The sequence below is a fragment of the Nerophis ophidion genome, linkage group LG08, assembly GCF_033978795.1.
Source record: "Nerophis ophidion isolate RoL-2023_Sa linkage group LG08, RoL_Noph_v1.0, whole genome shotgun sequence".
Lineage (NCBI taxonomy): Eukaryota > Metazoa > Chordata > Actinopteri > Syngnathiformes > Syngnathidae > Nerophis > Nerophis ophidion.
In genome coordinates this window covers 1,040,943-1,113,031 of record NC_084618.1, presented here as the reverse complement: position 1 = coordinate 1,113,031, position 72,089 = coordinate 1,040,943, and the positions used below count along the sequence as shown (strand labels likewise).

General features: G+C 41.9%; 2 protein-coding genes across 2 annotated transcripts in view; both read right to left on the bottom strand.

The window, feature by feature from the left end:
• LOC133557007 (sarcosine dehydrogenase, mitochondrial-like) overlaps window positions 1-6,570 on the bottom strand; it is a 17,391-nt gene extending 10,821 nt beyond the window's left edge. The window contains exons 1-2 of the mRNA XM_061907289.1: window positions 6,434-6,570; window positions 2,553-2,745 (exon numbers count right to left, since the gene is read on the bottom strand). Of these exons, the coding sequence (XP_061763273.1) occupies window positions 2,553-2,740 (188 nt within the window). The 5' untranslated portion in view covers window positions 2,741-2,745; window positions 6,434-6,570. The remainder of the gene's footprint in view (window positions 1-2,552; window positions 2,746-6,433) is intronic.
• Window positions 6,571-14,693: 8,123 nt separating this feature from the next.
• On the bottom strand, window positions 14,694-40,907 carry cercam (cerebral endothelial cell adhesion molecule). Its single transcript, XM_061907420.1, has 12 exons — window positions 40,219-40,907; window positions 37,011-37,121; window positions 36,812-36,929; window positions 32,059-32,193; window positions 30,900-31,104; window positions 30,703-30,822; window positions 26,039-26,115; window positions 24,243-24,349; window positions 19,919-20,051; window positions 17,758-17,885; window positions 16,634-16,837; window positions 14,694-15,501 (listed from the first exon to the last, which is right to left on the bottom strand). Exons 1-12 carry the CDS (start codon window positions 40,449-40,451, stop codon window positions 15,267-15,269), a joined length of 1,806 nt encoding a protein of 601 aa, XP_061763404.1. The 5' UTR covers window positions 40,452-40,907; the 3' UTR covers window positions 14,694-15,266.
• Between the last annotated feature and the right edge of the window lie 31,182 nt (window positions 40,908-72,089).

Below are 72,089 nucleotides of genomic sequence, written 5' to 3'. Positions count from 1 at the left end.
GGATGATGCCCACCTACCCGGGTAAGGGTCTAGTGGGCCCAGACACACTGCCAGGGTCAGACTGTGGATGATGCCCACCTACCTGGGTAAGGGTCTTTTGGGCCCAGACACACTGCCAGGGTCGGACTGGGGATGATGCCCACCTACCTGGGTAAGGGTCTAGTGCGCCCCGACACACTGCCAGGGTCAGAATGGGGATGATGCCCACCTACCTGGGCAGGGGTCTAGTGGGGCCCAATACACTGCCAGGGTCAGACTGGGGATGATGCCCACCTACCTGGGTAAGGGTCTAGTGGGCCCAGACACACTGCCATGGTCAGACTGGGGATGATGCCCACCTACCTGGGCAGGGGTCTAGTGGGCCCAGACACACTGCCAGGGTCAGACTGGGGATGATGCCCACCTACCTGGGTAAGGGTCTAGTGGGCCCAGACACACTGCCAGGGTCAGACTGGGGATGATGCCCACCTACCTGGGTAAGGGTCTAGTGCGCCCCGACACACTGCCAGGGTCAGACTGGGGATGATGCCCACCTACCTGGGTAAGGGTCTAGTGGGCCCAGACACACTGCCATGGTCAGACTGGGGATGATGCCCACCTACCTGGGCAGGGGTCTAGTGGGCCCAGACACACTGCCAGGGTCAGACTGGGGATGATGCCCACCTACCTGGGTAAGGGTCTAGTGGGCCCAGACACACTGCCAGGGTCAGACTGGGGATGATGCCCACCTACCTGGGTAAGGGTCTAGTGCGCCCCGACACACTGCCAGGGTCAGACTGGGGATGATGCCCACCTACCTGGGTAAGGGTCTAGTGGGCCCAGACACACTGCCAGGGTCAGAATGGGGATGATGCCCACCTACCTGGGTAAGGGTCTAGTGGGCCCAGACACACTGCCAGGGTCAGACTGGGGATGATGCCCACCTACCTGGGCAGGGGTCTAGTGGGCCCAGACACACTGCCAGGGTCAGACTGGGGATGATGCCCACCTACCTGGGTAAGGGTCTAGTGGGCCCAGACACACTGCCAGGGTCAGACTGGGGATGATGCCCACCTACCTGGGTAAGGGTCTAGTGGGCCCAGACACACTGCCAGGGTCAGACTGGGGATGATGCCCACCTACCTGGGTAAGGGTCTAGTGGGCCCAGACACACTGCCAGGGTCGGACTGGGGATGATGCCCACCTACCTGGGCAGGGGTCTAGTGGGCCCAGACACACTGCCAGGGTCAGACTGGGGATGATGCCCACCTACCTGGGTAAGGGTCTAGTGGGCCCAGACACACTGCCAGGGTCAGACTGGGGATGATGCCCACCTACCTGGGTAAGGGTCTAGTGGGCCCAGACACACTGCCAGGGTCAGACTGGGGATGATGCCCACCTACCTGGGTAAGGGTCTAGTGGGCCCAGACACACTGCCAGGGTCAGACTGGGGATGATGCCCACCTACCTGGGTAAGGGTCTAGTGGGCCCAGACACACTGCCAGGGTCGGACTGGGGATGATGCCCACCTACCTGGGTAAGGGTCTAGTGGGCCCAGACACACTGCCAGGGTCAGACTGGGGATGATGCCCACCTACCTGGGTAAGGGTCTAGTGGGCCCAGACACACTGCCAGGGTCAGACTGGGGATGATGCCCACCTACCTGGGCAGGGGTCTAGTGGGCCCAGACACACTGCCAGGGTCAGACTGGGGATGATGCCCACCTACCTGGGTAAGGGTCTAGTGGGCCCAGACACACTGCCAGGGTCAGACTGGGGATGATGCCCACCTACCTGGGTAAGGGTCTAGTGGGCCCAGACACACTGCCAGGGTCAGACTGGGGATGATGCCCACCTACCTGGGTAAGGGTCTAGTGGGCCCAGACACACTGCCAGGGTCGGACTGGGGATGATGCCCACCTACCTGGGCAGGGGTCTAGTGGGCCCAGACACACTGCCAGGGTCAGACTGGGGATGATGCCCACCTACCTGGGTAAGGGTCTAGTGGGCCCAGACACACTGCCAGGGTCAGACTGGGGATGATGCCCACCTACCTGGGTAAGGGTCTAGTGGGCCCAGACACACTGCCAGGGTCAGACTGGGGATGATGCCCACCTACCTGGGTAAGGGTCTAGTGGGCCCAGACACACTGCCAGGGTCAGACTGGGGATGATGCCCACCTACCTGGGTAAGGGTCTAGTGGGCCCAGACACACTGCCAGGGTCGGACTGGGGATGATGCCCACCTACCTGGGTAAGGGTCTAGTGGGCCCAGACACACTGCCAGGGTCAGACTGGGGATGATGCCCACCTACCTGGGTAAGGGTCTAGTGGGCCCAGACACACTGCCAGGGTCAGACTGGGGATGATGCCCACCTACCTGGGTAAGGGTCTAGTGGGCCCAGACACACTGCCAGGGTCAGACTGGGGATGATGCCCACCTACCTGGGTAAGGGTCTAGTGGGCCCAGACACACTGCCAGTGTCAGACTGGGGATGATGCCCACCTACCTGGGTAAGGGTCTAGTGGGCCCAGACACACTGCCAGGGTCAGACTGGGGATGATGCCCACTTACCTGGGTAAGGGTCTAGTGGGCCCAGACACACTGCCAGAGTCCTGCTTCAGTGTCTTCTCATAAGGAACGTTCTTCTCGCTGCTCAGCTCGGAGCTGTAGTTCACACCACTGATGCGCCACGGCCGGGCGGCGAGCGGGCGGCGTGTCGCTGACGCCAGGCGCTGGACGACACACCCCAGGAAGGCCATGGCTCCTTGGAAGGATGCAAAACAACATGTTTGGGGGTCACATTCTAAATCTGCATGCTGACTCAGCATACATCAAAGTATAACCTTAGCCATTTTACACCTTATGGCAACATTTGAAGAAAGAGAACTGCACTTTTACTCATACACACCTTCACAATAATATACACACTGCAACTATTATACATTCATACATATACATATATATATATATATATATATATATATATATACATATACATATATATATATATATATATATACATATACATATATATATATATATATATATATATATATATATATACATATACATATATACATATACATATATATATATATATATATATATATATACATATATATATATATATATATATATATACATATACATAAACATATATATATATATATATACATATACATAAACATATATATATATATATATATATATATATATATATATATATATATAAATATAAATATATATATATATATATATACATAAACATACATAAACATATACACAAACATACATACTGTATATATATATATACATAAACATATACATATACATATATATATATATATATATACACATATACATATATATATATACATATACATAAACATATATATATATATATATATATATATATATATATATATATATGTATATATATATATATATATATATACATAAACATATACATAAACATATACACAAACATACATATATATATATATATATACATAAACATATACATCCATCCATCCATCCATTTCTACCGCTTATTCCCTTTCGGGGTTGCGGGGGGCGCTGGCGCCTATCTCAGCTACAATCGGGCGGAAGGCAGGGTACACCCTGGACAAGTCGCCACCTCATCGCAGGGCCAACACAGATAGACAGACAACATTCACACTCACATTCACACACTAGGGCCAATTTAGTGTTGCCAATCAACCTATCCCCAGGTGCATGTCTTTGGAACATATACATATATATATATATATATATATACATTAACATATACATAAACAGATATTCTTTCCTTAACACGGATCAATCGTCCTGTCCCCTTAGCAGAAAAACAGCCCCAAAGCATGATGTTTCCACCCCCATGCTTCACAGTAGGTATGGTGTTCTTGGGATGCAACTCAGTATTCTTCTTCCTCCAAACACCACCAGTTGAGTTTATACCAAAATGGATACATGGATGATACAGCAGAGGATTGGGAGAATGTCATGTGGTCAGATGAAACCAAAATAGAACTTTTTGCTATAAATGTAACAATTAAAATGTAACAAATCATGGATTTTGATAACTTAGAAGTATGCTAACTCCTTTCTATGTATTAATGCTTACATTAGCATGCTAATATTTTTGCAAATTGTATTCCTTTAAACTTAAAAATCACGGCTTTTGATACTTGGTGCCGTCTTAAAAGTATGCCACTTTCTTCCATGTTATCATGCTAACGTTAGCTAGCTAACAGTTTACACGAGCATTTATGCAAATTATATTTCTTTAAAAAACTAATGATTATGGTACTTGTCACCATTTTTGAAGTATGCTAACTTTTTCTATGTTAACATGCTAATACTTGTATGCTAACATTTAATGCTCGCATTTTTACAAATTAAAAAAAATGTTTCTGGATGACGTTCTGACAATAAATTGTCAGAATATCATAGAAGTATTAAAACTTATACGTAAGAATGCTAACATTAGAATTTTTACCTTAACATGCTAACGTTAGAATTTTTACCTTGGCATGCTAACATTTTATGCGAGATATTTTTACCAATCGTATTGGTTTTAACCTAAATACCACCGCCTTTAATACTTGGCACTATCGTAAAAGTGCGCTAACATTTTCAATGTTATCATGCTAACAATAGCATGCTAACATTTTTACAAATTTAAAAAACAATCCTGGATGACATTCTGACAATAAAATTGCATTTGTGTACAAATATTAGGGTCTTTTCCTCAGATAATTTGCATGATGTAAGCGAGTAATCACCTGTGGGTCATTCTAAATAAGCCAGATTCCAAAATGTAAATATGATTTATTTTTTAATTCCAAATTCAAATAAATAATCTGACAGCCCTACTTGAGATACTTGACACCATCCTAGAAGTATGATAACATTAGCATGTAAACATGCTAATGTTATCAAGCTAACATTTTTGCAAATATTATTTGCTTAAACCTAAAAATCATGGCATTTGATACTTGGCACCATCTTAAAAGTATATTTTGTCATATGTAAGCATGCTAACGTTAGCATTTTACGTTAGCATGTTCACGTTTCATGCTAGCAGTTTTACAAATTGTATTTGTTTGAACCTAAAAATCATGGCATTGGATACTTGGCACCATCTTAGAAGTATGCCAACATTTTCAATGTTATCATGCTAAAATTAGCATCAATCAATCAATGTTTATTTATATAGCCCCAAATCACAAATGTCTCAAAGGACTGTACAAATCATTACGACTACAACATCCTGATAATCCATCCATCCATCTTTCTACCGCTTGTCCCTTTCGGGGTGGTGGGGGTGCTGGAGCCTATCCCAGCAGCATGACAATCCAAATTGTAAAACCTGATTAATTCATACTTGCCAAACCTACCAGATTTTCCGGGAGACTCCCGAAATTCAGCCTATCTCCTAAAAAACCTCCCGGGACAAATTTTCTCCCTGAAATTCAGGCGGAGCTGGAGGCCACGCCCCCTCCAGCTCCACGCGGACCTGAGTGAGGACAGCCTGTTTTCCCGTCCGCTTTCCCACAATATAAATAGCATGTCTGCCTAATGACGTTATAACTGTAGAATGATGGAGGGCGAGTTCTTGGTGTCTTATGTGGGTTTATTGTTAGGCACTTTCATTCATGTCCTCCCAGCCCGGTAACAACACACAACAACAGCAGTCACCTTTTCGTCTACCGTGAAACAGTTGTCTGTCGTAAACCGCAATGTTGTGACACTCTTAAACAGGACAATACTGCCATCTACTACACATGCATATGGTCAGCAAAATAGTGACAGAGAATAGAACAAGGATGGACAATTCAACCCTTAACTCAACAATGAGTAGATAAGTGTTATGTGTGTGTGTGTATATATATATGAAATCATTGACTCTTAACCACGCCCCTCGAAATGGGCGGTGTCAAGGTTGGCGACTATGGCTGAGTTTGACAGGCCTGACTGTAATATGTGCTGAGGCGACTAAGCATGACGTCATTGTAAGGCCATGCAAAGTTGGACAACAAATGAGGGACATGAAGTCCAACAATTTTATTTGGCTGCTGCAAGAAACACACGTCTGCTTGAAATATCTCCAGCTGCAGGTGGTTGCTGCAGAATATGGCGCGTGTGCAGGTAAGTTTTATAGCTGAGTCAGCAGCTTTGAAGAAAAGGTGAACTTTGACCTGGGTGCACTTTGACAAAGTGTCTATTTAAAGCCGCTTTTAGGCTGCTTGCTGATCATTACAGCAACACCACATTACTTCTTCTTCGGCGACCTGGCAAGTTTCAAAGTGGACTTTTGAAAGAGGAAAGTCTTCTAGAAGCAGACAAAACAGCTGTGTGCTAGTTAGCTAGTTAGCCAGCCAGCTAGCAGCGACAATCACACTTTTCAAGACAAACAAACAAGCTTCTTGCTGTCTTTCACTCGCACTTACGCTCGCTTCCTTGCTTCCTTGCTTCCTTGCTTCCGAGAACTTCCCGCGTGTTTGCCGGCAAAGAAGAGAAGACGCTGGTCGCTAAACTTCAACACGTTGACAAGAGAGAGAGAGAGAGAGAGAGAGAGAGAGGAGGGTTAAACCGAGCGAGTGACCACGCCCCCTCGCAGGTTTATTACTCTCACGCTAATAATGACGACAATTACAACTCTAATAATGACGATAATTACAACTAATCCACATTATTCATGTTGCTATTTAGTTGCAGTTTATTTTTTCAACTTCACATTTAGTCAAATAAATGTAATAAAAATAATGTATTTCATCTTTAGACAGACTACATTTGTGAATTGTACTCTTTAATATCAAGTGTTTACATTTCAATGCAATATGAGGAGAAAGTAATATTAACATGCATTGTTCCTTCCAATAACTTTGGGAGGGAAAAAAATGTTTGGTTTTTATTTAATATCATTTATGTAATGAATTAATGTGTAAAATAGAACCGACACAATTTTAATATTGCTCAATGGTAAATTCCACTATTTCATCCATTTAGATCAATTAATTACATTGAATTAATTTACATTTACATTGTTTTCATTTTATTTTTAGGCTTAACTCACTAAACTTGATTATGTATTAAAATGTAACAATTCTAGTAGTGCTCAGTAATAAACGCCACAACTGATTTGAATTGACCTGAATTTAATTTCCTTTTATTTCATTCAACTTCATTATGAGCTAAATTTAACCAACACAATTGTAATAAGATCAGTAGTAATTCCATCTTATCGTATTTTATCTGATGAATGATTTTATTTTATTTTATTGTATTCAATTTAATGTAGCTATATATATATATATATATATTTTATTTTTTTTTAAATCCAATCAATCCAATTTTTGTATTTTACTTTATTTGATTAAATGTAAACAAATATATCACTTTATTTTATTTAATCTTATCCAGCTGGTTCATTACTTTATTTAATAGAATTTGATTTTTTTTTTTATCACTTTATTTTATTTTATCTTATTCATTTGTATTGTATTTAGTTTAATTTGCGTTCCCGCAATCCCAAAAGGGAATAAGTGGTAGAAAATGGATGGATAGATATTTTTTTATTACTTTATTTTATCTTATCCAAATTAAACCAATTCATTACTTTATTTAATTAAATGTAAGTTACTTTATTTTATTTCATTTTATCCAATTTAATTCATTTTTATTGTACTTTATTACATTTAATTAAAAAAAAATGTATTACTTTATTTTATGTCATCTTATCCTTTATATTGTACTCTAATGAAATGAATGACTTTATTTTATTTTATCCAATTGAAGTCATTTTGCAGGTTTTTATTATTTTGCAGCTGGCACGGAGGTTTCCAACAAAGCAAAAGACAAAATTGAGGTATGAAAAGTTTTCCCTTTAAGGACTGAAAGATGAAAGAAAAAAACTGATAAAAAAAAAACTTTTGTTACCAAAGAAGAAGGAAGAAGTCCCGCCCACCTCCATCCCAGCAGCCAATCAGGAGCTGACTTTGCAGGAGGAGGGAAACAATCCCATAATAATCTTTCTCAGAGTTGCAAAAGTTGCCTTGAAGAACTTTGAACCTTCACATCTTTCTGCTTTCAACCTTCAACCTTCACCAACTTCTTCTTGATTTCAACTTTGGACATTTCACGCACCATCGGGATTCTTTTTTTACTCAACCTTTCACTAAATGTCAATAAAACACACTTTTTTACACTTCATGTTTGACCTTTTACATAGGTGTGTACATACGTGTGTGTGTGTGTGCGTGTGTGTGTGTGTGTGTGCGTGTGTGTGTGTGTGTGTGCGTGTGTGTGTGTGCGTGTGTGTGTGTGTGTGTGTGTGTGTGTGTGTGCGTGTGTGTGTGTGCGTGTGTGTGTGTGTGTGTGCGTGTGTGTGTGTGTGTGTGTGTGTGTACGTGTGTGTGTGTGTGTGTGTACATATGTGTGTGTGTGTGCGTGTGTGTGTGTGTGTGTGTACGTGTGTGTGTGTGTGTGTGTGTGTGTGCGTGTGTGTGTGTGTGTGCGTGTGTGTGTGTGTGTGCGTGTGTGTGTGTGCGTGTGTGTGTGTGTGTGTGCGTGTGTGTGTGTGTGTGTGTGTGTGTACGTGTGTGTGTGTGTGTGTGTACATATGTGTGTGTGTGTGCGTGTGTGTGTGTGTGTGTGTACGTGTGTGTGTGTGTGTGTGTGTGTGTGCGTGTGTGTGTGTGTGTGCGTGTGTGTGTGTGTGTGTGTGTGTGTGAGACATTTGACCCCCGGGGAAACCATTAAAGATATTCCAGTAAATACATTCCTGGGCGCACATGAGACGTTATGATGCTAAATATACACTCTTACTGTATGAATATTCAAATATAAATATACACTCTTACTGGAAGAATATTCAAATATAAATATACACTCTTACTGTATGAATATTCAAATATAAATGTGCACTCTTGCTGTATGAATATTCAAATATAAATATACACTCTTACTGTATGAATATTCAAATATAAATATACACTCTCACTGGAAGAATATTGAATTATTTAGTGATCAAAAATGATATTTGCAAACTTAGTTTTCTACTCTTTTCATGTTGACATGAAGTTGCAAAAAGCAATCATTCCCAAAAGGTGAATATTTAAGTTATGTAGAAATAAAGTACAACTTTTTTTATTTGTATGATTTTATTTTAGTTGATCTTATCCAATTTAATTTATTTTAATTGTTGTTAATTGTATTTATTTTGTTTTATTGTACTTCATTTAATTTACTTTACTTTTTAAAAAATGATTTTAATTACTTTATTTTGTTATCCAATTTATCTATCCATTCATCCATCTTCTTCCGCTTATTCGAGGTATGGCTGCGGGGGCAGCAGCCTAAGCAGGGAAGCCCAGATTGCATCATGATTGTAATGACTATTATTAATGAGGTGCAGTGATTGCATCATAATTGTAATGACTATTATTAATGAGGTGCAGTGATTGCATCATAATTGTAATGACTATTATTAATGAGGTGGTGATTGCATCATAATTGTAATGACTATTATTAATGAGGTGCAGGGATTGCATCATAATTGTAATGACTATTATTAATGAGGTGCAGGGATTGCATCATAATGATTGCAATGACTATTATTAATGAGGTGCAGTGATTGCATCATAATGATTGCAATGACTATTATTAATGAGGTGCAGGGATTGCATCATAATGATTGCAATGACTATTATGAGGTGCAGTGATTGCATCATAATGATTGCAATGACTATTATTAATGAGGTGCAGGGATTGCATCATAATGATTGCAATGACTATTATTAATGAGGTGCAGGGATTGCATCATAATGATTGCAATGACTATTATTAATGAGGTGCAGGGATTGCATCATAATTGTAATGACTATTATTAATGAGGTGCAGGGATTGCATCATAATGATTGCAATGACTATTATTAATGAGGTGCAGGGATTGCATCATAATGATTGCAATGACTATTATTAATGAGGTGCAGGGATTGCATCGTAATGATTGCAATGACTATTATTAATGAGGTGCAGGGATTGCATCATAATGATTGCAATGACTATTATTAATGAGGTGCAGGGATTGCATCATAATTGTAATGACTATTATTAATGAGGTGCAGGGATTGCATCATAATGATTGCAATGACTATTATTAATGAGGTGCAGGGATTGCATCATAATTGTAATGACTATTATTAATGAGGTGCAGGGATTGCATCATAATTGTAATGACTATTATTAATAAGGTGCAGGGATTGCATCACAGAGTGAGAACTTTTATTTGAATGTTTGTTTACCTGAAAAATGAAACATCTCAGCACAGCAAACCTTTCTTCAATAATTCATCTTTGGTCATTTTGTCGAAGAATTCCTCATCAATATTATTATTATTGTCAATAATAATAATAATATTGTATCAATAATAATAATCACCATAGAGCTCCTGTATGAGACGCTGGCCTCCTTCATGACAGGAACTGACAAGTAACCACAGGGAATGAGAAGAAATGAGAGGAAATTAGAAGATCCATCCATCCATCCATTTTCTACCGTTTATTCCCTTTGGGGTCGCTGGCGCCTATCTCAGCTACAATCGGGCGGAAGGCGGGGTACACCCTGGACAAGTCGCCACCTCATCGCCGGGCCAACACAGATAGACAACATTCACACACTAGGGACCATTTAGTGTTGCCAATCAAGCTATCCCCAGGTGCATGTCTTTGGAGGTGGGAGGGGCCTATCCCCAGGTGCATGTCTTTGGAGGTGGGAGGGGCCTATCCCCAGGTCCATGTCTTTGGAGGTGGGAGGGGCCTATCCCCAGGTGCATGTCTTTGGAGGTGGGAGGGGCCTATCCCCAGGTGCATGTCTTTGGAGGTGGGAGGGGCCTATCCCCAGGTGCATGTCTTTGGAGGTGGGAGGGGCCTATCCCCAGGTGCATGTCTTTGGAGGTGGGAGGGGCCTATCCCCAGGTGCAGGTCTTTGGAGGTGGGAGGGGCCTATCCCCAGGTGCATGTCTTTGGAGGTGGGAGGGGCCTATCCCCAGGTGCAGGTCTTTGGAGGTGGGAGGGGCCTATCCCCAGGTGCATGTCTTTGGAGGTGGGACATGAGACAAAATGAATGGAAGTGAGAAGAAATGAGAGGAAACGAGTGGATATGACACTAAATTAGAAAAAAATAGAATAAATTAAACAGACATGAGAAGAAATGAGAAGAAATGAGAAGAAACTAGAAGAAATGAGAATAACTGAGAAGAAACAGAAGGAATGTGAATACATGAGGAAAAACATGAAAAATAAAAGAGGAAATAAGAATAAATGAAAAAAAGACAACTAAATGAGAAAAACATCTGAAATAAATGAGAGGCAATGAGGAATAAATTAGAATAGATGAGAAAGAAATAACAGGATATTAAGAAGAATGACAAAGAAATTAGAAAATAAATGAGAAGAAATGAGTAGAAATGAGAGTAAATTAAAATATTTCAAAAAGAGAATAAATTATAACAAGGAAGGAAAAAAGAAAGAAATAAGGAAGAAAAAAGATGAGTGTGGTGATGTTGGCACCAACAAAGTGGGTGTGGTGATGTTGACACCAACAAAGTGGGTGTGGTGATGTTGACACCAACAAAGTGGGTGTGGTGTTGTTGACACCAACAAAGTGGGTGTGGTGATCTTGACACCAACAAAGTGGGTGTGGTGATCTTGACACCAACAAAGTGGGTGTGGTGATGTTGACACCAACAAAGTGGGTGTGGTGATCTTGACACCAATAAAGTGGGTGTGGTGATCTTGACACCAACAAAGTGGGTGTGGTGATGTTGACACCAACAAAGTGGGTGTGGTGATGTTGACACCAACAAAGTGGGTGTGGTGATGTTGACACCAACAAAGTGGGTGTGGTGTTGTTGACACCAACAAAGTGGGTGTGGTGATCTTGACACCAACAAAGTGGGTGTGGTGATCTTGACACCAACAAAGTGGGTGTGGTGATGTTGACACCAACAAAGTGGGTGTGGTGATCTTGACACCAATAAAGTGGGTGTGGTGATCTTGACACCAACAAAGTGGGTGTGGTGATGTTGACACCAACAAAGTGGGTGTGGTGATGTTGACACCAACAAAGTGGGTGTGGTGATGTTGACACCAACAAAGTGGGTGTGGTGATCTTGACACCAATAAAGTGGGTGTGGTGATCTTGACACCAACAAAGTGGGTGTGGTGATCTTGACACCAACAAAGTGGGTGTGGTGATGTTGACACCAACAAAGTGGGTGTGGTGATCTTGACACCAATAAAGTGGGTGTGGTGATGTTGACACCAACAAAGTGGGTGTGGTGATGTTGACACCAACAAAGTGGGTGTGGTGATGTTGACACCAACAAAGTGGGTGTGGTGATGTTGACACCAACAAAGTGGGTGTGGTGTTGTTGACACCAACAAAGTGGGTGTGGTGATCTTGACACCAACAAAGTGGGTGTGGTGATCTTGACACCAACAAAGTGGGTGTGGTGATGTTGACACCAACAAAGTGGGTGTGGTGATCTTGACACCAATAAAGTGGGTGTGGTGATCTTGACACCAACAAAGTGGGTGTGGTGATGTTGACACCAACAAAGTGGGTGTGGTGATGTTGACACCAACAAAGTGGGTGTGGTGATCTTGACACCAACACAGTGGGTGTGGTGATGTTGACACCAACAAAGTGGGTGTGGTGATGTTGACACCAACAAAGTGGGTGTGGTGATGTTGACACCAACAAAGTGGGTGTGGTGATGTTGACACCAACAAAGTGGGTGTGGTGATGTTGACACCAACACAGTGGGTGTGGTGATGTTGACACCAACAAAGTGGGTGTGGTGATGTTGACACCGACAAAGTGGGTGTGGTGATGTTGACACCGACAAAGTGGGTGTGGTGATGTTGACACCAACAAAGTGGGTGTGGTGATGTTGACACCAACAAAGTGGGTGTGGTGATGTTGACACCAACAAAGTGGGTGTGGTGATGTTGACACCAACAAAGTGGGTGTGGTGATGTTGACACCAACACAGTGGGTGTGGTGATGTTGACACCAACAAAGTGGGTGTGGTGATCTTGACACCAATAAAGTGGGTGTGGTGATGTTGACACCAACAAAGTGGGTGTGGTGATGTTGACACCAACAAAGTGGGTGTGGTGATGTTGACACCAACAAAGTGGGTGTGGTGATCTTGACACCAACACAGTGGGTGTGGTGATGTTGACACCAACAAAGTGGGTGTGGTGATGTTGACACCAACAAAGTGGGTGTGGTGATGTTGACACCAACAAAGTGGGTGTGGTGATGTTGAGACCAACAAAGTGGGTGTGGTGATGTTGACACCAACACAGTGGGTGTGGTGATGTTGACACCAACAAAGTGGGTGTGGTGATGTTGACACCGACAAAGTGGGTGTGGTGATGTTGACACCGACAAAGTGGGTGTGGTGATGTTGACACCAACAAAGTGGGTGTGGTGATGTTGACACCAACAAAGTGGGTGTGGTGATGTTGACACCAACACAGTGGGTGTGGTGATGTTGACACCAACAAAGTGGGTGTGGTGATGTTGACACCAACAAAGTGGGTGTGGTGATGTTGACACCAACAAAGTCGGTGTGGTGATGTTGACACCAACAAAGTGGGTGTGGTGATGAGGACACCAACAAAGTGGGTGTGGTGATGTTGACACCAACACAGTGGGTGTGGTGATGTTGAAACCAACAGAGTGGGTGTGGTGATGAGGACACCAACAAAGTGGGTGTGGTGATGTTGACACCAACACAGTGGGTGTGGTGATGTTGACATCAGCAAAGTGGGTGTGGTGATGAGGACACCAACACAGTGGGTGTGGTGATGTTGACACCAACAAAGTGGGTGTGGTGATGTTGACACCAACAAAGTGGGTGTGGTGATGTTGACACCAACAAAGTGAGTGTGGTGATGTTGACGCCAACAAAGTGGGCATTGTGATGTTGACACCAGCAAAGTGGGTGTGGTGATGAGGACACCAACACAGTGGGTGTGGTGATGAGGACAGGAAGAAAGTGGGTGTGGTAATGAGGACACCCACAAAGTGGGTGTGGCGATGAGGACAGAAAGAAAGTTGGTGATGTTGATATCCTCAAAGTGGGTGTGGTGATGAGGACACCAACAAAGTGGGTGTGGCGATGAGGACAGGAAGAAAGTTGGTGATGTTGACATCAACAAAGTAGGTGTGGTGATGGGGACACCAACAAAGTGGGTGTGGTGATGAGGACAGGAAGAAAGTGGGTGTGGTGATGTTGACATCAACAAAGTGGGTGTGGTGACAAGGACAGGAAGAAAGTGGGTGTGGTGATGAGGAAACCAACAAAGTGGGTGTGGCGATGAGGACAGGAAGAAAGTGGGTGTGGTGATGTTGACATCAACAAAGTGGGTGTGGTGACGAGGACAGGAAGAAAGTGGGTGTGGTGATGAGGACAGGAAGAAAGTGGGTGTGGTGATGTTGACATCAACAAAGTGGGTGTGGTGACGAGGACAGGAAGAAAGTGGGTGTGGTGACGAGGACAGGAAGAAAGTGGGTGTGGTGATGAGGACAGGAAGAAAGTGGGTGTGGTGATGTTGACATCAACAAAGTGGGTGTGGTGATGAGGACAGGAAGAAAGTGGGTGTGGTGGTGTTGACATCAACAAAGTGGGTGTGGTGATTTTGACATCAACAAAGTAGGTGTGGTGACGAGGACAGGAAGAAAGTGGGTGCGGTGATGAGGACACCAACAAAGTGGGTGTGGCGATGAGGACAGGAAGAAAGTTGGTGTGGTGATGTTGACATCAACAAAGTGGGTGTGGTGACTAGGACAGGAAGAAAGTGGGTGTGGTGATGTTGACATCAACAAAGTGGGTGTGGCGATGAGGACAGGAAGAAAGTGGGTGTGGTGATGTTGACACCAACACAGTGGGTGTGGTGATGTTGACACCAACACAGTGGGTGTAGTGATGTTGACACCAACAAAGTGGGTGTGGTGATGTTGACACCAACAAAGTGGGTGTGGTGATGTTGACATCAACAAAGTGGGTGTGGTGATGTTGACACCAACAAAGTGGGTGTGGTGATGTTGACACCAACAAAGTGGGTGTGGTGATGTTGACATCAACAAAGTGGGTGTGGCGATGAGGACAGGAAGAAAGTGGGTGTGGTTATGGATTAGAAGAAGATTTGTGTCACAGTCCATTTTGGGTCACATGACGCTCAGCGTGAGGCCACGCCCCCACACGCCCTAAAGTTCGTCCCTGTAGGCGGCCGACATGACCTCTGGCGGGGACACCGCCCCCTTCAGGGTCTTGTGGGAGCCGCGCCAGTCGGTGCGAACGTCGTCGTCGTCCCACAGCGTCGACGTCTCGGTGTCGCTCACCCACTGGGCGTCGCCGGCGTAGTGGGCGGGCTGCACCAGCAGGGGGCGTGTGCTGAAGGCCTGCAGGTTCCTGTTGGGGAAGTGCGCCTTGTAGTCCTCGCTGGTGGCGGGGACGCAAGAAGATGGCCCGTTAGCATTAGCATCTTTAGCACAGAAAAAGTCTGGTTGGCGTTAGCCTCTTAATAGAGATGTTGTGTTTGCATTAGCATTGTTAGCTTCTCCATTAACTAGCATGGATAAAGTCGTATTAGCTTTAGCATCTTTAGCTTCTGGACGAACTAACACAAGAAAAGTTGCGTAAGCGTTAGCATCTGCAAAAAAAATCATGTTATTGTAGGCAACTTTAGCCTCTTGATGATATTAACGCAGAAAAAGTCATAATATTGTTAGCATCTTTAGCTTATTCATCATTTTCACAAGTTTTATTGTGGAAAAATATTCATCGTAATATTGCAACCAAACCACATTTTTTTCAAAGCTTTTCTCAATGAAATTTTTACTTTTCGTAAGAAAAAAAAATCTTCATATAATTCTGATGTATACTTTATTATTATTATTATATTGAATTTTAACAACTTATTGCTGGTCAAATTTCAACCATAATATTGAAAAAACATTTTTTACCATAATATAAAATTTTTCTGACTGAAAAACTTTTGGTAATATGATATAATTATCATATATGATTTCCTTTTCTTCTAGTAAAAATAATCCTTGTAAAATTGTAACGTTTTTTTATAAAATTGAAAAAAAAAACATCAAATATTTTGCTTGTATCACATTTTTTTCCCCAAAATATTAAAACTTTTCTGAATGAAAAAAAACTACTTTCTGTAAAAAAAAATGTTGTAATATATTTTTTATTTATTCCTTACACAATTAAATCGCAACAAAAATATATAAAAATGTTCTCAATACATAAAATATTGTAAAACAATTAACTGTAAATGTTTTTTAATAATATTGAAAAAACATTTTCCTCACCATCACATTTGTCCTTCTAAAATAAAAATGATTGAAAAAGAGATTTATTTTGAAAATATATTTTTCTCATTCATCATTTTACTCTTCATTCTTTTAAAATAACGACTTTTTCTTGCTGACAAAATACACCTCGTAAAAATAACATTCCACATATCTCAAACACATTTACTGAAAATGTATGACATTTTTTTATACTTAACATATATATATGTATACAAAAATGTGTGTGTGTGTGTGTGTGTACCTACTTGGGGTGTTTGTCGTACATGATGGGCAGGAATTCGTCGACAGGCAGCATCTTGGCGAGCGGCTGGGCGTTGATGAGTTTCTGGGCGCCCTGCAGCGAGATGGCGTAGGACAAGGTCCAGTAGGAGTAGTCCACCGTCACCAAGTTCTTCACGTGGTCCAGCGCCTCCTCCTTGGCGGGGTTCACCTGCTTCCTGCCAAAGTATCTGTGGGACAAGTCCATTACTGCCAGCTCTGCTACAGCGCCGTTTGTGCCTGGCAACACCGCTCTCACTCGTGTGACAGCTGCTGCCACCTTCTGGTGGGACTCGACATAACCACAGCAGGGGGTTGCCTACAGCCACTTCTCACTATGCTCACACTGACCGGGAATAAATCACTTTGCTGCTTTTCTGGAGAGGTTGTGTCTGACGTAAAGTCCTTGTTGCTAGGCAGAATAAGTGAGGTGCTGCCGGCTTGCCTTGGCACAGGTAAATGACAACGAGAATAAGAATCAGAATAACAATACTGATAAAATAGTAATAAAAACATTAACAATGACAGCAGTATTACAATAATTAAAAATATAAATAATAGCAATTATCAAAAAAATAATAACAATAATACAATATTAGAAATAATGATAACATTAACAATAATGGTAATACAAATAATAACAACAATATTAATAATAGTGATAGGAATAATAACAATAGTAATGATAGTAATAATAACAATAATAATAATAAAATTATAACAACAATAATAATATACTTATTAATAATCACAATAATCATGAAAATAATAACAATAACAATAATGATATTAAATAATAATGACAAAAATAATACAAATAATAACATAATAATATAAGAAATAATAATAACCATAATAATAATAATATAAATAATATTTACAAAAACATTTATAATAATTTCAGTAATAATATTAACAAAAGGGAATAATATTAATGAAAGCAATAGTAATGATTCATAAAAAATGATGAAACCAAAAATATGATAACAATAACAAATATATGATCATATTAATAGTAATGGTAATATAATGATATGAATATTAATAGCGATATAATAAAAGAATAGAAGTAATAGTAATTGTCCAGTAAAGAGAATAAAGTGTGTCTCACATGAGGTCCCAGTCCAGCTCCACCTGCTCCACCTCCTCCATCAGTCTCAGCACTCGCCGCTTGAAGTTGGCCTGAAAGCGAACGTCGTCCTCAAACACCAACGCTTTGTCCAGCTGCATGTCCACCATCTGTACACACACACACACACACACTATTATACATCATATACACACCATCTCTACACACACTTTTATTATACACACACACCATTATAGACATTATATATACACACACAAACTATTATACATTATATACACACATCATCTGTACACACACACCATATTATACATTATATACACACACAAACACACACACTGTTATACATTATATACACACCATCGCTACACACACTTTTATTAGATACACACACCATAATAGACATCATATATACACACACAAACTATTATACATTATATACACACATAGTCTGTACACACACACCATATTATACACACACCATATTATACATTATATACACACACAAACACACACACTGTTATACATTATATACACACCATCGCTACACACACTTTTATTAGATACACACACCATAATAGACATCATATATACACACACAAACTATTATACATTATATACACACATCGTCTGTACACACACACCATATTATACACACACCATATTATACATTATATACACACACAAACACACACACTGTTATACATTATATACACACCATCGCTACACACACTTTTATTAGATACACACACCATAATAGACATCATATATACACACACATTCTATTATACATTATATACACACATCCTCTGTACACACACACTTTTATTATACACACACCATATTATACATTATATACACACACAAACACACACACACTATTATACATTATATACACACCATTGCTACACACACTTTTATTATACACACACCATATTATACATTATATACACACACACACTATTATACATTATATACACACACACACTATTATACATTATATACACACACACACACTATTATACATTATATACACACACACACTATTATACATTATATACACACACCATCTCTACACACACTTTTATTATACGTACACTATTATACACACACACACACACACCATCTGTACGTACACTATATACATTGTACACACACACACACACACTATTATACATTATACACACACACAATATTATACATTATACACACACACAATATTATACATTATACACACCATCTGTACACACACTATTATACATTATACACACACACACACACACACACACTATTCTACATTACACACACGCACCATCTGTACGTACACAATTACACATTATATACACACACTATTATACACACACACACAACATCTGTACGGACACATTATACATTATACACACACACTATTATACCTTATACACACACACACCATCTGTACGTACACAATTACACATTATATACACACTATTATACACACAAACACACACACACACACACACCATCTGTACGGACACATTATACACACACACACTATTATACCTTATACACACACACACCATCTGTAAGTACACGATTCTACATTATACACACACACACACACACACACACACACTATTCTACATTACACACACGCACCATCTGTACGTACACAATTACACATTATATACACACACACACACCATCTGTAAGGACACATTACACATTATACACACACACACTATTATACCTTATACACACACACACACACCATCTGTACATACACGATTGTACATTATACACACACACAATATTATACATTTTACACACCATCTGTACATACACTTTTATACATTATACACACACACTAATATACATTATACACACACACCATCTGTACGTACACATTATACATTATACACACACACACCATCTGTACATACACTATCATACATTATACACACACACAATATTATACATTATACACACACACACACTATTATACATTATACACACACACACAATATTATACATTATACACACCATCTGTACACACACTATTATACATTATACACACACACACACTATTATACATTATACCCACACACACTATTATACATTATACACACCATCAGTACGTAGAGTATAATACACAGACAGACAGACAGACAGAGTTGTTGTTGTTGTTGTTGTTGTTGTTCCTGACCTCCTTCCAGATGTAGAAGTGACTGAGGAAACATCCCACCTCCCCTTTGGTCAGCGTGCGTCCAGAGAAGGGATCGTAGTAACCTGGCAGCAAGTCCACGCCCAGGATCTTGATGGCACTGCTGTTTAATGCACTGTACACACACACACACACACACACACACACTTGTAATTAGATGACATATTTCATGGGGGCAGGAAGTATTAGTGTAGTAGTGCTGTAGTAGTACTATTAGCAATGTAGCACCAGTGTAGCACTAGTAGTTGTGACTTAGACTTGGTCTCAGTCTTAGACTTAGACAGACTTTATTGATCCACAAGGGAAATAGTTCCACACAGTAGGTGAGTTACAAAGGATGAAAAGGATCAGGCAGGTATAATAAAGTAGATTACAAATGTAGAATAGTAGTAATATACACAAATGTAATATCCATCCATCTATTTTCTACCGCTTATTCCCTTCAGGGGCGCTGGGGCCTATCTCAGCTACAATCAGGCGGAAGGCGGCGTACACCCTGGACAAGTCGCCACCTCATCTCAGATATGTACTATTTACATCTTATATATACAGTATTATAAAATACATCCAATGTAATAATATGCAGGCTTAAATGTCCTCCTCTTCTCCATCTTTGTGCCGGCACACTTTTGACTTCATTCCACGGCTCCCCGGCTGCCTCAAGTACTATTAGTAACAATGTGTAGAAGTAGTGGAGTACTATTAATACTACACTAGTACTAGAGCTGCTACTACTAAGTTAGCAGTCGTACTACTAGTATTACACTACTAATATCACTATGACCAGTAATTGTTACAATACTAGTACTACACTACTAATGGTACTATAACTGGCACAACTAACAATAGTAGTACTACACTAGTACAACTGCTAATACTACTACTAATAGTAGCAGAACCAGTAGGAGTATCGGTAGTAGTACTAGCAGTAGTACTAATAATAGTTTTAGTCATGGTACTAGTATTACTGTAGCACTAACAGTTGTACCATTAGTACTACTACTACAATTTAGTTTGAGTGGTAGTACTAGTACTACTAGCTGTAGCAACAGTACCACTAAGAGTTGTAGTACTATTATTACACTACTAGAAGTAATGTAGTATTAGTAGTAATACTAGCATTAATACTACACTACTGCTAGTACAACTACTGGTATTATGACTGGAAATACCAGTGGTATTGTAGTAATACTAGCAGAAGTACACATAGTATTGTCGTACAACTAGTAGTACAGCTAGTCGTAGAACTAATAGTTCTACAAGTAGGATGACCATTTTAGTACAAGTACAGGTACTACTAGTAGTAGTAATGTAGTACGAGTAGTAGTACTAGTTGTAGTGTATCACTAGTAGTCGTGCCAATAGTACTACTAAACCTAGTAGTAGTAGTATCAGTAGTACTTTGTAATAATAGTAGTTTTAGTATTGTAGTACTCCCAATATTACACTAGTACTAGTACTACACTGGTGGCAGTGGTACTATTAGTACTACACTACTAACAGTAATAATTCAAGTACTACAGTACTATTACTACTAAGACTTGTACTAGTAATATTAGTATAACTATACTACTACTAATAGTACTACAACTGGAAATAGTAATAACACCAGTACTAAGGCTGGTCGTACTAACAGTAGTATCACCAGAAGTACTGTAGTAGTACTAATGTCATTGTAGTAGTACTATTCCTTACTTCCTGTACACAGAAGTACTGTAGTAGTAATACAATCAGTATAGTGGTACCACAAGTAGAAGTATTCCTTACTTCCTGACTACAGAACTACTGTATTAGTACTACTATCAGTGTAGTAGTATTAGTATTCCTTACTACCCGTCTATGGAACTACTGTATTAGTACTACTATCAAGTGTAGTAGTACTAGTATTCCTTACTTGCTGTCTCCAGATGCACTATGGTAGTACTACTATCATTGTAGTAGAGGTAGTATTCCTTACTTGACCATCCACAGAAGTACTGTAGTAGTACTACTATCAGTGTAGTAGTAGTATTCCTTACTTGCTGTCTCCAGACGGACTATGGTAGTACTACTATCATTTTAGTAATCATAGTATTCCTTACTTGCCATCCACAGAAGTACTGTAGTAGTACTATTACCAGTGTAGTAATAGTATTCCTTACCTGCGTCGACAGAAGTACTGTAGTAGTACCACTATCAATATTGTAGTAGTACTAGTAGTAATACTTACTTGCCGTCCACAGCATCTACCACTTTGACGTCCACTTCCAGTTCGTTAAGAGACAACAGCATTAGTAGTACGACTATCAGTGTAGTAGTAGTAGTAGTAGTCCTCCTTACAGTATTGTAATAGTACTAGTAGTAATACTTACTTGCCGTCCACAGCATCTACCACTTTGACGTCCACTTCCAGTTCGTTAAGAGACAACAACATTAGTAGTACGACTATCAGTGTAGTAGTAGTAGTAGTAGTAGTAGTAGTCCTCCTTACAGTATTGTAGTAGTACTAGTAGTTATACTTACTTGCCGTCCACAGCATCTACCACTTTGACGTCCACTTCCAGTTCGTTAAGAGACAACAACATTAGTAGTACTACTATCAGTGTAGTCGTACTACTATCAGTGTAGTAGTAGTACTATTAGTGTAGTAGTAGTCTTCCTTACAGTATTGTAGTAGTACTAGTAGTAATACTTACTTGCCGTCCACAGCATCTACCACTTTGACGTCCACTTCCAGTTCGTTAAGAGACAACAACATTAGTAGTACTACTATCAGTGTAGTAGTAGTAGTAGTAGTCCTCCTTACAGTATTGTAGTAGTACTAGTAGTTATACTTACTTGCCGTCCACAGCATCTACCACTTTGACGTCCACTTCCAGTTCGTTAAGAGACAACAACATTAGTAGTACTACTATCAGTGTAGTCGTACTACTATCAGTGTAGTAAATAAATAAATGATAAATGGGTTGTACTTGTATAGCGCTTTTCTACCTTCAAGGTACTCAAAGCGCTTTGACACTACTTCCACATTCACACACACATTCACACACTGATGGAGGGAGCTGCCATGCAAGGCACCAACCAGCACCCATCAGGAGCAAGGGTGAAGTGTCTTGCTCAGGACACAACGGACGTGACGAGGTTGGTTCTAGGTGGGATTTGAACCAGTCACCCTCGGGTTGCGCACGGCCACTATCCCACTGCGCCACGCCGTCCCTACTAGTAGTAGTAGTAGTAGTAGTATTAGTAGTCTTCCTTACAGTATTGAAGTAGTACTAGTAGTAATACTTACTTGCCGTCCACAGCATCTACCACTTTGACGTCCACTTCCAGTTCGTTAAGAGACAACAACAATAGTAGTACGACTATCAGTGTAGTAGTAGTAGTAGTAGTAGTCTTCCTTACAGTATTGTAGTAGTACTAGTAGTAATACTTACTTGCCGTCCACAGCATCTACCACTTTGACGTCCACTTCCAGTTCGTTAAGAGACAACAACATTAGTAGTACGACTATCAGTGTAGTAGTAGTAGTAGTAGTAGTCTTCCTTACAGTATTGAAGTAGTACTAGTAGTAATACTTACTTGCCGTCCACAGCATCTACCACTTTGACGTCCACTTCCAGTTCGTTAAGAGACAACAACATTAGTAGTACTACTATCAGTGTAGTAGTACTATTATCAGTGTAGTAGTAGTACTATTAGTGTAGTAGTAGTACTACTGTCAGTGTGGTAGTAGTAGTAGTCTTCCTTACAGTGTTGTAGTAGTACTAGTAATAGTACTTACTTGCCGTCCACAGCATCTACCACTTTGACGTCCACTTCCAGTTCGTTAAGAGACAACAACATTAGTAGTACGACTATCAGTGTAGTAGTAGTAGTAGTAGTCCTCCTTACAGTATTGTAGTAGTACTAGTAGTTATACTTACTTGCCGTCCACAGCATCTACCACTTTGACGTCCACTTCCAGTTCGTTAAGAGACAACAACATTAGTAGTACTACTATCAGTGTAGTAGTACTATTATCAGTGTAGTAGTAGTACTATTAGTGTAGTAGTAGTACTACTGTCAGTGTGGTAGTAGTAGTAGTCTTCCTTACAGTGTTGTAGTAGTACTAGTAATAGTACTTACTTGCCGTCCACAGCATCTACCACTTTGACGTCCACTTCCAGTTCGTTAAGAGACAACAACATTAGTAGTACGACTATCAGTGTAGTCGTACTACAATCAGTGTAGTCGTACTACTATCAGTGTAGTAGTACTACTATAAGTTTAGTATTAGTAGTATTCCTTCCAGTATTGTAGTAGTAGTACTAGAAGTAGTACTTACTTGCCGTCGACAGCATCTACCACTTTGACGTCCACTTCCAGTTGGTTGAGAGACATCAACATCCTGTTTCTGCGGTCAGGGCGTCGCCGTAAGTTGATCAAGTAAATCTGAAGACACAAAATGATTATTTTAGTAAACAATTTGATGACCATCCATCCATCCATTTTGTACCGCTTATTCCCTTTCGGGGTCGCGGGGGGGCGCTGGCGCCTATCTCAGCTACAATCGGGCGGAAGGCGGGGTACACCCTGGACAAGTCGCCACCTCATCGCAGGGCCAACACAGATAGACAGACAACATTCACACTCACATTCACACACTAGGGCCAATTTAGTGTTGCCAATCAAACTATCCCCAGGTGCATGTCTTTGGAGGTGGGAGGAAGCCGGAGTACCCGGAGGGAACCCACGCATTCACGGGGAGAACATGCAAACTCCACACAGGAAGATCCCGAACATGGATTTGAACCCAGGACTGCAGGAACTTGGTATTGTGAGGCAGACGCACTAACCCCTCTCCCACCGTGAAGCCCCAATTTGATGACCGTTTCTAAGAAATACTCTTGGTGTCCAGTAGGATATTAAACTCATCTATTATTGTTATTATTATTATTATTAGCAACGCACTATATACATGTAATCCGTTATTATTATTATTATAAACGTGCTATACAAGTCTCATTATTTATTATTATTATTATTATTATTATTAGCCATGCACTATATACATCTAGTCCATTATTATTATTATCATTAGAAGCCTGTTATATAAATATCAGCCATAAATATTATCATAATTATTATTAGTTTTATTATTAGCAATGCACTAAATACATCTAATCCATTATTATTATTATTACTCGGAACATGTGATATAAATCTCATCCATTATTATTATTATAATCATGCTATATATTTATAACCCATTATTATCACTGTCATTATTAGTATTATTAGAATTGTTCAATATCATCAATTTCATTACTATTATTATTATTATTAAAAATATTATTATTTATATTGGGCAGCACGGTGGTAGAGGGGTTAGTGCATCTGCCTCACAAGGTCCGATTAGTCCTGGGTTCAATCCCGGGCTCGGGATATTTCTGTGTGGAGTTTGCATGTTCTCCCGTGACTGCGTGGGTTTTACTCCGGCTTCCTCCCACCTCCAAAGACATGCACCTGGGGATAGGCCCCTCCCACCTCCAAAGACATGCACCTGGGGATAGGCCCCTCCCACTTCCAAAGACATGCACCTGGGGATAGGTTGATTGGCAACACTAAATGGTCCCTAGTGTGTGAATGTTGTCTGTCTATCTGTGTTGGCCCTGCGATGAGGTGGCGACTTGTCCAGGGTGTACCCCGCCTTCCGCCCGATTGTAGCTGAGATAGGCACCAGCGACTCCAAAGGGAATAAGCGGTTAATAATGGATGGATGGATATTATTTATATTTATATTACTGCACTATAAAAATCTCATCCATTATTAAAAATATTATTGCTATTAGAAATATGTTGTACAATCTAATCCATTATTATTATTATTATTAGAAATATGTAATGTAAATCTAGTCCATTATTATTATTATTAAAGAAAAAGTGTAGAAAAAGTTTAGAAAAAAGTGTAGAAAACTTTAGAAAAATCTAATCCATCATTATTATTATTATTAATATAAACACACTATATAAACATAACCATTATTATTATCATTAATATTAACACACTATAAATATCGAACCAATTTGTATTATTATTATTGTTATTGTTATTATTATTGTTGTTAGAAACGTGCTGACCTCGTCAAAGCCCATCAGGTCTCGGTGCTTGGGGGACAGGTGGACGTAGCGTGAAGGCATCATGGGAGGACCGTCGACTGTTGGACGTACAGTAAGACTATCAAGACATCATGTCACCTACTGTATATCTGGACATTCTTACTCAGGGACTATTATATAGAACTATGAAGACATCATGTCACCTACTGTATATCTGGACATTCTTACTCAGGGACTATTATATAGAACTATGAAGACATCATGGCACCTACTGTATATCTGGACATTCTTACTCAGGGACTATTATATAGAACTATGAAGACATCATGTCACCTACTGTATATCTGGACATTCTTACTCAGGGACTATTATATAGAACTATGAAGACATCATGGCACCTACTGTATATCTGGACATTCTTACTCAGGGACTATTATATAGAACTATGAAGACATCATGTCACCTACTGTATATCTGGACATTCTTACTCAGGGACTATTATATAGAACTATGAAGACATCATGGCACCTACTGTATATCTGGACATTCTTACTCAGGGACTATTATATAGAACTATGAAGACATCATGTCACCTACTGTATATCTGGACATTCTTACTCAGGGACTATTATATAGAACTATGAAGACATCATGTCACCTACTGTATATCTGGACATTCTTACTCAGGGACTATTATATAGAACTATGAAGACATCATGGCACCTACTGTATATCTGGACATTCTTACTCAGGGACTATTATATAGAACTATGAAGACATCATGTCACCTACTGTATATCTGGACATTCTTACTCAGGGACTATTATATAGAACTATGAAGACATCATGTCACCTACTTCATATCTGGACATTCTTACTCAGGGACTATTATATAGAACTATGAAGACATCATGTCACCTACTGTATATCTGGACATTCTTACTCAGGGACTATTATATAGAACTATGAAGACATCATGTCACCTACTGTATATCTGGACATTCTTACTCAGGGACTATTATATAGAACTATGAAGACATCATGGCACCTACTGTATATCTGGACATTCTTACTCAGGGACTATTATATAGAACTATGAAGACATCATGTCACCTACTGTATATCTGGACATTCTTACTCAGGGACTATTATATAGAACTACGAAGACATCATGTCACCTACTTCATATCTGGACATTCTTACTCAGGGACTATTATATAGAACTATGAAGACATCATGTCACCTACTGTATATCTGGACATTCTTACTCAGGGACTATTATATAGAACTATCAAGACATCATGTCACCTACTTCATATCTGGACATTCTTACTCAGGGACTATTATATAGAACTATGAAGACATCATGTCACCTACTGTATATCTGGACATTCTTACTCAGGGACTATTATATAGAACTATGAAGACATCATGTCACCTACTGTATATCTGGACATTCTTACTCAGGGACTATTATATAGAACTATGAAGACATCATGTCACCAACTGTATATCTGGACATTCTTACTCAGGGACTATTATATAGAACTATGAAGACATCATGTCACCTACTGTATATCTGGACATTCTTACTCAGGGACTATTATATAGAACTATGAAGACATCATGTCACCTACTGTATATCTGGACATTCTTACTCAGGGACTATTATATAGAACTATGAAGACATCATGGCACCTACTGTATATCTGGACATTCTTACTCAGGGACTATTATATAGAACTATGAAGACATCATGTCACCTACTGTATATCTGGACATTCTTACTCAGGGACTATTATATAGAACTACGAAGACATCATGTCACCTACTGTATATCTGGACATTCTTACTCAGGGACTATTATATAGAACTATCAAGACATCATGTCACCTACTTCATATCTGGACATTCTTACTCAGGGACTATTATATAGAACTATGAAGACATCATGTCACCTACTGTATATCTGGACATTCTTACTCAGGGACTATTATATAGAACTATGAAGACATCATGTCACCTACTGTATATCTGGACATTCTTACTCAGGGACTATTATATAGAACTATGAAGACATCATGTCACCTACTGTATATCTGGACATTCTTACTCAGGGACTATTATATAGAACTATGAAGACATCATGTCACCTACTGTATATCTGGACATTCTTACTCAGGGACTATTATATAGAACTATGAAGACATCATGTCACCTACTGTATATCTGGACATTCTTACTCAGGGACTATTATATAGAACTATGAAGACATCATGGCACCTACTGTATATCTGGACATTCTTACTCAGGGACTATTATATAGAACTATGAAGACATCATGTCACCTACTGTATATCTGGACATTCTTACTCAGGGACTATTATATAGAACTACGAAGACATCATGTCACCTACTGTATATCTGGACATTCTTACTCAGGGACTATTATATAGAACTATCAAGACATCATGTCACCTACTTCATATCTGGACATTCTTACTCAGGGACTATTATATAGAACTATGAAGACATCATGTCACCTACTGTATATCTGGACATTCTTACTCAGGGACTATTATATAGAACTATGAAGACATCATGTCACCTACTGTATATCTGGACATTCTTACTCAGGGACTATTATATAGAACTATGAAGACATCATGTCACCTACTGTATATCTGGACATTCTTACTCAGGGACTATTATATAGAACTATGAAGACATCATGTCACCTACTTCATATCTGGACATTCTTACTCAGGGACTATTATATAGAACTATGAAGACATCATGTCACCTACTGTATATCTGGACATTCTTACTCAGGGACTATTATATAGAACTATGAAGACATCATGTCACCTACTGTATATCTGGACATTCTTACTCAGGGACTATTATATAGAACTATGAAGACATCATGTCACCTACTGTATATCTGGACATTCTTACTCAGGGACTATTATATAGAACTATGAAGACATCATGTCACCTACTGTATATCTGGACATTCTTACTCAGGGACTATTATATAGAACTATGAAGACATCATGTCACCTACTGTATATCTGGACATTCTTACTCAGGGACTATTATATAGAACTATGAAGACATCATGGCACCTACTGTATATCTGGACATTCTTACTCAGGGACTATTATATAGAACTATGAAGACATCATGTCACCTACTGTATATCTGGACATTCTTACTCAGGGACTATTATATAGAACTACGAAGACATCATGTCACCTACTGTATATCTGGACATTCTTACTCAGGGACTATTATATAGAACTATCAAGACATCATGTCACCTACTTCATATCTGGACATTCTTACTCAGGGACTATTATATAGAACTATGAAGACATCATGTCACCTACTGTATATCTGGACATTCTTACTCAGGGACTATTATATAGAACTATGAAGACATCATGTCACCTACTGTATATCTGGACATTCTTACTCAGGGACTATTATATAGAACTATGAAGACATCATGTCACCTACTGTATATCTGGACATTCTTACTCAGGGACTATTATATAGAACTATGAAGACATCATGTCACCTACTTCATATCTGGACATTCTTACTCAGGGACTATTATATAGAACTATGAAGACATCATGTCACCTACTGTATATCTGGACATTCTTACTCAGGGACTATTATATAGAACTATGAAGACATCATGTCACCTACTGTATATCTGGACATTCTTACTCAGGGACTATTATATAGAACTATCAAGACATCATGTCACCTACTGTATATCTGGACATTCTTACTCAGGGACTATTATATAGAACTATCAAGACATCATGTCACCTACTGTATATCTGGACATTCTTACTCAGGGACTATTATATAGAACTATGAAGACATCATGTCACCTACTTCATATCTGGACATTCTTACTCAGGGACTATTATATAGAACTATGAAGACATCATGTCACCTACTGTATATCTGGACATTCTTACTCAGGGACTATTATATAGAACTATGAAGACATCATGTCACCTACTGTATATCTGGACATTCTTACTCAGGGACTATTATATAGAACTATCAAGACATCATGTCACCTACTGTATATCTGGACATTCTTACTCAGGGACTATTATATAGAACTATCAAGACATCATGTCACCTACTGTATATCTGGACATTCTTACTCAGGGACTATTATATAGAACTATGAAGACATCATGTCACCTACTTCATATCTGGACATTCTTACTCAGGGAGTCCAGTTGCAGGTGTAGAGTCAGACCCGGGAGTATGAATATGTCATGTCTTACTGAGGGAGTCCAGGTGCAGGTGTAGAGTCAGACCCGGGAGTATGAATATGTCATGTCTTACTGAGGGAGTCCAGGTGCAGGTGTAGAGTCAGACCCGGGAGTATGAATATGTCATGTCTTACTGAGGGAGTCCAGGTGCAGGTGTAGAGTCAGACCCGGGAGTATGAATATGTCATGTCTTACTGAGGGAGTCCAGGTGCAGGTGTAGAGTCAGACCCGGGAGTATGAATATGTCATGTCTTACTGAGGGAGTCCAGGTGCAGGTGTAGAGTCAGACCCGGGAGTATGAATATGTCATGTCTTACTGAGGGAGTCCAGGTGCAGGTGTAGAGTCAGACCCGGGAGTATGAATATGTCATGTCTTACTGAGGGAGTCCAGGTGCAGGTGTACAAAGTTGAGGCGGTCGTCCTCCAGCGTGTGCTGAGGTTTAGCGGGCACGTTGAGGTAGCCGTAGCGCTCCTTGTTGCACAGGAACATCTGGACGGCTGCAAAACAAGGGCCGGGGATCAGACTACTTGCTGGAAAGGTGCGCCAAAAGGTGCGGCGCCGAGCCGACACCCACCTGCGGCGCGGCAGGAGAAGGCAAAGACGATGATGTCGTCGTAGGGCCAGGAGTACTCCTTGTGAGGCGGGTAGAAGGCCAGCTTCTTCATGCCCTCCTTCCTCAGGTCCAGCAGCATGGTGGAGTGCACCATGGGCACGGGGAGGCAGCCCAGGCGCTGGCGGTGGCGGGTGGGGAAATACTCCGCCGTCCTCCGGTAATAACCCTGTAGAAGGACACCTTAGGTCCGTCCTCCGGTAATAACCCTGAAGAAGGACACCTTAGGTCCGTCCTTCTGTAATAACCCTGTAGAAGGACACCTTAGGTCCGTCCTCCAGTAATAACCCTGAAGAAGGACACCTTAAGCCCGTCCTCCGGTAATAACCCTGTAGAAGGACACCTTAGGTCTGTCCTCCGGTAATAACCCTGTAGAAGGACACCTTAGGTCCGTCCTCCGGTAATAACCCTGAAGAAGGACACCTTAGGTCCGTCCTTCTGTAATAACCCTGTAGAAGGACACCTTAGGTCCGTCCTCCAGTAATAACCCTGAAGAAGGACACCTTAAGCCCGTCCTCCGGTAATAACCCTGTAGAAGGACACCTTAGGTCTGTCCTCCGGTAATAACCCTGTAGAAGGACACCTTAGGTCCGTCCTCCGGTAATAACCCTGAAGAAGGACACCTTAGGTCCGTCCTTCTGTAACAACCCTGTAGAAGGACACCTTAGGTCCGTCCTCCGGTAATAACCCTGTAGAAGGACACCTTAGGTCCGTCCTCCGGTAATAACCCTGTAGAAGGACACCTTAGGTCCGTCCTCCGGTAATAACCCTGAAGAAGGACACCTTAGGTCCGTCCTCCGGTAATAACCCTGTAGAAGGACACCTTAAGCCCGTCCTCCGGTAATAACCCTGAAGGACACCTTAGGTCCGTCCTTCTGTAAAAACCCTGTAGAAGGACACCTTAGGTCCGTCCTCCGGTAATAACCCTGAAGAAGGACACCTTAGGTCCGTCCTCCGGTAATAACCCTGTAGAAGGACACCTTAAGCCCGTCCTCCGGTAATAACCCTGAAGAAGGACACCTTAGGTCCGTCCTTCTGTAAAAACCCTGTAGAAGGACACCTTAGGTCCGTCCTCCGGTAATAACCCTGAAGAAGGACGGAAAGACACCTTGTGGTGACTCACCTGTGGGGTTATGCCACACCAGTAGTTGGAGTAAGCGCCCTGAGAGTCCAACATGGGCGCCGTGATGGACTTGTTCTCGGCTACGAGCAGGTTGAGGGTGTCGGGGTTGGTCAGGATGTTGTCGGCGTCTGCGTACTGGAAGACAAACACCAAGAACACCTGCTTCAAAACTTGTGCCAGCTTTCTGCAACCAGCAACTAGAATTGACACCAAAGACCTCAACACGGACATCAAACACTTGGAAGGTGAGGTAAAATGTTTGGACCATACCATTTTGTTTTTAAATTGGAGGTGAGGAATGATTGAATTGTGCCCCAGAAAAGAAACTAACAATGGCGGGAGAAAAACTGTGTCTGTTTGTGAGCTAGCTAGCAGTTTACTTCCTGCTGTATAGAGAATAACATAGTGCTAGCTACCAGGACGTACAAGGACGTAGTCGGCTCTAAAAGCCCAGAAGAGAAGGGTGACGTACCAGGACGTAGTCGGCCCTAAAAGCCCAGAAGAGAAGGGTGACATACCAGGACGTAGTCGCCCCTAAAAGCCCAGAAGAGAAGGGTGACGTACCAGGATGTAGTCAACCCTAAAAGCCCAGAAGAGAAGGGTGACGTACCAGGACGTAGTCGCCCCTAAAAGCCCAGAAGAGAAGGGTGACGTACCAGGATGTAGTCAACCCTAAAAGCCCAGAAGAGAAGGGTGACGTACCAGGACGTAGTCGCCCCTAAAAGCCCAGAAGAGAAGGGTGACGTACCAGGATGTAGTTGGCCCTAAAAGCCTGGAAGAGAAGGGTGACGTACCAGGACGTAGTCGGCCCTAAAAGCCCAGAAGAGAAGGGTGACATACCAGGACGTAGTCGCCCCTAAAAGCCCAGAAGAGAAGGGTGACGTACCAGGATGTAGTCAACCCTAAAAGCCCAGAAGAGAAGGGTGACGTACCAGGACGTAGTCGCCCCTAAAAGCCCAGAAGAGAAGGGTGACGTACCAGGATGTAGTCAACCCTAAAAGCCCAGAAGAGAAGGGTGACGTACCAGGACGTAGTCGCCCCTAAAAGCCCAGAAGAGAAGGGTGACGTACCAGGATGTAGTTGGCCCTAAAAGCCTGGAAGAGAAGGGTGACGTACCAGGACGTAGTCGCCCCTAAAAGCCCAGAAGAGAAGGGTGACGTACCAGGACGTAGTCGGCCCTATAAGCCCGGAAGAGAAAGGTGACGTACCAGGACGTAGTCGGCCCTAAAAGCCCAGAAGAGAAGGGTGACGTACCAGGATGTAGTCAGCCCTAAAAGCCCAGAAGAGAAGGGTGACGTACCAGGACGTAGTCGGCCCTAAAAGCCCAGAAGAGAAGGGTGACGTACCAGGACGTAGTCGCCCCTAAAAGCCCAGAAGAGAAGGGTGACGTACCAGGACGTAGTCAACCCTAAAAGCCCAGAAGAGAAGGGTGACGTACCAGGATGTAGTCGGCCCTAAAAGCCCGGAAGAGAAGGGTGACGTACCAGGATGTAGACGGCCCTAAAAGCCCGGAAGAGAAGGGTGACGTACCAGGACGTAGTCGGCCCTAAAAGCCCAGAAGAGAAGGGTGACGTACCAGGCCGTAGTCGGCCCTAAAAGCTTGGAAGAGAAAGGTGACATACCAGGACGTAGTCGGCCCTAAAAGCCCAGAAGAGAACGGTGACGTACCAGGATGTAGTCGGCCCTAAAAGCCCAGAAGAGAAGGGTGACGTACCAGGATGTAGTCGGCCCTCAAAGCCCGGAAGAGAAGGGTGACGTACCAGGACGTAGTCGGCCCTCAAAGCCCGGAAGAGAAGGGTGACGTACCAGGATGTAGTCGGCCCTCAAAGCCCAGAAGAGAACGGTGGCGTACCAGGATGTATTCGGCCCTAAAAGCCCAGAAGAGAAGGGTGACGTACCAGGATGTAGTCGGCCCTAAAAGCCCGGAAGAGAAGGGTGACGTACCAGGATGTAGTCGGCCCTAAAAGCCCGGAAGAGAAGGGTGACGTACCAGGACGTAGTCGGCCCTCAAAGCCCGGAAGAGAAGGGTGACGTACCAGGATGTAGTCGGCCCTAAAAGCCCAGAAGAGAAGGGTGACGTACCAGGATGTAGTCGGCCCTAAAAGCCCAGAAGAGAAGGGTGACGTACCAGGATGTAGTCGGCCCTAAAAGCCCAGAAGAGAAGGGTGACGTACCAGGATGTAGTCGGCCCTAAAAGCCCGGAAGAGAAGGGTGACGCACCAGGACGTAGTCGGCCCTCAAAGCCCGGAAGAGAAGGGTGACGTACCAGGATGTAGTCGGCCCTAAAAGCCCAGAAGAGAAGGGCGACGTACCAGGATGTAGTCGGCCCTAAAAGCCCGGAAGAGAAGGGTGACGTACCAGGATGTAGTCGGCCCTAAAAGCCCGGAAGAGAAGGGCGACGTACCAGGATGTAGACGGCCCTAAAAGCCCGGAAGAGAAGGGTGACGTACCAGGACGTAGCCGGCCCTAAAAGCCCAGAAGAGAAGGGTGACGTACCAGGATGTAGTCGGCCCTAAAAGCCCGGAAGAGAAGGGTGACGTACCAGGACGTAGTCGGCCCTCAAAGCCCGGAAGAGAAGGGTGACGTACCAGGATGTAGTCGGCCCTAAAAGCCCGGAAGAGAAGGGTGACGTACCAGGATGTAGTCGGCCCTAAAAGCCCGGAAGAGAAGGGTGACGTACCAGGATGTAGTCGGCCCTAAAAGCCCGGAAGAGAAGGGTGACGTACCAGGATGTAGTCGGCCCTAAAAGCCCGGAAGAGAAGGGTGACGTACCAGGATGTAGTCGGCCCTAAAAGCCCGGAAGAGAAGGATTGACGTACCAGGATGTAGTCGGCCCTAAAAGCCCGGAAGAGAAGGGTGACGTACCAGGATGTAGTCGGCCCTAAAAGCCCGGAAGAGAAGGGTGACGTACCAGGATGTAGTCGGCCCTAAAAGCCCGGAAGAGAAGGGTGACGTACCAGGATGTAGTCGGCCCTAAAAGCCCGGAAGAGAAGGGTGACGTACCAGGATGTAGTCGGCCCTAAAAGCCCGGAAGAGAAGGGTGACGTACCAGGACGTAGTCGGCCCTCAAAGCCCGGAAGAGAAGGGTGACGTACCAGGATGTAGTCGGCCCTAAAAGCCCAGAAGAGAAGGGTGACGTACCAGGATGTAGTCGGCCCTAAAAGCCCAGAAGAGAAGGGTGACGTACCAGGATGTAGTCGGCCCTAAAAGCCCGGAAGAGAAGGGTGACGTACCAGGACGTAGTCGGCCCTAAAAGCCCGGAAGAGAAGGGTGACGTACCAGGATGTAGTCGGCCCTAAAAGCCCGGAAGAGAAGGGTGACGTACCAGGATGTAGTCGGCCCTAAAAGCCCGGAAGAGAAGGGTGACGTACCAGGACGTAGTCGGCCCTCAAAGCCCGGAAGAGAAGGGTGACGTACCAGGATGTAGTCGGCCCTAAAAGCCCGGAAGAGAAGGGTGACGTACCAGGATGTAGTCGGCCCTAAAAGCCCGGAAGAGAAGGGTGACGTACCAGGACGTAGTCGGCCCTAAAAGCCCGGAAGAGAAGGGTGACGTACCAGGATGTAGTCGGCCCTAAAAGCCCGGAAGAGAAGGGTGACGTACCAGGATGTAGTCGGCCCTAAAAGCCCGGAAGAGAAGGGTGACGTACCAGGATGTAGTCGGCCCTAAAAGCCCGGAAGAGAAGGGTGACGTACCAGGATGTAGTCGGCCCTAAAAGCCCGGAAAAGAAGGGTGACGTACCAGGATGTAGTCGGCCCTAAAAGCCCGGAAGAGAAGGGTGACGTACCAGGATGTAGTCGGCCCTAAAAGCCCGGAAGAGAAGGGTGACGTACCAGGACGTAGTCGGCCCTAAAAGCCCGGAAGAGAAGGGTGACGTACCAGGATGTAGTCGGCCCTAAAAGCCCGGAAGAGAAGGGTGACGTACCAGGATGTAGTCGGCCCTAAAAGCCCGGAAGAGAAGGGTGACGTACCAGGATGTAGTCGGCCCTAAAAGCCCGGAAGAGAAGGGTGACGTACCAGGATGTAGTCGGCCCTAAAAGCCCGGAAGAGAAGGGTGACGTACCAGGACGTAGTCGGCCCTCAAAGCCCGGAAGAGAAGGGTGACGTACCAGGATGTAGTCGGCCCTAAAAGCCCAGAAGACAAGAGGGTGACGTACCAGGATGTAGTCGGCCCTAAAAGCCCGGAAGAGAAGGGTGACGTACCAGGATGTAGTCGGCCCTAAAAGCCCGGAAGAGAAGGGTGACGTACCAGGATGTAGTCGGCCCTAAAAGCCCGGAAGAGAAGGGTGACGTACCAGGATGTAGTCGGCCCTAAAAGCCCGGAAGAGAAGGGTGACGTACCAGGATGTAGTCGGCCCTAAAAGCCCGGAAGAGAAGGGTGACGTACCAGGATGTAGTCGGCCCTAAAAGCCCGGAAAAGAAGGGTGACGTACCAGGATGTAGTCGGCCCTAAAAGCCCGGAAGAGAAGGGTGACGTACCAGGATGTAGTCGGCCCTAAAAGCCCGGAAGAGAAGGGTGACGTACCAGGATGTAGTCGGCCCTAAAAGCCCGGAAGAGAAGGGTGACGTACCAGGACGTAGTCGGCCCTAAAAGCCCGGAAGAGAAGGGTGACGTACCAGGATGTAGTCGGCCCTAAAATCCCGGAAGAGAAGGGTGACGTACCAGGATGTAGTCGGCCCTAAAAGCCCGGAAGAGAAGGGTGACGTACCAGGATGTAGTCGCCCCTAAAAGCCCAGAAGAGAAGGGTGACGTACCAGGATGTAGTCGGCCCAGCGCTTCCTGGCAAAGTTGAGCGCCGCCTGCTTGAGCTTCATCACGTACTCGTAGCGACTGTTGGGCCAGTGCTTTGGCCCCAGCTCTCCTGCGTAGGACCTGCAGGTGTGGGACAGACAGCGTCAGGTGGAGTTCACCTGAGGGTGGAGTTCACCTGAGGGTGAAGACCAAGGTTCTTACACGGGTCGCTCCGAGGGTCTCCATTCCACGTAGTGGTAGAACTTCTGCATGACCGTCAGCCACTCCTTCAGCACGGCTGTGGTGTTGTCGGCATTGTGATCTGTGGCTGCCCTGGGAGACACACACAGTCAAGTTCTGGTGGGCGCTCTCTTCTAGGAGTGTTATTGCGGCTGGGACTAATTTGTTTTTGTTGCAAATGTTGAGAGAAGGACTGCGTGCATGCACTCTTGGTGGGTCGTATGGAAACAGGAAACAAGGTGAGCAACTTCTGGTGGTGTCTGTCCATGGAGTTTAATTGCAGCTGGAACTAGTTCGCTTTTATTGCAAATTATAAGAGAAGGCGTATGTGAAGGCGGGCGGGATGCACCCTAGATGAGTCGTATGGAAAAAGAAAAATGGTGAGCAAATTCTAGTAGTCTCTGTTCATGGAGTGTGATCGCAGCTGGAACTAATTCACTTTTATTACAAATGTTGAGCGTGAAGGTGGGCGGCATGCATTCTGAATGAGTCTCATACTGAAATAGGAAACTCAGTGAGCAACGTCTGGTAGTCCATCTCAAAGGAGTGCTATTGCGGCTGGAACTAATTCACTTTTATTGCAAATGTTCAGAGAAGGCGTACCTGAAGACAGGCGACATGCACTCTGGATAAGTCGTATAGAAACAGGAAACAAGGTGAGCAACTTCTGGTGGTCTCCGTTCATGGAGTGTTATCACAGCTGGAACTAATTCACTGTGATTGTAAATGTTGAGTGAAGGCGTACGTAAAGGTGGGCGGCATGCACTCTTAATGAGTCGTATAAAAACAGCAAACTTAGTGATAATTTTCTGGTGGTCTCTCCTCAAGCAGTGCTATTGCAGCTGGAACTAATTTGGCTGTATTGCAAATGTTGAGAGAAGGCATAAGGCATTCACTCTGAATGAGTCGTATAAAAACAGAAAGTTCAGTGAGCAACGTCTTGTGGACTTTTTTCAAGGAGTTTTTTGCAGCTGGAACGTCTTCACTGCACATGCAAGGGTAGTCAAAGAGAGACGTGGAGTGTTGTTGCAGCTGGAACCAATCCAAAGTCTGGAACAAATATTGAGAGGAAGGCATGAGTTTGCAAAGGTAACAACAAACAGTTTGAAGGGGGAAGCCGCGAACTTTACTTTCACATGGAGTGTTATTGCAGCGGGAACTAAGCAAAGTGTGTCATCAAATGTGAGTTTGCAACGGTAAAAACAACCGACACTGTGATGCACTTTAGGTTGTTTTTTTAAGGTGTACACTACAGAGCTTGTAGGGGGACGCCACAAGGTGTGAGCTGTACACTTCCATGGAGAGATGTGGAGTGTTATTGCAGCTGGAACTACTCAAAGTGTGACAAGAAAGGTTGAGAGGGAGGCCAGAGTTCACCAAGTTAATTTGCTGTGACGTCAGGTTAGATTTCTTTGGAAGGTTGACACAACAAACAGAGTTTGTAAGAGAAGGCGTGAGCTTTACTCTTGCAGGGAAAGACTTGGGAGTGTTATTGCAGTTGGAACTAATCAAAGAGTGACAACAAATGTTGTGACTTTGTAAAGGTAATAACAAACTCTGCAAGTTTGTTTTTTTTGGAAGGTTGACACAACAAACAGAAAATTTGTTGGGGGAGCTGTGAGCTTTACTCTTACAGGGAGTGTTATTGCAGTTGGAACTAATCAAAGAGTGACAACAAATGTTGTGACTTTGTAAAGGTAACAACAAACTCTGCAAGTTTGTTTTTTTTGGAAGGTTGACACAACAAACAGAACATTTGTTGGAGGAGCTGTGAGCTTTACTCTTACAGGGAGTGTTATTGCAGCAGAAAACTATTCAAAGTGTGACAACAAAAGTTGTGGGTTTGAAAAGGTAACAAAAAACTTCGCTGTGTTGCAAGTTTAGGTTTTTTTTTGGAAGGTGGGAGGGAGTGTTGTATCAGCTGGAACGAATCAAAGTGTGACACTAAATGTTGTTGTGAGTTTGTAAAGGTAAACATCTTCACTGTGAGGCAAGCCTAGGTGTTTTTGAAAGGTTGACACCAAAAACACAGCTTGTAGGGAAAGGTGTGAGCTTTACTCTTACAGGGGGATAACTGGAGTGTTGTAGTAGCTGGAACTAACAAAAGCCTGACACTAAATGTTGTTGTGACTTTGTAAAGGTAATTACAAACTTCAATGTGACTCAACTGTAAGTTTTTTTCTTGGAAACTTGGCCCTACAAACAGAGAACTTGTAGAGTGAGCTGTGAGCTTTTACTCTCACGGGGAGTGTTATTGCAGCTGGAAGTAATCAAAGTGTGAAAAGAAATAAGCGTAAAAGCAACATTTGCCTCGAGGCAAGTCTAGGTTGGCACTACAAACATAACATTTTTAGGGGGAGCTGTGAGCTTTTACGCTTACGGGGGTGTTGTTGCAGCTGGAACTAATCAAAGTGTGACAAATAAATAAGTGTAAAAACAACCTTTGCTGTGAGGCAAGTCTAGGTTGGCACTACAAACCTAACGTTTTTAGGGGGAGCTGTGAGCTTTTACGCTTATGAGGAGTAACAAATAAATATGTGTAAAAACAACCTTTGCTTTGCTGGTTGGCAGAACAAACATTAAGTTTGTAGAGGGAGGCGTCAAGGTTAGCCGGATGGTGACGCCTGGTACTCGCTGCAGTTGAGTGCCAGCAGAGCTCCATGAAGAAAGCGATGAAGACACTGACATACCACACACAGATGGCCCCCGTACTCGCTGCAGTTGAGTGCATAGATGATGGTAGTGAAGACACTGACATACCACACACAGAGATGGCCCCCGTACTCGCTGCAGTTGAGTGCATAGATGATGGTAGTGAAGACACTGACATACCACACACAGATGGCCCCCGTACTCGCTGCAGTTGAGTGCATAGATGATGGTAGTGAAGACACTGACATACCACACACACAGATGGCCCCCGTACTCGCTGCAGTTGAGTGCATAGATGATGGTAGTGAAGACACTGACATACCACACACACAGATGGCCCCCGTACTCGCTGCAGTTGAGTGCATAGATGATGGTAGTGAAGACACTGACATACCACACACACAGATGGCCCCCGTACTCGCTGCAGTTGAGTGCATAGATGATGGTAGTGAAGACACTGACATACCACACACACAGATGGCCCCCGTACTCGCTGCAGTTGAGTGCATATATGAAGGTAGTGAAGACACTGACATACCACACGGAGATGCGCTCTTTGGGGTAATGCAGCCTCTCCAGGGCCCCCAGGAAGTAGGGCAGGGAGTGGGCAGCGTTCCTGGCGATAATGGCGATCACCACGGTGGGAGGCTGCATCCTGGACTCCTCCGGGGATCTTTCCTCGGAGAAGTAGCCGCGGGTCGGCGACAGGAAGACGGCCAAGAGCAGCGCCAAGTGACGGCGGAGGAACATCCTCGTGGCGGAGGAACACATCTCCTCCCGCGGACACCAAACAAGCTGCAGGACGCCTCACAACTACAACTTTCACAACTACAACTTTCACAACTACAACATTCACAACTACAACTTTCACAACTACAACTTTCACAACTACAACTTTCACAACTACAACATTCACAACTACAACTTTCACAACTACAACATTCACAACTACAACTTTCACAACTACAACATCGAGAAGTCCAAGATGCAGAAGTCCAAGATGCAGAAGTCCAACATTCAAGTCCAAGAAGCTGCAGGACGCGTGAAAAGTCCAACATTAATAGAACTTTTTCCAAATTCCCCAGCCCCTTTTTTTCCCTTCTGCCAAGTTGGACACTTTCCTTCTCAGCTTACAACTTCCGCCCATGCAGCCAACACATCCGGCCAGGAGACTCGTCGTGCCGCGCAAACATAAATAGTCAATAAACAGAAAGTATTGCAACAACAACAGCGAAAGATTGCAGTGAAAAAAGTGAGAAAAAATGAAAAGGTTTTTATGGTGACGTCATTGCTCAGCAAGGCAGCACTTGCACATTTTCACCACTGCGAGGCGCAGTTTGACCAACTTCAAGCCATCACTACTACTACTAATACTAATATTACTACTACTACTACTACTACTACTAATACTAATATTACTACTACTACTACTACTACTAATATTACTATTATTACAGTGAGTAGTGTACTACTACTAATAATAATACTATTATTACTATTATTACAGTCAGTAATGTACTCCTACTACTACTAATATTACTAGTATTACCGTGACTAGTGTACAGGGTGTACCCCGCCTTCTGCCCGATTGTAGCTGAGATAGGCGCCAGCACCCCCCGCGACCCCGAAAGGGAATAAGCGGTAGGAAATGGATGGATGGATGGATAGTCTACTACTAATAATATTACTAGTATTACAGTGAGTAGTGTACTACTACTACTACTATTACTTTTATTACAGTGAGTAGTGTACTACTAATACTAATATTACTATTATTACACTGAGTAGTGTACTACTATTACTACTACTACTAATAATATTACTATTATTACAGTAAGTAGTGTACTACTAATAATAATAATGAATATATTATTACAGTGAGTAATGTACTACTACTTCTACTACTACTAATATTACTATTATTACAGCAAGTAGTGTACTACTACTACTACTAATATTACTATTATTACAGTGACTAGTGTAATACTAATATTATTATTATTACAGTAAGTGGTGTACTACTACTATTAATGTTATAGTAAGTAGGGTACTAATAATAATAATATTATTACGGTAAGTAGTGTACTACTACTAATAGTAATAATATTACTATTATTACAGTAAGTAGTGTACTACTACTACTAACATTACTATTATTACAGTAAGTAGTGTACTACTACTACTACTACCACTACTAATATTACTATTATTACAGTAAGTAGTATACTTTTACTACTACCACAACTATTAAAACAGTAAGTAGTGTACTAATACAACTAATATTACTACTATTACAGTAGTGTACTACTACTACTACTATTATTACAGTAAGTTGTGTACTAGTACTACAACTACTACTAATATTACTAGTATTACAGTAAGTAATGTACTACTACAACTACTATTACTACAGTAAGTAGTGTACTACTACTGTTACTATTATTACAGTAAGTAGTGTACTACTACTACTAATATTACAGTAAGTAGTGTACTACTACTACTACTAATATTACTATTATTACAGTGTGTAGTGTACTACTACTAATATTACTGTTATTACAGTAAGTAGTGTACTAGTACTACAACTACTACTAATATCACTAGTATTACAGTGAGTAATGTACTACTACAACTACTATTACTACAGTAAGTAGTGTACTACTACTATTACTATTATAACAGTAAGTAGTGTACTAATAATAATAATAATATGACTACAGTAAGTAGTGTACTACTACTACTACTACTATTATTACAGTAAGTAGTGTATTACTACTAATATTACTATTATTACAGTAAGTAGTTTACTAATATTACAACTACTACTAATATTACTAGTATTACAGTGAGTAATGTACTACTACAACTACTATTACTACAGTAAGTAGTGTACTACTACTATTAATATTATTACAGTAAGTAGTGTACTACTACTACTACTACTACTACTACTAATATTACTACAGTAAGTAGTGTACTACTACTACTAATATTACTATTAATACAGTAAGTAGTGTACTACTACTACTACTATTATTACAGTAAGTAGTGTACTACTACTACTAATATTACTATTAATACAGTAAGTAGTGTACTACTACTACTACTACTATTATTACAGTAAGTAGTGTACTAGTACTACAACTACTACTAATATTACTAGTATTACAGTAAGTAATGTACTACTACAACTATTACTACAGTAAGTAGTGTACTACTGCTATTACTATTATGACCGTAAGTAGTGTACTACTACTACTAATATTACTATTAATACAGTAAGTAGTGTACTACTACTACTACTATTATTACAGTAAGTAGTGTACTAGTACTACAACCACTACTAATATTACTAGTATTACAGTGAGTAATGTACTACTACAACTACTATTACTACAGTAAGTAGTGTACTACTACTATTACTATTATTACAGTAAGTAGTGTACTACTACTACTAATAATATTACTATTATTACAGTAAGTAGTGTACTACTACTAATAATAATATTACTACAGTAAGTAGTGTACTACTACTACTACTAATATTACTATTATTACAGTAAGTAGTGTACTACTACTGCTAATAATACTACAGTAAGTAGTGTACTACTACTGCTAATAATACTACAGTAAGTAGTGTACTACTACTACTAACATTACTATTAATACAGTAAGTAGTGTACTAGTACTACAACTACTACTAATATTACTAGTATTACAGTGAGTAATGTACTACTACAACTACTATTACTACAGTAAGTAGTGTACTACTACTATTACTATTATTACAGTAAGTAGTGTACTAATAATAATAATAATATTACTACAGTAAGTAGTGTACTACTACTACTACTAATATTACTATTATTACAGTAAGTAGTGTACTACTACTACTACTAATATTACTACTATTACAGTAAGTAGTGTATTACTACTAATATTACTATTATTACAGTAAGTAGTGTACTAATACTAAAACTACTACTAATATTACTAGTATTACAGTGAGTAATGTACTACTACAACTACTATTACTACATGGATCCGCTTTGGACTGGACTCTCGCGACTGTGTTGGATCCATTGTGGATTGAACTTTCACAGTATCATGTTAGGCCCGCTCCACATCCATTGCTTTCCTCCTCCCCAAGGTTCTCATAGTCATTATTGTCACCGACGTCCCACTGGGTGTGATTTTTCCTTGCCCTTATGTGGGCCTACCGAGGATGTCGTAGTGGTTTGTGTAGCCATTTGAGACACTAGTGATTTAGGGCTATATAAGTAAACATTGATTGATTGATTGATACAGTAAGTAGTGTACTTCTACTATTACTATTATTACAGTAAGTAGTGTACTACTACTAATAATAATATTACTACAGTAAGTAGTGTACTACTACCACTAATAATATTACAGTAAGTAGTGTACTACTACTACTAATATTACTATTATTACAGTAAGTAGTGTACTACTACTAATATTACTATTATTACAGTAAGTAGTGTACTAGTACTACAACTACTACTAATATTACTAGTATTACAGTGAGTAATGTACTACTACAACTACTAATATTACTATTATTACAGTAAGTAGTGGACTACTACTAATATTACTATTATTACAGTAAGTAGTGTACTAGTACTACAACTACTACTAATATTACTAGTATTACAGTGAGTAATGTACTACTACAACTACTATTACTACAGTAAGTAGTGTACTACTACTATTATTACAGTAAGTAGTGTACTACTACTACTTCTAATATTACTACAGTGAGTAGTGTACTACTACTACTAATATTACTATTAATACAGTAAGTAGTGTACTACTACTACTACTACTATTACAGTAAGTATTGTACTAGTACTACAACTACTACTAATATTACTAGTATTACATTAAGTAATGTACTACTACAACTACTATTACTACAGTAAGTAGTGTACTACTACTATTACTATTATTACAGTAAGTAGTGTACTAATACTACTAATATTACTATTAATACAGTAAGTAGTGTACTACTACTACTACTACTATTACAGTAAGTATTGTACTAGTACTACAACTACTACTAATATTACTAGTATTACATTAAGTAATGTACTACTACAACTACTATTACTACAGTAAGTAGTGTACTACTACTATTACTATTATGACCTTAAGTAGTGTACTAATACTACTAATATTACAGTAGTGTACTACTACTACTACTACTACTATTATTACAGTAAGCAATGTACTAGTACTACAACTACTACTACTAGTATTACACTAAGTAATGTACTACTACAACTACTACTAGTATTACTATTATTACAATAAGTAGTGTACTACTACTAATAATAATATTACAGTATGCAGTGTACTACTACTACTACTACTACTATTACAGTAAGTAGTGTACTACTAGTACAACTACTACTATTAATAATAATATTATTCTGTTACAGGCCTCGCACTGAGTAGTTTGTTCCCAGTGTTAGTAATGTTGTGTCCTGTTTTATTGGAATAAAAGAAGACAGGAAGTACTTGATTGCGTTCTCATCACAGGATGTGGCCTGACTCTTTTATTAAACATTTCTTGATTTCTTTACTCTCATTTACATTTCTATTGTGCTTTTAATCACATCCAAATGGTTTTGACAATGTAATTTCAATTCCACATTTGTTCATTCACATCGTTAAACAATTACATCTTTACTTTTGAAATGATAAAACAAATCCACAAAAACATGGAGGATGGATCGTTTCATATCCCAACACTTTTGTTGTGAAATAAGCATCACTGTTGCTTTAATAAACCTCTTCATTGGACATCTTTGCACTGGATTCTGACATTGCCTCCTTTTAATATTGTTGCTTTCTTGAACACTCTTTTCTATATTGTCAATGTCATTATAAATCAATTACATAACACATTTTCTTACCTGACTATATCTATTAAACTTCAGTTTATCTTCAACAAGTCCACTGACGTCAGAGTTTATCTTCAACAAGTCCACCGACATCAGAGTTTATCTTCAACAAGTCCACTGACGTCAGAGTTTATCTTCAACAAGTCCACTGACGTCAGAGTTTATCTTCAACAAGTCCACCGACATCAGAGTTTATCTTCAACAAGTCCACCGACGTCAGAGTTTATCTTCAACAAGTCCACCGACGTCAGAGTTTATCTTCAACAAGTCCACTGAGGTCAGAGTTTATCTTCAACAAGTCCACCGACGTCAGAGTTTATCTTCAACAAGTCCACTGACGTCAGAGTTTATCTTCAACAAGTCCACCGACGTCAGAGTTTATCTTCAACAAGTCCACCGACGTCAGAGTTTATCTTCAACAAGTCCACTGACGTCAGAGTTTATCTTCAACAAGTCCACTGAGGTCAGAGTTTATCTTCAACAAGTCCACCGACGTCAGAGTTTATCTTCAACAAGTCCACCGACGTCAGAGTTTATCTTCAACAAGTCCACTGAGGTCAGAGTTTATCTTCAACAAGTCCACCGACGTCAGAGTTTATCTTCAACAAGTCCACTGACGTCAGAGTTTATCTTCAACAAGTCCACCGACGTCAGAGTTTATCTTCAACAAGTCCACCGACGTCAGAGTTTATCTTCAACAAGTCCACTGACGTCAGAGTTTATCTTCAACAAGTCCACTGAGGTCAGAGTTTATCTTCAAAGCGGATCCAAGAAATCAGCGAGAGTCCCGTCCAGAGGAAACCATCCCAAGCGGAGTCGGATCAGCATCGTAGAGATGTCCCCAAGCAGTCCATCCTGGGTCCTGACGAGCGGTCCATCCTGGGTCCCGACTCTGGACAGCCAGTACTTCATCCATGGCCATCGGACCGGACCCCCTCCACAAGGGAGGGGGGGACAGAGTAGAAAAAGAAAAGAAGCGGCAGATCAACTGGTCTAAAACGGTGGTCTATTTAAAGGCTAAAGTATACAAATGAGTTTTAAGGTGAGACTTCAATTCTTCTACTGAGGTAGCATCTCCAACTGTTACTGGTAGGACATTCCAGAGTACTGGAGCCCGGACGGAAAACGCTCTATAGCCCGCAGACTTTTTTTGGGCTCTAGGAATCACTAATAAGCCGGAGTCTTTTGAACGCAGATTTCTTGCCGGGACATATGGTACAATACAATCGGCAAGATAGGATGGAGCTAGACCGTGTAGTATTTTATACCTAAGCAGTAAAACCTTAAAGTCACATCTTAAGTGCACAGGAAGCCAGTGCAGGTGAGCCAGTATAGGTATATATGTATGTATATATGTATATAAAGGTATATACAGTATAGATATATATGTATGTATATATGTATATAAAGGTATATACAGTATAGGTATATATGTATGTATATATGTATATAAAGGTATATACAGTATAGATATATATGTATGTATATATGTATATAAAGGTATATACAGTATAGGTATATATGTATGTATATATGTATATAAAGGTATATACAATATAGGTATGTATATATGTATATAAAGGTATATACAGTGTAGGTATATATGTATGTATATATGTATATAAAGGTATATACAGTATAGGTATATATGTATGTATATATGTATATAAAGGTATATACAATATAGGTATGTATATATGTATATAAAGGTATATACAGTGTAGGTATATATGTATGTATATATGTATATAAAGGTATATACAGTATAGGTATATATGTATGTATATATGTATATATACATATATATATATATATATATATATTTATATATATACATATATATATATATATATATATATATATATATATATATATATATATATATATATATATATATATATATATATATATATAGGGACGGCGTGGCGCAGTGGGAGAGTGGCCGTGCGCAACCCGAGGGTCACTGGTTCAAATCCCACCTAGAACCAACCTCGTCATGTCCGTTGTGTCCTGAGCAAGACACTTCACCCTTGCTCCTGATGGGTGCTGGTTGGCGCCTTGCATGGCAGCTCCCTCCATCAGTGTGTGAATGTGTGTGTGAATGTGGAAGTAGTGTCAAAGCGCTTTGAGTACCTTGAAGGTAGAAAAGTGCTATACAAGTACAACCCATTTATTTATTATGCAAAGGTATATACAGTATAGGTATATATGTATGTATATATGTACATAAAGGTATATACAGTATAGGTATATATATATGTATATAAAGGTATATACAGTATAGGTATATATGTATGTATATATGTACATAAAGGTATATACAGTATAGGTATATATGTATGTATATATGTATATAAAGGTATATACAGTACAGGCGTAATGTGATCAAACTTTCTTGTTCTATTCAAAAGTCTAGCAGCCGCATTTTGTACCAACTGTAATCTTTTAATGCTAGACATGGGGAGACCCCAAAATAATACGTTACAGTAGTCGAGACGAGACGTAACAAACGCATGGATAATGATCTCAGCGTCTTTTGTGGACAGAATGGAGCGAATTTTAGCGATATTACGGAGATGAAAGAAGGCTGTTTTAGTAACGCTTTTAATGTGTGCCTCAAAGGAGAGAGTTGGGTCAAAGATAACACCCAGATTCTTTACCGTGTCGCCTTGTTTAATTGTTTGGTTGTCAAATGTTAGAGTTGTAGTATTAAATAGAGTTCGGTGTCTAGCAGGAGCGATAATCAGCATTTCCGTTTTTTTGGGCGTTGAGTTGCAAAAAGTTAGCGGACGGTACAATTTTATTTTTGGTAGACTTCAACTTTTTTTCATTTTTAAACATCTTATTTTATTCTTGTAAAATCTAAAAAAAAAAAAATGATAACGATGAAATAAAATAAAGAATTTATCTGACAATATTAAAATGTAATTCCCGTACCTTTGTGGTCAATTTATGTCATAAAAAGAATACCTAATTTTCATAAAAGATTACGAAAAATATGTCCTTTATTTGACAATTACTTTATCTTTGAATACGACCAATATTTTCCAGAGAAAATGAGGTTTTATTTCTAAAATATTGCACTATGACCTCTTGATTCCCCTCACTGTATGATTGATTATAAATGTTTTAGATATCATATTAAAAAATTGCTTCAAAATTGACATTTTACTGTACCATATTTATGTTTTGTTCTCATTTCTCGGCTACGAAAATACAACTCATTTTCTGGTTATATGTTGACATTTTTCTTGAGAATATTATTCATTAATTCTTTTCTTAGTAAAATATGATTACTCCAAACATATTTAGTTGTGCAACCTTTGGATTATTTTCACAATATTCTGACTTCATTTCCGTAAAGAGATACTTTTTGCTCTTATATTTTTTTGCAATTTATCGTTATTTTATTTACCTCCTAAAAATCGGATTTAATTCCTGTAAAATAAACAAAAAATGATAATTCTTGTAAAATAAAAGAAAAAATATGATCATAATAATAAAACATTTTTTTATCCAATCTAAACATGGAATATATTTATTAAGTAATATTAAGACTTTATTTTCTTACTTGTATGGTTTATTTCTGTCATAAAAAGAACACTCTGCGTTGATGAAAACGTCTCCTTTTTTGGGCCGGTGATATAACTTCTTTTTTACTTTAAATAGAGAAAAGGAGGTTTTATTGCCAGAATATTCCACTTTTATTTTGGATTGTGCTGACTTTATGATTGATCATTTGTGGGCTGCGTTGACGGGCCCCCCAATGACAATGGCTATTATCAAAAGGGCCATTTGTGTGGACAGGTCAGAGGTGAAGGGTCAACAGCGGGCTTTTCATGGCTGACAGGAGGGGGGTGACTTTCCCAGCGTTGTGTGGGAGCGCTGCAGCGAGGTCAAGGGTGGACGTGGCGTTTGTGTGCCACAGAAAGGAAGGAAATAAATGTTTTGTTGTTCACCTCACTTCTTCTGCATCTCACATTCCACCAGCAGCTTCTCAAATATACTCTTAGAGGACATCTTCAATCACTTCAAAGTAGCCCACAAAACTCACATTTTCCCGTCTGCTGCGTGAAATAAGTTCTTTTTTTTGTCCAACTAAATATCTAAAATATACTTTTAAAGACCATCCTAAGTGACTTGTTAGGTGACAGAAGTCAAACAATCCAAAGCCAAATGCGCTTGGATGAGTTTGTTGTCTTTATGCTTCAGAAAATGCTGAAGATTTTGGGACAAATTGATGACACAACTCAAATATTCCAAAGCAGAATTCAGTTTGTAGGGTTAAATATTTGCATCCTTTTCCCAATCTGATGCATTTATCAGTTGAAATTTCTCTAAAAGCCTCTAAAATATTCTGTTCAAAGCATCTTTTGGGCCATATCAATGACACACCTGAAATATCCCCCATTAAATATCTACAATCTTTTCATATTCTGACATATTTACCATCTTACATTTCACCAAAAGCCTCTAAAATGTTCTGTTAAAGAGCAACTTGTTTATTGTAAAGGTCTTCATACATACAGTTGGTGTAAATATCAAAGACAAAACATAAACATCCCAAAACAAAATCTCGTCTGCAAAGTTTTAAATAAGTACAATATTTTCATATTCTGAAAATATATTTATATTTCACCAAAAGCCTGTAAAATATAAGGTTAAAGAGCAGCTTGTTATGACATAATAATTAGATTAGATAGTACTTTATTTGAATAATGATGTACAGCAAATATTCCAAAGCAGAATTCAGTTTGCAGGGTTAAATATTGACATCATTTTCCCATTCTGATACATTCATCAGTTGAAATGTCACCAAAAGCCTCTGAAATGTTCTGTTAAAGAGCAGCTTTTGGGCCAAATCAATGACAAAACTTAAAAATCCCAAAACAAAATTTAATACCTACAATATTTTCATATTCTGACGTATTTACAACTTTATATTTCACCCAAAACCTCTAAAATATACTGTTAAAGAGCACTTGCTAAGACAAAATAATGATGTAAAGCAAATATTACAAACCAAAATCCCATCTTCAGGATTAAATATTTACATCATTTTATATTTTGCTATTTTTGATCATCTTTTATTTCACTAAAAGCCTGTAAAATAGACTTTTACAGAGCAAGTTCCGCAGGTTCCCTTTTACATTTGAACATCGCTATCTTGGCTGGGTGGTCTGGGTTCACCTCAAGTGGTCTGGGTTCACCTCAAGTGGTCTGGGTTCACCTCAAGTGGTCTGGGTTCACCTCAAGTGGTCTGGGTTCACCTCAAGTGGTCTGGGTTGACTTCAAATGGTCTGGGTTGACTTCAAGTGGTCTGGGTTGACTTCAAGTGGTCTGGGTTGACTTCAAGTGGTCTGGGTTGACTTCAAGTGGTCTGGGTTCACCTCAAGTGGTCTGGGTTCACCTCAAGTGGTCTGGGTTCACCTCAAGTGGTCTGGGTTCACCTCAAGTGGTCTGGGTTCACCTCAAGTGGTCTGGGTTGACTTCAAATGGTCTGGGTTGACTTCAAGTGGTCTGGGTTGACTTCAAGTGGTCTGGGTTGACTTCAAGTGGTCTGGGTTGACTTCAAGTGGTCTGGGTTCACCTCAAGTGGTCTGGGTTCACCTCAAGTGGTCTGGGTTCACCTCAAGTGGTCTGGGTTCACCTCAAGTGGTCTGGGTTGACTTCAAATGGTCTGGGTTGACTTCAAGTGGTCTGGGTTGACTTCAAGTGGTCTGGGTTGACTTCAAGTGGTCTGGGTTGATTTCAAGTGGTCTGGGTTCACCTCAAGTGGTCTGGGTTCACCTCAAGTGGTCTGGGTTGACTTCAAGTGGTCTGGGTTGACTTCAAGTGGTCTGGGTTCACCTCAAGTGGTCTGGGTTCACCTCAAGTGGTCTGGGTTGACTTCAAGTGGTCTGGGTTCACCTCAAGTGGTCTGGGTTGACTTCAAGTGGTCTGGGTTGACTTCAAGTGGTCTGGGTTCACCTCAAGTGGTCTGGGTTCACCTCAAGTGGTCTGGGTTCACCTCAAGTGGTCTGGGTTGACTTCAAGTGGTCTGGGTTGACTTCAAATGGTCTGGGTTGACTTCAAGTGGTCTGGGTTGACTTCAAGTGGTCTGGGTTCACCTCAAGTGGTCTGGGTTCACCTCAAGTGGTTTGGGTTGACTTCAAGTGGTCTGGGTTGACTTCAAGTGGTCTGGGTTGACTTCAAGTGGTCTGGGTTCACCTCAAGTGGTCTGGGTTCACCTCAAGTGGTTTGGGTTGACTTCAAGTGGTCTGGGTTGACTTCAAGTGGTCTGGGTTGACTTCAAGTGGTCTGGGTTCACCTCAAGTGGTCTGGGTTCACCTCAAGTGGTTTGGGTTGACTTCAAGCGGTCTGGGTTGACTTCACGTGGTCTGGGTTGACCTCAAGTGGTCTGGGTTCACCTCAAGTGGTTTGGGTTGACTTCAAGCGGTCTGGGTTGACTTCACGTGGTCTGGGTTGACCTCAAGTGGTCTGGGTTGACTTCAAGTGGTCTGGGTTGACTTCACGTGGTCTGGGTTGACCTCAAGTGGTCTGGGTTGACTTGTGTGCGCTACGCTAGCAGAGCAAAGGCAGCAGAATTCCTTTGGCGATTGTGAAGTTAGCCTTAAAGGGCCAGTCCACCTAAATGTCAGCTTTCTTTGTCTGCACAACCATAACAATTGATAAAGATTGAAGATGATGAATTATTAGTGTACTTATTTTATGACCATGACTGGTCGATTACTTAGATCAAGTGCTTTTTTTCATCACAAACATTTCATAAAAATGTCAAAAAGAATTGCCTGCTGTGTGTTGTTGTCGTCTTGCCAGATTGTGTCTTTTGTGGGAATACAGAATTTGCATTTCCGCTGCAGGACAACTTGCATTGAGAGGAGAGGAGCTACACTTCCATGTTTGGATAGCAGTTTCACACATTAATAACACAAAATGTGGATTGTTAGATCATGCTTTGATTGTCAAAGATGTTTGGTATTGTAATCTGTAATATTTCTACCTAAATACATATTTTGCACATTACATCTTATACAAGTTCACGGTGTTTGTATCTCTGGACGACAATGTATTAACCTTCTCTATTTATTCATCCCATGTAATATTCAGCCCGCTAAACATTCTATCATTTTATAAACGAATGGATACTTTGCTTCAATCTGCCAAAAAATGTCCAGTATATTCCTCAGCAAACAATAGAAGTATCACAGACTGCATGACAACATTGTGAGCATGATGGGCATAAAAGACTTGTTTGATGTTATTAATGCTCACAACTGTAATGAAGACATGTTTGATGTTATTAATGCTCACAACTGTAATGAAGACATGTTTGATGTTATTAATGCTCACAACTGTAATGAAGACATGTTTGATGTTATTAATGCTCACAACTGTAATGAAGACATGTTTGATGTTATTAATGCTCACAACTGTAATGAAGACATGTTTGATGTTATTAATGCTCACAACTGTAATGAAGACATGTTTGATGTTATTAATGCTCACAACTGTAATGAAGACATGTTTGATGTTATTAATGCTCACAACTGTAATGAAGACATGTTTGATGTTATTAATGCTCACAACTGTAATGAAGACATGTTTGATGTTATTAATGCTCACAACTGTAATGAAGACATGTTTGATGTCATTAATGCTCACAACTGTAATGAAGACATGTTTGATGTTATTAATGCTCACAACTGTAATGAAGACATGTTTGATGTTATTAATGCTCACAACTGTAATGAAGACATGTTTGATGTTATTAATGCTCACAACTGTAATGAAGACATGTTTGATGTTATTAATGCTCACAACTGTAATGAAGACATGTTTGATGTTATTAATGCTCACAACTGTAATGAAGACATGTTTGATGTTATTAATGCTCACAACTGTAATGAAGACATGTTTGATGTTATTAATGCTCACAACTGTAATGAAGACATGTTTGATGTTATTAATGCTCACAACTGTAATGAAGACATGTTTGATGTTATTAATGCTCACAACTGTAATGAAGACATGTTTGATGTTATTAATGCTCACAACTGTAATGAAGACATGTTTGATGTTATTAATGCTCACAACTGTAATGAAGACATGTTTGATGTTATTAATGCTCACAACTGTAATGAAGACATGTTTGATGTTATTAATGCTCACAACTGTAATGAAGACATGTTTGATGTTATTAATGCTCACAACACGTACGTGAAGCTCCTCCTCCTCCTCTTCCTCCTCCTCCTCCTCCTCCTCCTCCTCCTCTTCCTCCTCCTCCTCCTCTCTACAATGTCAGAGCCATGGAAGAGGAAATAGTGGGGAGAAGCCCTTGTCATAGTTTTGGATCTGACATTTCCATAATGTACCTTTTCTTTCTGCCTTTCTGCTGGCTATTTATAGTTCCTGCGCAGCATTTTGTTTTCCCACGCTACGGGACGGAGCGAGGGTCAAAAAGGAATCATGCGCGTTAAAAAGATGGCGGTGAAAGCAGTTTACAGTATTCACTTGGTTACAAACGTGGTTACTGTACTTACTGGTGTTTGACCTCTTTCTTTTAAGTTCATCTTTTGTGTGTTCTAGAGAGATCCGTCACATTCTCCCAAGCTTCTGAGAAACCTTCATTGCCGCGTAATAATCAATAGTGTTTCCATGGAGACGTCTTTTGGCCGGCAGGTTCAATATCTGTCACTCACAGGAGGAACCCAGCACTCAAACCATCTGACTCAACACTTCTTGTCCACCATCATCACACCTCGTGGAGGACCTCCACCACCATCACCACCAATGGAGGACCTCCACCACCATCACCACCAATGGAGGACCTCCACCACCATCACCACCAATGGAGGACCTCCACCACCATCACCACCAATGGAGGACCTCCACCACCATCACCACCAATGGAGGACCTCCACCACCATCACCATCATCACCACCATCACCACCAATGGAGGACCACATCACCATCATCACCATTATCACACCAGGTGGAGGACCACCAACATCTTCACCACCAATGGAGGACCTCCACCACCATCACCACCAATGGAGGACCTCCACCACCATCACCATCATCACCACCATCACCACCAATGGAGGACCACATCACCATCATCACCATTATCACACCAGGTGGAGGACCACCAACATCTTCACCACCAATGGAGGACCTCCACCACCATCACCACCAATGGAGGACCTCCACCACCATCACCACCAATGGAGGACCTCCACCACCATCACCACCAATGGAGGACCTCCACCACCATCACCACCAATGGAGGACCTCCACCACCATCACCATCATCACCACCATCACCACCAATGGAGGACCACATCACCATCATCACCATTATCACACCAGGTGGAGGACCACCAACATCTTCACCACCAATGGAGGACCTCCACCACCATCACCACCAATGGAGGACCTCCACCACCATCACCATCATCACCACCATCACCACCAATGGAGGACCACATCACCATCATCACCATTATCACACCAGGTGGAGGACCACCAACATCTTCACCACCAATGGAGGACCTCCACCACCATCACCACCAATGGAGGACCTCCACCACCATCACCATCATCACCACCATCACCACCAATGGAGGACCACATCACCATCATCACCATTATCACACCAGGTGGAGGACCACCAACATCTTCACCACCAATGGAGGACCTCCACCACCATCACCACCAATGGAGGACCTCCACCACCATCACCATCATCACCACCATCACCACCAATGGAGGACCACATCACCATCATCACCATTATCACACCAGGTGGAGGACCACCAACATCTTCACCACCAATGGAGGACCTCCACCACCATCACCACCAATGGAGGACCTCCACCACCATCACCATCATCACCACCATCACCACCAATGGAGGACCACATCACCATCATCACCATTATCACACCAGGTGGAGGACCACCAACATCTTCACCACCATCACCATCACCACCAATGGAGAACCACCATCACCATCACCATCACCATCATCACCAATGGAGGACCACCATCACCATCACCACCAATGGAGAACCACCATCACCATCACCATCATCACCAATGGAGGACCACCATCACCTTCACCACCATCACCATCACCACAAATGGAGAACCACCATCACCATCACCATCATCACCAATGGAGGACCACCATCACCTTCACCACCATCACCATCACCACAAATGGAGAACCACCATCACCATCACCATCACTACCAATGGAGGACCACCATCACCATCACCACCAATGGAGAACTACCATCACCATCACCATCACCATCACCACCAATGGAGAACCACCATCACCATCATCACCAATGGAGGACCACCATCACCTTCACCACCATCACCATCACCACAAATGGAGAACCACCATCACCATCACCATCATCACCAATGGAGGACCACCATCACCTTCACCACCATCACCATCACCACAAATGGAGAACCACCATCACCATCACCATCATCACCAATGGAGGACCACCATCACCTTCACCACCATCACCATCACCACCAATGGAGAACCACCATCACCATCACCATCACCACCAATGGAGAACTACCATCACCATCACCATCACCATCACCACCAATGGAGGACCACCATCACCATCACCATCACCACCAATGGAGGACCACCATCACCATCACCATCACCACCAATGGAGAACCACCATCACCATCACCACCAATGGAGAACTACCATCACCATCACCATCACCATCACCACCAATGGAGAACCACCATCACCATCACCATCATCACCAATGGAGGACCACCATCACCTTCACCACCATCACCATCACCACAAATGGAGAACCACCATCACCATCACCATCATCACCAATGGAGGACCACCATCACCTTCACCACCATCACCATCACCACAAATGGAGAACCACCATCACCATCACCATCAACACAAATGGAGAACCACCATCACCATCACCATCATCACCAATGGAGGACCACCATCACCTTCACCACCATCACCATCACCACCAATGGAGAACCACCATCACCATCACCATCACCATCACCACCAATGGAGGACCACCATCACCATCACCATCACCATCACCACCAATGGAGGACCACCATCACCATCACCATCACCACCAATGGAGAACCACCATCACCATCACCATCACCACCAATGGAGAACTACCATCACCATCACCATCACCATCACCACCAATGGAGAACCACATTCACCATCACCATCATCACCAATGGAGGACCACCATCACCTTCACCACCATCACCATCACCACAAATGGAGAACCACCATCACCATCACCATCATCACCAATGGAGGACCACCATCACCTTCACCACCATCACCATCAACACAAATGGAGAACCACCATCACCATCACCATCATCACCAATGGAGGACCACCATCACCTTCACCACCATCACCATCACCACCAATGGAGAACCACCATCACCATCACCATCACCATCACCACCAATGGAGGACCACCATCACCATCACCATCACCACCAATGGAGGACCACCATCACCATCACCATCACCACCAATGGAGAACCACCATCACCATCACCATCACCACCAATGGAGAACTACCATCACCATCACCATCACCATCACCACCAATGGAGAACCACCATCACCATCACCATCATCACCAATGGAGGACCACCATCACCTTCACCACCATCACCATCACCACAAATGGAGAACCACCATCACCATCACCATCATCACCAATGGAGGACCACCATCACCTTCACCACCATCACCATCACCACAAATGGAGAACCACCATCACCATCACCATCACCACCAATGGAGGACCACCATCACCATCACCACCAATGGAGAACTACCATCACCATCACCATCACCATCACCACCAATGGAGAACCACCATCACCATCACCATCATCACCAATGGAGGACCACCATCACCTTCACCACCATCACCATCACCACAAATGGAGAACCACCATCACCATCACCATCATCACCAATGGAGGACCACCATCACCTTCACCACCATCACCATCACCACAAATGGAGAACCACCATCACCATCACCATCATCACCAATGGAGGACCACCATCACCTTCACCACCATCACCATCACCACCAATGGATAACCACCATCACCATCACCATCACCATCACCACCAATGGAGAACCACATTCACCATCACCATCATCACCAATGGAGGACCACCATCACCTTCACCACCATCACCATCACCATCACCATCATCACCAATGGAGGACCACCATCACCATCACCACCAATGGAGAACCACCATCACCATCACCATCATCACCAATGGAGGACCACCATCACCTTCACCACCATCACCATCACCACAAATGGAGAACCACCATCACCATCACCATCATCACCAATGGAGGACCACCATCACCTTCACCACCATCACCATCACCACAAATGGAGAACCACCATCACCATCACCATCACTACCAATGGAGGACCACCATCACCATCACCACCAATGGAGAACTACCATCACCATCACCATCACCATCACCACCAATGGAGAACCACCATCACCATCATCACCAATGGAGGACCACCATCACCTTCACCACCATCACCATCACCACAAATGGAGAACCACCATCACCATCACCATCATCACCAATGGAGGACCACCATCACCTTCACCACCATCACCATCACCACAAATGGAGAACCACCATCACCATCACCATCATCACCAATGGAGGACCACCATCACCTTCACCACCATCACCATCACCACCAATGGAGAACCACCATCACCATCACCATCACCACCAATGGAGAACTACCATCACCATCACCATCACCATCACCACCAATGGAGGACCACCATCACCATCACCATCACCACCAATGGAGGACCACCATCACCATCACCATCACCACCAATGGAGAACCACCATCACCATCACCACCAATGGAGAACTACCATCACCATCACCATCACCATCACCACCAATGGAGAACCACCATCACCATCACCATCATCACCAATGGAGGACCACCATCACCTTCACCACCATCACCATCACCACAAATGGAGAACCACCATCACCATCACCATCATCACCAATGGAGGACCACCATCACCTTCACCACCATCACCATCACCACAAATGGAGAACCACCATCACCATCACCATCAACACAAATGGAGAACCACCATCACCATCACCATCATCACCAATGGAGGACCACCATCACCTTCACCACCATCACCATCACCACCAATGGAGAACCACCATCACCATCACCATCACCATCACCACCAATGGAGGACCACCATCACCATCACCATCACCATCACCACCAATGGAGGACCACCATCACCATCACCATCACCACCAATGGAGAACCACCATCACCATCACCATCACCACCAATGGAGAACTACCATCACCATCACCATCACCATCACCACCAATGGAGAACCACATTCACCATCACCATCATCACCAATGGAGGACCACCATCACCTTCACCACCATCACCATCACCACAAATGGAGAACCACCATCACCATCACCATCATCACCAATGGAGGACCACCATCACCTTCACCACCATCACCATCAACACAAATGGAGAACCACCATCACCATCACCATCATCACCAATGGAGGACCACCATCACCTTCACCACCATCACCATCACCACCAATGGAGAACCACCATCACCATCACCATCACCATCACCACCAATGGAGGACCACCATCACCATCACCATCACCACCAATGGAGGACCACCATCACCATCACCATCACCACCAATGGAGAACCACCATCACCATCACCATCACCACCAATGGAGAACTACCATCACCATCACCATCACCATCACCACCAATGGAGAACCACCATCACCATCACCATCATCACCAATGGAGGACCACCATCACCTTCACCACCATCACCATCACCACAAATGGAGAACCACCATCACCATCACCATCATCACCAATGGAGGACCACCATCACCTTCACCACCATCACCATCACCACAAATGGAGAACCACCATCACCATCACCATCACCACCAATGGAGGACCACCATCACCATCACCACCAATGGAGAACTACCATCACCATCACCATCACCATCACCACCAATGGAGAACCACCATCACCATCACCATCATCACCAATGGAGGACCACCATCACCTTCACCACCATCACCATCACCACAAATGGAGAACCACCATCACCATCACCATCATCACCAATGGAGGACCACCATCACCTTCACCACCATCACCATCACCACAAATGGAGAACCACCATCACCATCACCATCATCACCAATGGAGGACCACCATCACCTTCACCACCATCACCATCACCACAAATGGAGAACCACCATCACCATCACCATCATCACCAATGGAGGACCACCATCACCTTCACCACCATCACCATCACCACCAATGGAGGACCACCATCACCTTCACCACCATCACCATCACCACCAATGGAGAACCACCATCACCATCACCATCACCATCACCACCAATGGAGGACCACCATCACCATCACCATCACCACCAATGGAGGACCACCATCACCATCACCATCACCACCAATGGAGAACCACCATCACCATCACCATCACCACCAATGGAGAACTACCATCACCATCACCATCACCATCACCACCAATGGAGAACCACCATCACCATCACCATCATCACCAATGGAGGACCACCATCACCTTCACCACCATCACCATCACCACAAATGGAGAACCACCATCACCATCACCATCATCACCAATGGAGGACCACCATCACCTTCACCACCATCACCATCACCACAAATGGAGAACCACCATCACCATCACCATCACCACCAATGGAGGACCACCATCACCATCACCACCAATGGAGAACTACCATCACCATCACCATCACCATCACCACCAATGGAGAACCACCATCACCATCACCATCATCACCAATGGAGGACCACCATCACCTTCACCACCATCACCATCACCACAAATGGAGAACCACCATCACCATCACCATCATCACCAATGGAGGACCACCATCACCTTCACCACCATCACCATCACCACAAATGGAGAACCACCATCACCATCACCATCATCACCAATGGAGGACCACCATCACCTTCACCACCATCACCATCACCACAAATGGAGAACCACCATCACCATCACCATCATCACCAATGGAGGACCACCATCACCTTCACCACCATCACCATCACCACAAATGGAGAACCACCATCACCATCACCATCATCACCAATGGAGGACCACCATCACCTTCACCACCATCACCATCACCACCAATGGATAACCACCATCACCATCACCATCACCACCAATGGAGGACCACCATCATCATCATCATCACCATCATCATCATCATCATCATCATCATCATCATCATCATCATCATCATCACCATCATCATCATCATCATCATCATCATCAGAATATACTTAACTTGTACTGCAAGCTTCCTCATGATTTACATATACAGGATTTAGATGTTTGGTGTAATCTATTGACTGATGTCATGTTGTCATCCATCCATCCATCCATTTTCTACCGCTTATTCCCTTTCGGGGTCGCGGGGGACGCTGGCGCCTATCTCAGCTACAATCGGGCGGAAGGCGGGGTACACCCTGGACAAGTCGCCACCTCATCGCAGGGCCAACATAGATAGACAAACAACATTCACACTCACATTCACACACTAGGGCCAATTTAGTGTTGCCAATCAACCTATCCCCAGATGCATGTCTTTGGAGGTGGGAGGGGCCTATCCCCAGATGCATGTCTTTGGAGGTGGGAGGGGCCTATCCCCAGGTGCATGTCTTTGGAGGTGGGAGGGGCCTATCCCCAGGTGCATGTCTTTGGAGGTGGGAGGAAGCCGGAGTACCCGGAGGGAACCCACGCATTCACGGGGAGAACATGCAAACTCCACACAGGAAGATCCCGAGCCTGGATTTGAACCCAGGACTGCAGGACCTTCGTATTGTGAGGCAGACGCACTAACCCCTCTGCCACCGTGAAGCCGTCATGTTGTCATGATGATATCATATTGTTATTGACTGATGTCATGATGATGTCATATTGGTATTGACTGATGTCATGATGATATCATATTGGTATTGACTGATGTCATGATGATGTCATATTGTTATTGACTGATGTCATGATGATATCATATTGGTATTGACTGATGTCATGATGATGTCATATTGTTATTGACTGATGTCATGATGATGTCATATTGGTATTGACTGATGTCATGATGATATCATATTGGTATTGACTGATGTCATGATGATGTCATATTGTTATTGACTGATGTCATGATGATGTCATATTGGTATTGACTGATGTCATGATGATGTCATATTGGTATTGACTGATGTCATGATGATGTCATATTGTTATTGACTGATGTCGTGATGATGTCATATTGTTATTGACTGATGTCATGATGATGTCATATTGTTATTGACTGATGTCATGATGATATCATATTGGTATTGACTGATGTCATGATGATGTCATATTGTTATTGACTGATGTCATGATGATGTCATATTGGTATTGACTGATGTCATGATGATGTCATATTGTTATTGACTGATGTCATGATGATGTCATATTGTTATTGACTGATGTCATGTACAGTATAAAATGTCTTCATCATTCCCTCAAATCATCTCAAAATTTAAATGTACATTATGTGATGGCGTGGTGCAGTGGGAGAGTGGCCGCGCGCAACCCGAAGGTCCCTGGTTCAATCCCCACCTAGTACCAACCTCGTCACGTCCGTTGTGTCCTTGAGCCTTGCTCCCTCCATCAGTGTGTAAATGTGGAAGTAGTGTCAAAGTGCTTTGAGTACCTTGAAGGTAGAAAAGTGCGATACAAGTACAACCCATTTATCATTTATTTATTTATTTATGTGCAAAACATAAATGACCAATTTATGCAGTGGAACCCCTTCTTCTCCGCACCAACACTACATACTGCTGTGGACTTCTCCGCACCAACACTACATACTGCTGTGGACTTCTCCGCACCAACACTACGTACTGCTGTGGACTTCTCCGCACCAACACTACGTACTGCTGTGGACTTCTCCGCACCAACACTACGTACTGCTGTGGACTTCTCCGCACCAACACTACATACTGCTGTGGACTTCTCCGCACCAACACTACATACTGCTGTGGACTTCTCCGCACCAACACTACATACTGCTGTGGACTTCTCCGCACCAACACTACATACTGCTGTGGACTTCTCCGCACCAACACTACATACTGCTGTGGACTTCTCCGCACCAACACTACATACTGCTGTGGACTTCTCCGCACCAACACTACATACTGCTGTGGACTTCTCCGCACCAACACTACATACTGCTGTGGACTTCTCCGCACCAACACTACATACTGCTGTGGACTTCTCCGCACCAACACTACATACTGCTGTGGACTTCTCCGCACCAACACTACATACTGCTGTGGACTTCTCCGCACCAACACTACATACTGCTGTGGACTTCTCCGCACCAACACTACATACTGCTGTGGACTTCTCCGCACCAACACTACATACTGCTGTGGACTTCTCCGCACCAACACTACATACTGCTGTGGACTTCTCCGCACCAACACTACATACTGCTGTGGACTTCTCCGCACCAACACTACATACTGCTGTGGACTTCTCCGCACCAACACTACATACTGCTGTGGACTTCTCCGCACCAACACTACATACTGCTGTGGACTTCTCCGCACCAACACTACATACTGCTGTGGACTTCTCCGCACCAACACTACATACTGCTGTGGACTTCTCCGCACCAACACTACATACTGCTGTGGACTTCTCCGCACCAACACTACATACTGCTGTGGACTTCTCCGCACCAACACTACATAATGCTGTGGACTTCTCCGCACCAACACTACATACTGCTGTGGACTTCTCCGCACCAACACTACATACTGTCAAGTCTGGAACTTGGGCGTGGATTGTTCTCCCAAGGTGCAAAACGATTGGAGTGGACTTTGGGGTTTGTTTTTCCAGAAGGCAAAAGAAAGTTGGCATGGGCAAGGTGTGAATGTAAGTACATCTTGTATTTGAACACTATAACTACTAAAAAACAGGAACAAACAAAAAGTGCGCACAAGTGCGGATATCAAAACTGAGAAAGGAAACAAAACTTACACAATGGCATAAACTCTGAACAATAAAGAAACACTTAGTTGGCATGGAAGTGTGGGCATGGCATGCAGCAGAGTGGAGGTAGCATGGCATGACCTGGGTAAAGGTAGCCAGGGTGCTAGAAGGTGATGTTGCCAGGACGAAGAACAGAAACAGACTGCTTAAATAGCAGTGACATAATCAGTGAAAACAGGTGTGAGACATGAGGACAGGTCCAGGGTGTACCCTGCCTTCCGCCCGATTGTAGCTGAGATAGGCGCCAGCGCCCCCCGCGACCCCGAAAGGGAATAAGCGGTAGAAAATGGATGGATGGATTTATAGCTTTTGGAATTTCCATGAATAGTTTGGCTTCCTCCGGTGATTCTTTGTCTTGCTCTGATCATCATGGAGTTGTGTTGCCTTGAAATATGTCTGCATAGCTTCTTTCTCAGTCTCCTCTAGAATGTTCTAAAGCTTTCATTGATTTGCTGGGCATCAACAGAAATTCTACCATCTGAAAGTTGACAATTAGAAATATAATTTCTAGTCCAAACTGCTTCTTTCATCAGAACACAGAGAACTTTGCAGCCTGCTCGCCGTAGTCATGAAACTTTCATGTTGCTCTTTTCATGTGATATTCAACTTTCTGCTTGGCGATATTATTACATTCCAGTCTTTGTTTGCAAAGTCTGATCCATGCTTGCTGCTGATATTGTTTGGACAATTGTTTGATTGCATTCAATAATTCATTTATTTCAGCAGCTGTTTTTTTTTAATTAAAATCCTAATAAGCACTTAAGTGCTTCCCATGTTGTGCAGATGTCAGAGACAGAATCCTCATCATTTTTCATCAAATCTGAAATATTGTATTTATTTTCCTCACTTTCTAATAAAGAAAAATAATGTTCCATTGTTTGAATTGAAAAGCGAGCGGAGGAAAGCTTTGCATTGGACTATCATCAGAAATAATCAGAAATAACGAGCCCGCACGTCTTCTATAATTGCCTTAGGAACTAAGAACATGTCAGTTCTTGAAAATGTCTGTTTGAATAAAAAGAGAAATCCTCTCCAAGGTTTCTCATAGTCATCATTGTCACCGACTTCACGCTGGGGGGAGTTTTTCCTTGCCCTTATGTGGGCTCTACCGAAGATGTCGTTGTGGTTTGTGCAGCCCTTTGAGACACTTGTGATTTAGGGCTATATAAATAAACATTGATTGATTGATTGATGGAAACTTTGCAGGTTTTGCTGGTGAAAATACGGCAAGCAGCACATTTTGTTGGGCGTGAGACAAAAGGTGTTTTTTAGGAGTGGAGGAAGGCTGAGATGCTTCTTTTTGCACAACACGGCTGAAAAGGAGCAGGAAGAAGCTCAGCTTATTAAAAGCATCTCTTTATTTCACACTTTGTATTTTATTTTGTAATTCCAAGCTGGTGTAGCCTCTTGACTTCCTGCCCTTTCCCGCCTGAGGAGGAGAAGAAGACCATTGGCTTTCAGCGCCTTTCAGGAAAAAAGAGCAATGAATGAATGAATGAATGAGAAAGGGACCCCCCCCACCCCCACCCCCCCCCCCCATCAGCAGAGGTTAGCTGGCTTTCTTCACACATCAAAAGGGGCGGGGGGACCCCCTGTGGGCTTCGGGGGGGGTAAGTCAGGATGATTTATTAGACACACACTGGGGGGGGGGGGGGGGCTTCACACCTGCAACATTCCACGTGTTGTGACGTCATCATGTGTACCTAATGATGTGGCCAGGCAATGTCTCTTCTTAAATGATAAATGGGTTGTACTTGTATAGCACTTTTCTACCTTCAAGGTACTCAAAGTGCTTTGACACTACTTCCACATTCACACACTGATGGAGGGAGCTGCCATGCAAGGCGCTAACCAGCACCCATCAGGAGCAAGGGTGAAGTGTCACAACAGACGTGACGAGGTTGGTATTAAGTGGGGATTGAACCAGGGACCCTCGGGTTGCACACGGCCACTCTACCACTGCGCCACGCCGTCCTCTTCTCAACTTTTTTCTCTTCAAATTGTGTTTTGGCTCCAACTAAAATTCTGCTCGGGGTCAAAATGAAGTTTGGAAACGTGTGTTTTATGATGTGAACGTTGTTATTTTGCCCCAAAATAAATGAGGAAAACCCCCACAAATATTTCCTATGCTTTTCTTTGAGCTCCAACTATAATTCTGCTTAAATCCTCCATTTAACCAGGAAAGTTTTCACGTGTATGTTTTTTCATGTAAAAAGTATTATTTTGCACACAAAAAGAATTATTTAAAAAAAAAACGAGAAATATTGAACAATTGATTTTCCATTATTTTGTTTTAGCTCCAGATATAATTCTGCCACATTCCCCTACTTGCTTTTCCAATCTAAGTTGTTTTTAATATGTAAAAAAGTCTTGTTTTGCAAATAACTATAATGATAAAAGTTTTTAGAAGATGAAGAAAAAAAAAATACACAAATGATTTCCTATGAATTTATTTTATTTCCAACTAAAAATCTGCTTAAAGCCTCGATTTCATCAGGAAAGTTTCAAGTTTATTCATGTAAAAAAAATTGCTAAATTATATATATTAATTTAAAAAAATTAAATATTGAACAATTTATTTACTATGAATTTGTTTTGGCTCCAAATGAAATTCTGCTCAGGGACCCAATTATGTTGTCAAATGGATGTTTTTATTCTGTGAAAATTGTTATTTTGAGAAGGGAAAAAAGGTCGAGAAAAAGACAAAATGATTGAACAATTTATTTCCCATGAATTTGTTGAAGATCCAACTAAAATTCTGCTCATCGACCCAATGAAGTTTTCACATGCATGTTTTATTTTCTGAAAATTGTTATTTTCTGAAAATTGTTATTCGACAAGCCCTGCGATGAGGTGGCGACTTGTCCAGGGTGTACACCGCCTTCCGCCCGATTGTAGCTGAGATAGGCACCAGTGCCCCCCCACAACCCCAAAGGGAATAAGCGGTAGGAAATGGATGGATGGATGGATGTTATTTGACCAAAAAAGAAAAGAATGAAAAGAAAAATATTGAACATTTTATTTTCCATTATTCTGTTTTAGCGCCAAATACAATTCTGCTCTATTCCCCTCATTGCATGATTTATTATATGCAAATTATCATTATTTGACAAATATTGATATTAAAGTTGGACTTTTTTTTTCTTAAATATACACAACTTATTTCCCAAGAATTAGTTTGAGCTCCAACTAAAATTCTACTTAAAGTCTGGATTTAAGCGGCAAAGTTTTCACATGAAAGTTTTATTATGTCAACATTTTTATTTTGCCAAAAAATAAGAAAAGAAAGTTGAATCTCCAAATAAAAGAGATTTGTTTTGGACATGAAGACAATAATTGTCCATCAATGTGATGAAAGCAGCCTTGTGAGCAAGAAGAGGCGCGTGGACCTCAGTGCCTGGCGCGGGAGGAGCACACGTCACCTCACGTCACGTGACGTCACGCCGCGTCACGCACAGGCCACAGACTGACGATTGTCATCTTGTCTCTCAGGGAGGAGAGAGAGAGAGAAAAGGGGCTCTTGTGTCTTTAAGAGAAGACACACTCTTCTTCTTCTTCTTCTGCGCAGCTGTTTGCTGACGTCATAATGGTCATTTATCACCTGCGTCTCCAGTCGGTACCACGCGGGGGGGGGGGGGGGGGGGGGCATTGTTGGACGCAAGAAAAAGGGGCGCGCACGCAAGGCGCGCACACAGCAGGGAAGGACGCAGGAGGAGAAGGATGCGAGGAAGCTGCTGCTCTTTTTTTGTGGTTTTTTCTTGCAAGGACGCAAAAAGAGGAGCTAAGATTTGTGCACCTTTTTCTTTTCAGAGTGACACGAGTGCACCTTCAACTGGATCTTTTTTTTTCTTCTTCTTCTTTTGGCGTGGGGAAGACCACCGTGACGTGGGAGGAAGACGCACCTCGTGACCCGACGTCAACTTGAAAAAAAACAACCCACCAATTCTTCTTTGAAATCCATGCAAACTTGGCTTCTTGCAAGGAACTTCCCTTGTTTTTGTAAGTGGGGCGACCTGTGGGCAAGAAATAAGACCAATAGATGACCTGCACAGTCTAGTGGGCAAGAAATAAGACCAATAGCTGACCTACACAGTCTAGTGTGCAAGAAATAAGACCAATAGATGACCCGCACAGTCTAGTGGGCAAGAAATAAGACCAATAGATGACCTGCACAGTCTAGTGGGCAAGAAATAAGACCAATAGATGACCTGCACAGTCTAGTGGGCAAGAAATAAGACCAATAGATGACCTGCACAGTCTAGTGGGCAAGAAATAAGACCAATAGATGACCTGCACAGTCTAGTGGGCAAGAAATAAGACCAATAGATGTATAGAAAGTGACATTGCACTTCATTTGTTGTTCCAGCACTAAGATGAGGTGTGTGTGAAGGTCATTAACAGCCACACACACACACCTCCTACTAAAATAATAATAATAATAATAATAATACATTTTATTGGTAAAATCACTTTACATTGAGCAAACAAACTCAATGCATTAAAATAAAAATAAAAAGTAGAACAACTTGAGTTTATTTGTCCATCACGGAGGGCTGATCGTCACCGTCACCTGCACCTGCACCTGCACCTGCACCGTCACCTGCACCTGCACCTGCACCGTCACCTGCACCTGCACCTGCACCTGCACCTGCACCTGCACCTGCACCTGCACCTGCACCGTACCTGCACCTGCACCTGCACCGTCACCTGCACCTGCACCTATACCGTACCTGCACCTGCACCTGCACCGTCACCTGCACCTGCACTTCCAATTACAGCTAAATATGAGCCCATTTGTTTCATTTCATGACAACATTTCATGTTTTAGGCCTGATTTACAGCTTAAAGGCAAACTATAGTCACCTGACATTAATATAGAGTAGATCTTAGTACAGAAAATATGACTCAAATGTGCACAAAAAGAGTCATTTTATGACAAAAATAAATGATTTTTCTGCATGATTTAAAGGTTAAAAGCAAAGTAGTCATAGGACATTATTATATAGAGCAGGTGCACATCTTATTATAGAAAATATGACTAAAATGTGCACAAAAAGTGTGATTTTTATGACAAAGAATGGTGTTTTTAAGCATAATTAAAGGGTTAAAAGCAAAGTAGGCCTTATAGGTTAAAAAGTACAGTCCAAGTACATTATTATATATTACAGTCCAAGTACATTATTATATATAGAGCACGTGCATCTCTTACTATAGAACATATAGTTCAAAATTGACCAAAAATGATGTTTTTAGGCCTTATTTAGGGGTCAAAAGCAAAGTATAGTCAAATGACATTAATATAGAGCACATCCATTCATCCATTTCCTACTGCTTGTCCATTTTGAGGTGGCAGGGGTGTTGGAGCCTATCTCAGCTGCATTCAGGCGGAAGGCGGCGTACACCCTGGACAAGTCGCCACCTCATCACAGGGCCAACATGGATAGACAGACAACATTCACATTCACACACTAAGACAGAAAACAAGACTACAATGTGCACAAAAAGAGTCATTTTATGACAAAAAATGTTTTAAGCTTGTTTTAAGGCTTAAAAGCAAAGTAGTCAAAGGACATTCTTATGTAGAGCACATGTACATCTTACTATAGAACATCTGACTACAATAGAGCACATGTACATCTTACTATAGAACATCTGACTACAATGTGCACATGTACATCTTAGGATAGAACATATGACTACAATGTGCACATGTACATCTTACTATAGAACATCTGACTACAATAGAGCACATGTACATCTTACTATAGAACATCTGACTACAATAGAGCACATGTACATCTTACTATAGAACATCTGACTACAATAGAGCACATGTACATCTTAGGATAGAACATATGACTACAATGTGCACAAAAAAAGTCACTAAATAACAAAAAGGATGTTTTTAGGTTTGATTTAAGGGTGAAAAGCGAAGTAGGCCTTAGGGCTTACAAACTAAGTATAGTCAGAGGACATTAATATAGAGAGCATATCTTAGTATAGAACATATGACTACAATGTGCACAAAAAGAGTCACTTTATAACAAAAAAAAATATGTTTGAGACCTTATTTAGGGCTTAAAAAGAAAGTATAGAGCACATGCACATCTTAGTATAGAACATTTGAGTCAAATGTGCACAAAAATAGTAATTTTATGACAACAATAAATGCTTTAGGCTTGATTTAAGGCTTAAAAAGAAAGTATAGAGCACATGCACATATTATTGTATCAAATATGAGTGAAATGTGCAGAGAAAAGAGGTTTAATGAGCTAAATGTTATGTTTGAGGCCAAGAGGAAGATGATGGAAGGTCAACATTTGTGTGACTTGAGGACGACGTGACGTCTTCTTGGTCTTTTAGCGGCTGATTGTCCAAACGCAATTCTTGCGTGGGCTCCCGCGCAAAGAAAGCAAGAATTGTGCGTGGACATCTGTTGCTGCAGACTGGCAGCTGCGCGGGAACCAGCCACGGCGTCAGGTAAGGCGGGAAAAAAAAGGCCAATTTTTTTTTTTGGGAGTTGAAAAGGATTTATGTGACAGTCCTGGTGATGCGTTCAGGGAGCGTCGTAATCCCCCGGCGGCCTTAGTATTTACACTTTGTCGAACATGGAATCAAGGCGGCTTGCTTTAAATGGCAAATATCGAACTATCGACTCCACTGGGAGGAGAAAAGCAAAGAAAAGCAAAGAAAAGCAGTAAGTTGACGCTGACACCAGCGGGGAGCGCGCAGGCGGCCGCGCGCATCGAGCTCACCCGCTTTCTTCTCCTAAATGGACCTGCAGGGCCAGAAAACACACACACACACACACACACACACACACACACACACACACACACACACACACACTTGAGTAGAATGCATGAATTTGGTGTTTAAATGGTTATTAATTGCGCAACAAAAACCTACAACACAAAGTAAATAATTTATAAGCGAACATTAAAGCAGAAAAGCCTATTTTTATATGTTTGTTTCGTTTTATTACCAAGTTCCCTTTTCTGTCATTCCATTCAATTATTTTACCAAAGCCCCAAAATGCTATAATTTTGGGGGGGAAAGGACGTGCAAAGCTCCTTTGAAATATCATAAAAATAATATTTTATTTTTATTTTCAAATAACCAGTATAATGACATTTACAAATTATTTCGTTCAATGTGTTAGGTCAGGAAAAAAAGTCATTTTCATACATAAAAAAATACTTTAATTTATTTTAAATAACCAGTTTAACTACATTTATAAATGATTTCGTTAAATGTGTGAAATCAAAATAAAATTAAATGTGTGAAATCAAAATAAAATGTCGCTTTCATACATTTAAAAAAAAACATTTTAGATTTTTTTAAATAACTAGTTGAACATTTGTCGCGTTCCTACATTAAAATAACAACATGATCACCAAAAAAACAAGTGCACGTACTTCAGTAAAAAACGATTTAAGATTAAATTAATTCGTCTTCTGCACAAACATTTGTTTTGACAGCTTCTGTCTAAAAATATGGAGGCAGAATTAACGAACAATCTGCCAGGCCTGTTCAAAAAGTATTAATACCGAGATAATAATAATAACAATAATAAGGCCTGTCAATCAATGCACAACCATAAATAATACAAAAATAACGTCTCTTGAAAGTCAACAAACACACACACACACACACACACACACACACACACACACACACACACACACACACACACACACACACACACACACACACAGAGTGGAGCCCCTCATTAACATTCTCTTTGCAGATTCCTTTCTGGGAAAGCAAAATGTTCTCCGGGCGGGGAAAAAGGCTTTCGGGTGGCCAGGGGCGCTCATAGACGGGGGCGAGCCCGAGGCGACACTGCGACCTCCCGCAGTGGTCGTGGAACACGCACGCACGCACGCACGCACACACGCCCGCACGCACGCACACACACACACCCGCACGCACGCACGCACACACACACACACACACACACACACACACACACACACACACACACACACACTTGTGAAATGCTCGTGCAGCTCAGCAGGCTTCGAGGAGGCCAAAATGTCTCTTAAGTGGTTTTTAAAAGCAAAAAAGCTAGAGAATATTTACATGATTTAAAAGAATGACAAAAAAGAACAAACGCATTTTTTGCACAGTCATGAAAATAATTTAGCATTTCTGTCGGGTTT

What these genes read in the sequence shown, in the direction of transcription:
- cercam (XM_061907420.1), bottom strand. Translation starts at nt 40,451, where the DNA reads ATGTGTTCCTCCGCCACGAGGATGTTCCTCCGCCGTCACTTGGCGCTG. An exon ending in AAAGAGCGCATCTCCGTGTG is followed by an intron (nt 37,122 to 40,218) that starts GTATGTCAGTGT and finishes TGTGTCTCCCAG; the next exon opens with GGCAGCCACAGATCACAATG. An exon ending in CCTGCACCTGGACTCCCTCA is followed by an intron (nt 26,116 to 30,702) that starts GTAAGACATGAC and finishes TACGTCCAACAG; the next exon opens with TCGACGGTCCTCCCATGATG.